Below are 72,089 nucleotides of genomic sequence, written 5' to 3' on the forward strand. Positions count from 1 at the left end.
TTTCCAGAGCTGAAAATTCAGAAGTTCGTATTGTCTATCCTTTTTGTTTGTTTGTTTGTTTGTTTGTTTTTGTGAGGAAGATCAACCCTGAGCTAACATCCATGCCAATCCTCCTCTTTTGGCTGAGGAAGAGTGGCCCTGAGCTAACATCCGTGCCCATCTTCCTCCGTTTTATGTGGGACACCACCACAGCATGGCCTGACAAGCAGTGCGTCGGTGCTCGCCCAGGATCCAAACCCCAGCTGCCAGCAGCAGAGCTCGGGCGCTTAACCACTATGCCACGGAGCCAGCCCTGGTCCTTTTGAGGTCTATCTACCCTAGGATGGGACAGATTAGGGTGGGGTAGAGCAGAGTAGAGGATGGAAACAAACAGATCCTTTAAAACAGGTTTATCCAAGCCCAGCCAGAGGATTCATAAGACATTCTCAAAGGGTATAAGGTGGAGGGGAGCAGAATTTGCCACCCCAAAATGTCTCCCTTTGGCTTGATTATTTTTGAGCATAAGAGACTCAGGAAGAAATTTTGACCTTCCCCCTAACTGTCTAAAAGTATTTAATATAGAAAGTCTGTTTCAGGAAGGAGCTATCAGCATAGATAACTCCAGTATAATATGAACTAGGCCCTTTGATCAAAGTCCTCTTCATGTCCCATTGTCTCCACAAGGCATGGTGAACATTTGTTCACCAAACATGTGCTTTTCCATCTCCTGTGAATTGTCTTCCTCCCCTTTGAAGTCCCAAACCACTAGCCCAACATCCTCCTTTGTCTTTAGCTGGAGATGGTATTTAAGGTGGTGGCTTTCGCCATTTTGGCAAGTTGCTCAGTTTTCAAGTGTTTGCTGATCTTGTGTCACTGCGAAACACTGGTCACTGTGAAATAATGCTTACTTATCCATTTAACCAAAGTGACAACAGATGTTAAAGCCAAGCAGTAAAAAAAAACAAGACAAAAAAAACCTAGTTCTTTTAATAGAGAGATTTCAGCCTTTTAAGAACATAGGAAATTATTTTGACAAAACATAGAATTTCTCTCTTTTAGGCCTTTTCTGCTCATAAACTGTTTCTAGCACAATAGATTGATTATAATTAAATATCCATATTTCCCAGTCAAATAGTACAATTTCCAGAGGTTCTAGCATCTAGTTTAAGAGCTCTGACACTATCTCAAGCTTCCACCAATATGTGAAATAACTGGTACAGATGGGTGAGGCTGAAAATGTAAGTGAGCTCAAGATGTGATTTAAACACTTACTTTTAGACTTAAAACAGAAAATTTTAAGGACAACTTACAACATTTGGTGTTCATCCCTAAGTTCCTTAAATTTAATGTCACTGATAATTACTTGCCATCTCTATAATTCTGAGCCATATAGTTGACCAAGTATTGACAGATCTTACCATTTTATGGATATGTTATATAAAAGGGAACCCCTGTACCAAAAATCTTAACCCCAATCAATAGCAGCATTTTTGTTGTTGTTGTTATTAAATAAATCCTTCCCAATTCTGAACTGAAATAATAAAAATTTAATGGAATCTGTGTTTAACCACATGCGGGGAAATATGTTCGATAATATATAGTTTCAGAGACTTAAAAAATGTAAATTAGGGCTTCTGAGGTGTGGAGTGGCAGGGTCAGCCAGCCACAGCCCCATGAGTCTACTTCCTCAAAGGGGGATATGAGACCTTCTACACGGAATCTCCCGAGTGTTGTGTGGATGTAAAACTCATTTCACAAGAGAATGTTGAAATGGAAAAGCCTCATTAGCCAATGTAGAAAACCAGTGCTCAACATCAGCTACAGGCTGGCTTAATGAGTATGGTGGCCCAGTTGCAATTCTTCTAAGCCTTGACGTTGGAAGTGCCCACCATGCATCCAAGTGCAAGATTCTCACCAACCTGCACATCATGGTCCTGCTGAACGTCTCTCAGCGGATCTCTGAGGCCTGCATGGCCCACCTGCACTACAAATGGATCCCCGCAGAAGACAGCCACATGACTGACGTTAGCTCCCACTTTCAAGAAGCAATAGACTTCATTGACTGTGTCAGGGGAAAGGGAGGCAAGGTCCTGATCCACTGTGAGGCTGGAATTTCCCAATCACCCACCATCTGCATGGCTTACCTCATGAAGACCAAGCAGCTGGCCTGAAGGAGGCCTTGGATTGCATCAAGCAGAGGAGTGTGATCTCGCCCAACTTTGGCTTCATAGGCCAGCTCCTACAGTGTGAATCTGACATGCTTCCACATCCATCCCCTGGCTCCCTCCTGCCAAGGGTGGCAGCTGGCTCTTCATTTATAGCCCACTTGCAGACACTGGGCCCTGACATGCAGGGTTCCTACTGCACATGCCCTACCTCCATGCTGGCACCCGTGCCCACCCACTCCACAGTCTCAGAGCTCAGCAGGAGGGGCCGTGGCCACATTCTGCTAAACCTGGGATGGGAGAACCAGCCCACCCCACCAGCAGCTGGGATTTTTTTTTTAGACTCTGGACATTTCCTACCTGTGCAATACTGAAGACCTCACTCTGTCCCACATCCGGGATAGGGAGTGGTCACCAGGCTTGCGGAAGAACTTCAGACTGACCTTGGGGAAAAGTTCTCAGGACAGAAAGAAGGCAAAGCCATTATGAGAGCACAGCATGTGTGACTCCTGCACTTCAAGACACCCTGCCCACTTTATGAAATACTTGTTCAAGTCTCTTGCCCATTTTCTATACTGGATTTTGTCATTTTCCTATTGATTTGAAAGTGTTCTTTAAATGTTTGGAATATAAGCCCTTTCTCAGTTGTATGGTTAAATGTCTTCTACCACTCTGAAGCTGTCTTTCACTCTTTAATATTTAGATGAACAAAAGTTAATTACACTGTGGTCCCATTTATCAGGTGTTTCTGTTTTATATATCCTGTTTAAGAAATCTTTTCCTACCCTGCAAGATCATGAAGATACTCTCTCATATTTTCTAAAAGCTTGTTCTCGCCCTGTACATTGAGGCTTGTAGTCAGCCTGAAATTGGTTTTTATATATAGTGTAAGGTAGATGTCAAGTTTTTTGTTTTTCTACATGGAAAATCCAATTATTTCAGCATCAACTTTTCTAAAAATCATCCTTTCCGCACTCGACAAATATCACATTTGTCAAGTATTCATATTTGGGGTAAGTCTTTTTAGAATAGGGCAATTGAAAGATTTTTCCAAACTCAAAGGAGGAGGGGGAAGGATTCAGAGAAGAGGGACAGATGAAAGTTGACAGTAAGAGATGTCAGATAAAGCTCAGAATTTCTAAGAGTGAAAATTCAGGCAATTTTTGAAAGAACACTTTTACTAAAGGATGTTCCTTAGATTCCCAATTCAAGTTTCCTCCTGCCGGTGAGTAAGCATCAGTCTTGCCACAGGTGGTCCTCAGAGGCACAGAGCCCGTGCTTGGTCAGAAGACAGTTGGGTGGGACCCACCTCTGATTATCTTGAGATGGGGCTAGACAGGAAATGAGGCTCCACTCTGCACACACGCGGAGGAAGGCTGACCTGCTGCATGATCTGCCTGGAGAACCAGTCAGGTTTGCAGAGTTCATTAAATGGAGGTCAAAATTTGGGAAGTTTATGTAAGTTTTGGAACATTGACATAGACTTCTATCCCAGACTCTTTGAATATAAAAATTTTGAGGTTGGAAGTAATTATGCAAAGTAAAGAGAAAGAGTATTGCTTCTCCAACACACTAGTCGGAGAGGTCAACATGAATCACACTCAGGTTATTGAGTAGGTTTTCACATAGCTCAGGACCAGCTCGGCTGGAGCTATCCAGATGCTTTTTTTTTTTTTTCCTACAAGCGAATTAAAACACATGACAATAATCCGTTTTTGTGAAGGAGGTTTAAAAAATACATTCTCTACTCTTTCCTCAAATCTATATGATAACACTCAGACTTACTTCTTTCTAGGGGGAAACAGCCCAGATGACTGTAACCCATGTCACTTCCATGACATCTCAGAGGGGAAGGATTCAGGGATTTCTTTTTTTCCTTATTCAAGCATTCCTGAAATGGTTCCCTCTGAAAAAGAGGAACCACTTGCTCATCAGTGGTTAAGTCATTGGTAAGAAAACAGGAAATCATTAGCAATGTGGATCAATGTGGATATTTGCTGAGGGCTAAGGCAGAACTGTCTAATAGAAATATAGTGCATCCACATGTAAGTTAAAATATTTCTACAAGTCCATTAAAAATGTAAAATGAATGCAAATATTTTATTTAACATAATATATTGAAAATATTATCATGAAAGCATGTAATCAATGTAAAAATTGTTAATGAGATAGTTTACATTCTTTGTTTCATATTGTCTTTAAAATCCAGTGTGTATTTTACACTTATAGTACATGCCAATTCTAATGCTAAATTTTTATCAGAAACACTTGATCAGTATTTAGATTTCTTAACGTTTATAATTGAAAAAGTCAGATCATATGCAAGCTCCAAACGTACTTACATGTTTTCCAGTAAATGAACCTAGTGTCCATTTTTTAATTTAAATTTAAATTTGTTAAAATTAAATAAAATTAGCCTTCAGGCCCTCACTTGCACTAGTCACATTTCAAGTACTCAGTAGCCACATGTGGCTACTGACTATTGTATTGGATGGCTCAGGTAAGATCCATATTTTTTGGTTTTGGAGGACACACACAAAATCTGATTATCCCTGCCCTTGAAGGACTTGACCACTAAGTCACAAAATTAAAAGTCAAGTAACAACCTTGGATTTGTTTCTGTGAGATCAGTAGTAACATCCCCTCTTTCATTTCTTTTTTTTTTTTTTTTTTTTATTTATTTGTTTTCCCCGCAAAGCCCCAGTAGATAGTTGTATGTCACAGCTGCACATCCTTCTAGTTGCTGCATGTGGGACGCGGCCTCAGCATGGCCGGAGAATCCGTGCGGCGGTGCACGCCCAGGATCTGAACCCGGGCCACCAGTAGCGGAGGGCGCGCACTTAACCGCTAAGCCACGGGGCTGGCCCGCCTCTTTCATTTCTGATTTTAGTAATTTGTCTTCTTTTTTTCGCCTGGGTCTTTTTTCTGGATTTTGTTGGGAGGGATATTACTACTAGTTCAATCTCTTTCAATATAAGTCTGAAATTTCTATTTCTTCTTCAATCAGTTTAGGTAATTTGTGTGTTTTTAGGAATTTGCCCTTTTCATCCAGGTTATCTAATTTGTTGGCATACAATTATTCATAGTATTCTCTTAATGTCTTTTTTATTTTTGTAATAAAATGGTTATAATGGCCCCACTTTCATTCTTGATTTTACTTATTTGTATATTTTCTCTTTTTTTCTTTGTCAGTCTAACTAAAGATTTGTCAATTTTGTTCTTTTCAAGAACCAATTTATTCTTTCATTGATTTTCTCTACTGTTTTTCTGATCTCTATTTCATTTTTCTCTACTCTAATTTTTATTATTTCCTTCCTTCTGCCAGCTCCAGTTTAGTTTCCTCTTTCTCTGTTTTTTTTACAGTGGAAGATTAGGTTAATGATTTGAGATCTTTCTTCTTTAATAATATAAGCAATTATACCTATAAATTTCCCTCTGAATACTGCATTAGCTTCTTTCCATAAATGTTGGTATTTTTTTTATTCTTATCAAATTATCTCTTAATTACTCTTATGATTTCTTTTTTAATTTGTTGGTTACTTAGAAGTGTGTTTTTTAATTTTTACATATTTTGTAAATTTCCCAAGTTTTCTTCCGTCATTCATGTCTAATTTCATTCCACTGTAGTTGAAGAAAGTACTTTGTGTGATTTCAGTCTTTCAAAATTTATTGATACTTGTTTTGGCCTGATATATGGTCTAGCTTGAGAATGTGCCATGTGCACTTGAGAAGAATGCATACCCTACTGTTGTTGGTGGAGTGTTCTGTATATGTCTGTTAGGCCTAGTTGTTGTATAGCATTGTTCAATCCCTCTATTTCCTTACTGATCATCTCCGGTTGTTCTATCCATTATTGAAAGTGGAGTATTGAAGTCTCCAACTATTATTGTTGAATTGTCTATTTTTCCCCCTGAATTCTGTCAGTTTTTGCTTCATGTATTTTAGAGCTGTGAATGTATGTTTATAATTGTTAGATCTTTTTGATGAATTGACCCTTTTAACATTATAGATTCTCTTTGTCTCTAGTAACAATTTTTGTTCTAAAGTCTATTTTATCTATTATAGCCACTCAAGCTCTCTTTGGTTACTTAATGTAATTACTGATAAGGTAGATTTACACCTGCTATTTTGCAATTTGTTTTTTTTTATATATCTCATGTCTTTTTTCCCTTGATTCCTCCAATACTTCCTTCTTTTGTGTTAGATATTTTCTAGTGTACTAGTTTAATTCTTTTGTCATTTCTTTTAGTATATTTTTTTAAGTTATTTTCTTGGAGAATGTCCTAGGGATTAAAATTAACAAGACAATTTATAAATATCTAGTTAGGACTAATCCCAATTTAATTTCAATCACATACAAATATAGTCCCATTCTCTTCCCCCTCCTTTATGCTATTGTCATACAAATTACATCCTTATACATTATACGCCCATCAACACAGTTTTATAATTATTGCCTTAGGCAATTGTATTTTAAATCAGGTGGAAGAAAGAGGTTACAAACAAAGATACATTATATTTACCTGTGTAGTTATGTTTATTGGTGTTCTTTATGTGGATTTGAGTTACTGTATGGTGTTCTTTCATTACAGCCTGAAGGACTATTTTAGTATTTCTTGTAGGGAAGATCTACTAGCAGTGAATCTTGCTTTTGTTTATCTGGTAATATCTTCTAATTTTTGAAGAATAGTTGGCTAAATATAGAATTCTTGATTGACAGTCTTTTTCTTTCAGCACTTTGAATATGTATGTCATTGCATTGCCTTCCAGCCCCCGTGGTTTCTGATGAGAAATCAGTTAATCTCTGTGAAGATGCCTAGTATGTGAATATTCTCTCTCTTGCTGCTTTCAAGATTCTCTCTTTGCCTTTGGCTTTCAACAGTTTGATTACTCAACTTGGAGCTCACTAAGCTTCTTGAATGTGTAAATTGATGCTTTTCATTAATTAATTGGGAATGTTTCAAACATTATTTCTCCAAATATTCTTTTGCCCCTTTATGTCTCTCCTCTCCTTCTGGGACTGCCACTATGCATATGTTGGTCATATACTTGATGATGTCCCACAGGTCTCTGAGGCTCTGAATCTCTTTATTGATGTTGTCTATATGGTGAGACATTATTCTCATACTTTGTATATGGTTTCCTTTAGTTTTTTGAACATATTTAAAATAGTTAATTCAAAGTCTTTGTCTAATAAGCCTAAAATCTAGGCTTCCTCATGAACAGATTCTATTCACTGCTTTTTTTTTCTGTGTGTGAGCCATTATTTCTCATTTTTTTGCATGTATGTATCATAATATTTTGTTGAATATTTTGTTGAAATATCATAATATTTTGTTGAAAACTAAGCAGTTTAAATAATATGATATTATGATAATCATATAATATGATAACTCTGGAAAACAGACACCTCTCTCCTTCCCCAGGGCTTGTTGTTGTTGCTGTTTGTTGCTGTTGTTGTTATTGTTGTCACTGTCTGTTTTTTCAGTGACTTAACTGAACTAATTCTATATAGTCTGTATTTTTTGTCATGTGTGGCCACTAAAGTCTCTGCCCAGTTAGCTTAATGATCAGCTAAGGACTACACATAAATTTTCAAGTGCCTGGAACTAATAAATCTCCCAGTCTTTGCTGAGGGCTCTGTGTGCATGCTGGGGGCCTTGCCTTCAGTGTTCAGGCACGCAGTTTACAACTCTATGTTCACCTTTACTTCCTGCTTCTGTTGTGTCTCAAGATCAGCCAGAGATGAGAGCTTTGGTCCTTCTCAGGTCTTTCCTAGGCATGAACACAAACTTGGCATGTGCCTGGGCTTCTAGAGTCCCAAGAATGTCAGAGTTTTTGAAAGCCCTTTATAGATATCCAATTCCCCAGCTTTTCCTTTAAATTTTTGCCTAGCTTGTTGTTTTTTCCACCTATTATCACTACCTCAGGCAGCTGCCTGGGTTAAACACTTGCCCCCTTAGAAATAGTACTGAGTGAGATGTGAGTCAGATCAAATCAAGACAAGCTTTGTGAGTGGCATTTTGTAAGGAACTGAAAGACAGGTCAAATAATGGCAGTTATCTAGTGCCAACCCCATTTTGCCCCCTCCATAGGTTGCTAGGCTGCAAGTTTTCATTGTGATTACAGAGTTGTTGTTTTTCAAGGCTATTATGAGTCTTGGGGGAGGAGAATAGGACTAGGGAGTTAAGATACCACAAAGCTTGCTATTCTGAGAGTCAGTCATTTTACTTGAAAAAAAAACACTCTCTGGATTGTCTGAAGACTTTGCTTAATTTCCAGAGTCCTAAAAAGTTATTTTGACAATTTTGCCAGTGTTCTTGTTGCTTTAATGAAGGGGAGGAGTTTTGGAGGTCCTTATTCTACCATTCCTGTTCATGACACCAGCAATCTTATATTCAAACAACAGAGTCAGGCATGTCACAAGGGACTATGTATGATCAAGTGATAAATGGTTCTGGCCACATCTCTGGTTTCAGGGGAGTGAACATACCCTAGGCTGGAATGCATTGGATGATCAGTCATGTGTAGAGCAAGAACTAAAGTTTTGAGGCTTTCAGCCATCACTGTTGCCTTTTACCAAAACTGGGGAAAGAATTCAGGTGTCTAATGGTCACAGGAAAGGGAAAGGAGAAGAGGGAGATTAAATGCTATATTTTTCGACCATGAATGTCCCAAGAGAGATGCCCTCGTGATTCTAAGAGGCTTCTTTTGAGACTCTACATGTTGATTGCATGGAGTGAGATCTGGTTTGTTATCCATCTCTGGTCCTACATGGATTTCCATGCAGATGTCATGTCAGTAATAATTGGAAGCCCCTGATCAGCCATGAGAACACCAGTTTCAATTGGCTTATAAGGCAATATGTTCTGCAAGCACATGCCCAACCTGCAGAGGGTAGGCAGCAGAGTTTTTCAGGAAAATACTCTTATCTCAGTTATGACAGAACCAAGACTGGTAACCAGGCTCTTGCTGTTTGTTTGCTTGTTTGTTTCACTACTGATTATAAAATTTCCACTCCACAGTCCCTCAATTTAAAATGAGGGTGGTGGTACCTGTTGACCCATCTCCTCCAGACACTGTTGATGTTGATGAGACCTGAGCCGTGGTTGATGGCTAAACTATTATTTATCAAATTGAAAAAATCAAAGTTGGGAGTATTTGGAATTTTATACAGAACAGAGAATTGTGAGTATGAACCCCAAGTCTCTATCGTGCCACAGAAGTTTGGAACTCTGTCTTCAGATTGCAGATGTAGGCAGACATGGTGCAGCATGATTTCTGCTCAAAGACAGGATCCAGATTTGGAGGCAGCTAATTGCCCTCCACATGTGGGCTAAGGTGTTCGACTCAGAAGCCACTTATAGTCTTGGCACCCCTAATTGTTCTTTGTTTTTCCTTTGAAAGGAAGTTTTTAAAAAGATGGTATGTAAAAGTTCTGGTCACCAACTCCAATGTGTGAGGGATGGCACCTAGCACTTGCTCAAGTGTCAGCAACTGCCAATCAATTCATTTAGTTGGGGGATGCTATTTTGGTGCAGACCAAACAAAAATTTGAAATTCAGGTGTGAAGTTTGCCTCTTCTAATAGAAAATACTGGAATCCACTGATGGAAAAACCATGAGAGATGTCAATATGCAGCTTTGAATTGTTATCATGTCAGCCAAATGTAAAACCTCAAGTCCCTTAGGTCCCTGCCAGACTCGGGGAGCTCAGCTCCCAACATCTGTGTCACTTCAAAGGACTTCATAGAGTTATTTTCAAACATTTTGGTTCATTCTGATCCACTTATTTAGTCAAATGCATTTCTTAAAAAATTTTTATATACTGTAAATTTATTCTAAGTGTTTCTAATTAATTTACATTTATTTAGTCAGCACTCTATGGAAAGAAATGCTTGATGGCCAAGGTGATTTTAGAAATCACCAAAAAGCAACTTTTTTCCTAATGTGAGCAAATGCAAATGCCTCTGACATAATGATGTAGCCTTTTTAAGTGCTTCACTATCAACTGCTCTGGCATAAAATAGTCCAGTTCATAGTAAGGCTAATACTTACAGAAGTGACCATAACTCCGCAAGATAGCCCAAGGGTAAGGTAAGCACAACCAACCCAGGCTTCACCCTGCAGGTGATTCAGGCTTTGGCATAAAAGCACCTTTACATAAACAGGGCTGGAGTGTGGCTGCAGCATGGACCAAATGTAGGCTTGAGGTCAATGTCACTGAACTTGCAAGAAGGTCCCAAGTAGTGATACCCACTGCACAAGAGGACGATGGCAAAAGCAAAGCAGGATTTGGAATAGCTTAGGGGCTACTCAAGAGGATACAACGTGAAGTTACAAGATGAAAGCATCGTTAATGACATCCAATGTCTCTTGACACCACCTGTGTCTCTCCCTCCCTATTTCCGTTTTCCTCCTTCTTATTCTGTCTTACTCCAATAATAGACTTTAAGAAAGATCTGAAGCCATGTTTCCTGCTCTTAATTTTAGAAATAAACCATTTAGTGACTTATCTTATCAAATTGCTTCACAGGCAGGTGTTATTATATTCTTCATATCTTTTTGTACATTGTAAATATTAGAGAGCATATAATGTTTCTTAATCTCTTGACCTTTGACTAAAGATCAGAAGCCCTACAGGAAAAAGGCTTCCCACTGCTGGCCTGATGGGCCCGTGGTGAAAGTTTTTATGAACAAAAACCAATCTATAGTCACCTTGCAGCCTGAATTTTGATCCCTTCAGACAAAGTGGAGATTTGTCTGCTAAAAACAAATCAGAGAAGGAAATGAAACTGGGGAGAATCTTAGTTTTGATTGATAGATTCAAGGAATTATATCCTTGTTTCTTAATTTTTTTCTCAACTGTAGGAAAAGGTTCTGCTGGTAAGAGCCGTTCCAATGCTCCCAGGACTAAACAGGTTACATCTTTGGAATTTCAGACACAGCCAAGTTATTCCAATTAATCTATGGAAGTACTATCTTGAACTTTTTAGTAGTCCTTATCACGACTATAATTAAATAACCAATTGTATAATTTATGGTTGACAGCTTTTCCTCTAAACTCCCTGAGGACAAGAACCACATGTGCAATGCCCACCAAGCAACACAGTGTCTAGCCCACAGTATATCCACAATAAATATTTGTTAGAGGAACGAATGAGAATGCCTGGGATGGAGCCCCAGGGAAGTGTACTTGTATAACATTAAGGGTTTAGTGCAAAGGTTGAAATCGTACAGGAAAGGGAGAAGGAGAAGTCCAGGAGGCAGGAGGAAACTAGTAAAGTGTGCTATCACAGAAGTCAGGGACAGGAACATTCTAAGGAGGCAGTGGTCCACTGTGTATGATGAAAACTGGATTTAGGGACGTGGAGACCACGGATGACTTTGTCAAGAATGATTTTCCTGGAGGGGAAGAAGTGGAAACCATCCTGGAATGGGTTGAAGAGTGCGTATGAGGCAAGAAACGGAACCAGTGTCTTAGTCTATTCAGGCTGCTATAACAAAACACTGCAGGCGGGTGGCTTATAAACAGCAGATATTTATTTCTCACAGTTCTGGAGGCTAGAAGTCCAAGATCAAGGTGCCAGCATGGTCACATTCTAGTGAGGGCCCTCTTCCTGGTTCACAGCCAGCCTACTCTCACTGTGTCCTCATGTGGTGGAAGGGGCTAGGGATCTCTGTGGGGGTCTCTTTTATAAGGGCACTAATCCCATTCATGAGGGCTCCACCCTCAGGGGCTAATCACCTCCCAAATGTCCCACCTCCTAATACCATCATCTTGGGGGTCAGAATTTCAGCATAATGAATTTGGGGGGACACAAACATTCAGACCATAGCAACCAGTAAGTGAAGATAGAAGATTGTTTTCTTTTTTTTTTTTTTGTAAGGAAGATCAGCCCTGAGCTAACATCCATGCTAATCCTCCTTTTTTTGCTGAGGAAGACCGTCTCTGAGCTAACATCTATTGCCAATCCTCCTCCTTTTTTTTTCTCCCCAAAGCCCCAGTAGATAGTTGTATGTCACACTTGCACATCCTTCTAGTTGCTGTATGTGGGATGTGGCCTCAGCATAGCCGGAGAAGCAGTGCGTCGCTGTGCGTCTGGAATCCGAACCCAGGCCGCCAGTAGTGGCGCGCGCATACTTAACAGCTAAGCCACGGGGCCGGCCCAGAAGATTGTTTTCCAATGGGAAGAGAAAGGATGCTTATCTATGAATTCTTGGCTTCAAGGCAATAAAAAATTGATAAAAATGCAAATCTTCGAGAATCAAGGGAAGGAGGGGTTGAGTAAGCTGTGTGTGGGGAAGCGCAGAGCCCAGTCCTGGCCTGAGTCGGGAGTCCAGGCATTGCCATATTATTGCTCTCAGGATTAGCTTCTCCCTGGGTGTCTTGAGATTTCTCTGGTCTTCTCTCTATCAAATATATAGTAGAAGTTCTTCTGGGCATGTCTTCCTCTATTCAAACAAATCAGCTTAAATCAAAGAAAGGCAAGAAACAATAACAGAAAATTAGAGCCAGGCTGAAATAATCACACGTTATCAAACTCAAATTACCAGCACACATATCAAAAGCTACCATAAGAGTGCAAGGCAACCGAGCAGGAGGGGGGCAGTGATGCCTTGGAATGTATGATTCTACATTTACATGACTTTTAGCTAGCCCAAGTTCTGGAAACTCTGCATGTAAAAAAGAAATTAAAAAATATACACAAGTGGATTTGGAGAAATTTAACTCCACTATTGGTCTTGACTTGGTTTAGGGTGGTGATTAGCAGACCACTCCATTATAAAAGCAAATTTCTCTCTTTCTAATTAGTAAGTAACCACTGATATTTCAAGGCTATGTGAATATCCAGTTCCCCAACACATTTCACCCAACGGTTTTAGCATCCATTGATGACACTTTCCTGAATTAATTATTATTTTGAGAGCTGCAAAATGATGATTTTCATTTCTTTAACATTCCTTACCTCATATTCTTCTGAAAAGAATAGATTTCCCTTTTCTTCATCTTTCTCTTTCTTTTTGAGTATCATTATGGAATAACATTCTCTTTTATTCGATCTCTTACAATCAATTACCAACATTATTTGTTTCTTCCAACAATTTATTATGAAAATTTTCAAATACACAGAAAAGTTGAAAGAATTTCATAGTGAACACTTATATCCCCACTACCCACGTTCTGCAATTAATATTTCACTATACTTGCTTTCTCACTTATTTATTCATCCTTGCTACCCTCTATCCACCCATCAGTCCATCTTATTTTTTGACACAAGTAAGTTGCAGATATTATTCATTTTTTTGACTTTTTGATGCTCCATTTTTCCCAGTCTTCGCCAGTGGTCTCAGAATTCTTTTTGACAAAAATTGAATTATTTATTTGATATAACCACCCCAGACAATATATGAAGCAAACATTTAGTTAAAATTGAGGCTGTGGTTTAGCCTATTATTGCTTTTAATTAGGTTCCTGCTTTCAGAGCTGACAGACCGCCAGAATCAGAAGTGGGGCCAAGCCTTGGCCTTCACGGCAGGTGTATCTTACAGCCTAGAGGGAGTGGGGCCACCAAGTGGACATTTCACGCAGCAACCACTGGTGTCCAGCCTACAGGAGCCTGTCTATTCTGGCACCAGAATTAACATTGAAAGCTAATCTGCATTTCATCTTCTAAATATCACCCAGGACTCTGATGAATTCTGATGGAAAAAATGACCACTTTTAGATAAATCATATGACATCAGCCTCAGAGACAATTAAAATGCAAGATGCTTAAACATCATTCATGTGCTGTTTATTTCAAAAATCTATATGAACATGATGCTAAAGCCTATATTCCTGGGGATTATTTGCTTTTCCCTACGAGTAGATTTACTGGATGATAATATGGATGGATCCAGAAGTGAAACCAAGATATCCAATTACAAATAAGAAAAAAGGTCCATAATGTCCCAGACGTATCTATTCATAGCTGATTCATAACTAAGAGATACATTCAGGTGTGGGAAGGGCAGGGGCCTGAGGGGAAAGGGGCACATTCCACTCCACAGACCAAGAGGATGTAGAACTTCTCGTGTGAAATGGATGTGAAGATGCGAAAGGACCCTCACTACATGGAGTTAATACATACAAGTGGGAAAAAGAATTCATATCTGTTGCAAATATCTCCAAATATCATTTACGTCCGTGGCTTTGACATTAAGGTAGTTATTAGAACTTCCCACTGGACTTTGTTGGTTTTTTTTTCTTGTTTTTTGATGTGTTAATAAAGCTGCGTATACGTTATTCTATCACAAATTAGTTTTAATATTTTAATAATTGTATTTAAATGTAATTGTTTTCCTTTTAATCATATATATTTAGTTCTACGTATTTTAAAACATCTGAAAGGGGGCCACAGGCTCCTCCTGCTTTAGGACACTTCCCAGAAGTTGCACATCTCCTCCGTCACGGTGGAGAACATAGTCACAGCCACAGGGAGGTTAGGAAATGTGCCTTTATTCTGGAAAATCTCAGACCCTGCTAAAATTCAGAGTTCTCTTTCTAAAGGAAATGGGGAAGAAGAGGTACTGGGGACAGCTAACAGTCTCGGCCATGGTACATTTTCTATTTGGGTTGCAGAGTTCAATAGATGTTCACTAAATTCATATTATTTATCTTGGTCTCCCTTATCCTTACTTTTGCCCACTCGATCTGTTATAGACCGAAAGGTTCTCCCAACCTCTTTCCAAATGAGTTTCTAGATATTTCTCTTATCTTTCCTTTATGTTAATCTACGCCATTTGTCCATAGATAGCCATGCTTCTCAGAGTGTGAGATCGTACTCTGACGATTGCTTCTTTTTGGACACAATTGCTTTTTTGGTCCTATATTCAGGTTGCTTGAGATCATGACCCCTGCAGGTTTACCTTTCTGAGTCATTTTCAGTCTATGGCTGTGTTTGTTTATTATTCCATCTGACTCCATCAAATCCATTGCTGATTTTCCAGATATACTTGTTTGTTCCTAGCTCCTCTCGTCATATTTTATGTTGTGCATTTTAAAAATCTTTCCATTGTATGGTTTGCATTTTCTTCATTTTTGTTTGGTTTCTTCTGAAGACTTGTATTGTTTTGTTTTAATGGTTCCTTTCATAACCAGCTTAAGGTTATGAGTAGTAATCACAAAATTAGCATATTTTCCACTTTCCATTATTTTCTTTCCTTCTCTTCTACCACTTAATTTTAGCTGAATATGTATCTTTGAGTGTCTACCTTTCTACCTTAAACACTATTACTTATAATCTCTTTCAGCTCCTAGAAATTCAAATATGAGGAAACTGGTCTATTTACCCTACCATCTACATTTTCTCTTCCTTCTCCTTCAAGTAGTGTTCTGATTATCTTTTCTACATTGTCAGGCGTTATGTTTATAATTTGTTCTGGAATTAGCATCCCTGGAGTTGTTTTAGATTTAAATTTATTAAATAGATTCAAAACATACTATCATTCCTTTTGTCATAACTTCTCCATTTATCATTTGTTTGGCTGAAGCTCTTCCTCAAGTAGTTTCTACAACAAAGCTCATAGAAAGAATCTTCTATGAGTACTTGCATGCTTAAATTTATTTTTGTAAATCTGATGATTATAAGCCTTGTCTAACTTTTCTCCTTTAGATACAGAGCTCTGCCTCTTTCCCCTTTTCCTTACATCCTATACTTAGAGATTCCCTTTGCCCCTGGCTCACAAAGATCATAAGGGGAGAATGTTATCACTGTTCTGTAACCCTGACTCCTTGCACCAAATTCAAATCTCCCTTCAGGGCACTCAGAGGTGACAGAGAATTGCATCAGGGAAGTGTGACAATGAGCCCCAGGCTGACCAGGTGGTTTCCTGCCACAACACTGCTGTTCCTTACTGAGTCTATAAACCCACCAGGCCAGCAAGAAAAACAGGAACATCTCATGGAAGAATGGTCTAGCCAGTGCCCATAACTCACATCCAGGATCCCTTAAACCCAAGACTTGAGGCAGAAGTTACAGGAGCCAGGAGGATTGGGAGCAATGGGAAAGCTCAAAGGCTGCAGGAACACCACCTTTGAAAATGCACTTGTTCCAAGGCAAAGCCCATGCAATTTGGAGGAAAATATAGAGAAATGGCCTTAAAATATTTGACATTTGTAGAGTTTAAAAGTAAAAAGGTGAAAAAAGGAGAGAGAGAGGAATGATCTCAAGCAATTGAAGAGATCAGATTCATGAAACAGAGGTTCACTTTTACAAGCCAAATTTCAACAACAGAGAACAAAGTGACTGTAAATGCTCCAGGACAAGGAAACCAGTAGTAACCTAAACTGTACAATCAACATAAAAGTCAATGAGCACTCACTACATGTGGCGCTAGAACAGCCCCACGGCCCCACAAGGTAGGTGAGGAATCTGACATTCCCATGAAGCAGGGTATGGCGCCTCAAGAAATTAAGGCTGGATTTGAACCCAGGTGGGACCAATGGAACCCAAGCTTTTCATAATAACAGAATACCAATTAATATAGATAATTTATCAATATTCCAAAAAGCAGTCACCCTCAGGTTTATGATGAGCCACTTTCTATGATCTATTTGTATTGCATTTTCGAATTTTAAGTTACTATTTGAGGCACTTGCTCTAGTCTAGACCCATTTTGTGCTTAGAGAAATGGATACAGAAAGATCACTTAAAGAATCTCTGAAAAAGAACAGAAACAGGAGATGTATTTCTGACACCTTCATTTGGGCACTGAAGGCTTAGAATATTAGAACATAAGGTAACTGTCTTGGAGAAGTAGAGAAAGCTCTCCTGTACTATTTGGTCTCTACTTAGTTACAGAGACACTGTTTTAACTGCTACTATGATCAGCTCAACAGCCCCTAGGAATACCTTCTCCATCCATTCAGAAATGGTTACTGAGCACATCCGTGCCTGGCACTGTGCTATGCACATGGTATTCAGCAGACAGTATTCACGGGACAGAGTATCTGGCTTCCCCACTTAGACCCCAGTGGGTATAAATGTACAGTATAGATTTACACAGTCCCAAGTCCAACTGACATCATCACAGGCCCATTTTTGTCACAGGCGTTGGGACTTTGACATCTGTGGTGACATTTAAGGCATCACCCCTTCTCAGAATGCACCACACTGACTGCTTCTAGCAAGACTATGTGAGTGTCAGGCTCTAGAACCAGTTAAAGATCGTCATAGCGACTCCTCGGGGTCCTTGTCAACATCACGTTTGCCTGCTGGGCAATTCCCATCGTCCCATAAACCTACATGATCTCCACCCCACCAAAGGTCAGGATGAAAGTCTCCTCGGGGTGACGGTGTCTGTTCTCACCCAGGCCTCAAAGCCGGGCTGTGCCCCCTCAGCAAGGCCAGTCCCACGGTCAAAGCACGCCGGGCCAGAGCAGTTCCTACAAAGAAGATAGAAGAAAAGGCCTCCCTGGTGCAGTGATGTCGAGTCTGCAGCAGAGAAACCCCGGCCACGAAAACTGAGACATGGAAGCCACGTTGTGCAATCAGGGCCACAGGGGGAGGGAGAGGTGGAGTGGGTGGCGCAGACACAGTTGGAAGAAAAGACATCAAACTAATAATGGAGACAAGACATGTCCACAATTGAAGGAGTGCCCACTCATGTTATATAATTTTTTTTCGTGAGGAAGATCAGCTCTGAGCTAACATCCATGCCAATCCTCCTCTTTTTGCTGAGGAAGACAGGTCCTGGGCTAACATCCTTGCCCATCTTCCGCTACTTTATATGGGACGCCACCACAGCATGGCCTGACAAGGGGTGCATCAGGTGCGCGCCCGGGATCCCAACCCCAGCCGCCATCAGCGGAGCGCGTGCACTTAACCACTACGCCACAGGGCCGGCCCCTACCACTCATGTTATTTAAAGGATAGCATCTACTTAAAACCAGTCTATTGGGTGGGAGGGCCACTATTCTGGCTTGATAAATGACCACCAGAGCCCAAATAGAGATTAAAAGTGGCCACAAGCATTTTAGGAATATTTTAGCACCCTGTCATTTCTACTCTTGTCTTTTAGTATCTAGAATTCAAATCAGCTTTCTTCATTGAAAGGGAATTTAACCTGTAGGTGTGCTACTACATCCTTAGACATTCCCAAGGCCAAAGGGTCTTGGCCCAAGGGCCAAACACGACAGGCAGGATACAGTCTGGGGTGGGACAGTCCCAGTTCAGATCCCATCTCGGCTGTTCCTGGTTGTGCAACCTGAGTCAAGTGATTGCTTAGCTTTGCCTTAGTTTCTTCATCTGTATAATGGAGATCACAGCACCCACCTCACAGGCCTCTTAGGGTCAAATAGAGAATTTTTAAAGGGTTTAACCCAGTGTTTTGTGCCTACTAAATATTGTACCAGTCCAGGTGCAAATAACAGCAAAAACCAAAAGTAGCAAGAGAGAAGTCTGTTTCCTGCAGATAAAAGTCGGGCAGTGGAAGGACAGACCCAGAGGGGAAGTGCTGCTCAAAGTTTTCGGGACTTGAGTCCCCCCATCTCACCACTGTGACGTCACCAGGGCAGGGACCTTGTGCTCATGGCCCAGCTGGGACCATCCATGTACCAGGGCATCAGGCTGGAGGAAAGGATGAAAGAGACAAAGAGCACCCATCTCTGAAGGAGTGTCCCCAAGCTGCCCCACTCAGGGCTCCACTTCTGTTCGCATTTCATGGGCCACAATCTAGTTGAAAGAGAAGCTTGGAAACGTAGCCTTTATTCTGGGTGGCCATGTGTTCAGCTAAAATTCTATCGAGTGGGACGCCACAAATAGATAGGGGGAGTGATTTCAGTAATTTCTTATGTTCTAGAAGTTACATGGTTTAGAAACTGAATGAAAGGAAGAAATTCAGAAAAAGACCTCTGGCCATCTGTACTCCCTGTAACACCCACTGTGGATCTGCACTTACTCGAGCAGCTTGGAAAGTGCAAGATCAAACCCCAGGCACAATGCACTCCTGGCTCAAGGATTTACCCCTCAGAGGGGTCTCAATCCAAGGTTGAGTACACGCAGCAACTAATGCTCACTGGGGAAATTAAAAGTGGCGTGCTGTAAACTGCCTAGAAATACCCATACACAACACCCACAACGTTGTTACCCATTCGGTGGAGCGACAGGCTTGCATATGGAACAAGGTCACGGGTGTAGTTCAGTGTACTAAGGTATCTAGTAAGAAGAAATGCTAAATAGATGGAAGGAAACAATGCACTAAGAAGTCAATATAGACCACCAATTCTGGCCCTATGACTCCCATTTGAAAAGAAGCAGGGAAGTAAGTGTTTTAATAATCGTTGTTCAGGCACAAATCAACACCCACAACACCTCCTTTATTTCTGTTGGAAATCCTCAAATAGAAAACATTGTTCTTCCTGAAAATGCTAAAAAGCCAAGGCGTGTACTCTACTGGGGGTAAAACAATCCCATTCCATGTTACAAAATACATCCAGGGGTGCTCTTGTTACCACTTACGCCCACTTTACCCTCCCCCCCAACACACACACACACACACACACACACACACACCCCTTCCTCTTTTTTTATTTATTTTTTGCATTCATTGTTGGGTATATTTTATTTACAATTATTCATTCTTTCTTGAAATCTTTTAGAATCACCTTGATTAAAATCATTACATAAAATAATCTTGACTGTATTTGTTACACGTGGCAAAGAATAATTTAACACTTCATGAATATGTTTCATTGATGCACAAATGGGAGAAGCACACTTTGCCAAAAGCAGTACAGGAACTTAGTTCAATTGGCTGCAGTAGCACTTTATTTATTTATTTTTTCTTTTCATCTTTTTTTTTTTTAACTTTTATTGTGGTAACATTGGTTTATAACATTGTATAAATTTCAGGTGTACATCATTATACTTCTGTTTCTGCATGGATTACATCATTATCTCATGTTCACCACCCAAATACTAATTACAATCCATCACTGCACACATGTGCCTAACCATGCCTTTCACCCTCCTCCCTCCCCCCTTCCCCTCTGGTAACCACCAATCCAATCTCTGTCTCTATGTGTTTGTTTGTTGTTATTATCTGCTACTTAATGAGTGAGATCATATGGTATTTGACCTTCTCCTTCTGACTTATTTCACTTTGCATAATACTCTTCATGTCCATCCATGTTGTCACAAATGGCTGGATTTCATAGTTTCTTATGGCTGAGTAGTATTCCATTGTGTATATATACCACATCTTCTTTATCCATTCTTCCCTTGATGGGCACTTAGGTTGTTTCCACGTCTTGGCTCTTGTAAATAACTCTACAATGAACAGAGGGGTACGTGTATCTTTACACATTGGTGTTTTCACATTCTTTGGATAAATACCCAGCAGTGGAATAGCTGGATTGTATGGTAGTTCTAGCCTTAATTTTTTGAGGAATCTCCATACTGTTTTCCATAGTGGCTGCACCAGTTTGCACTCCCACCAGCAGTGTATGAGAGTTCGCTCCTTTCCACATCCTCTCCAACGCTTGTTGTCTCCTGTCTTGTTAATTATAGCCATTCTGACAAGTGTGAGGTGATATCTCATTGCAGTTTTGATTTGCATTTCCCTGATAATTAATGATGCTGAACATCTTTTCATGTGCCTGTTGGCCATCTGTATATCTTTGGAGAAATATCTGTTCAGGTCTTTTGCCCATTTTTTAATTGGGTTGTTAGTTGTTTTCTTGTTGAGATGCATGAGTTCTCTATATATTTTTGAGATTAACCCCTTATCAGATGTATGGTTTGCAAATATCTTCTCCCAATTGTTAGGTTGTCTTTTCGTTTTGTTGATGGTTTCCTTTGCTGTGCAGAAGCTTTTTAGTTTGATGTAGTCCCATTTGTTTATTTTTTCTGTTGTTTCTCTTGCCCAGTCAGACATGGTGCTTGAAAATATATTGCTAAGACCAATGTCGAAGAGCATACTGCCTATGTTTTCTTCTAGAAATTTCGTTGTTCAGGTCTTACATTCAAGTCTTTAATCCATTTTGAGTTAATTTTTGTGTATGGTGTAAGGTAATGGTCTATTTTCTTTTTTTGGCACGTGGCTGTCCAGTTTTCCCCACACCATTTGTTGAAGCCCTTCCTCTTTTATTAACTTTATAAAGGCAGGCTCCATGCTTGTGTTCCACAAATAAGTTTCAGATTCTGCCACCAGGTGGCAGGAATAATCAGCATCAAGAAACTAAAGCTCCTCATGGAACCAGAAAATGTCAGGATTCTGGAAGGGACCGTAAGAGCACCAAATGGAAACTGCTGTGTAGGTGGGTGGCTGACGCTTAGAAAGATGAGGCATGTGTTACATCACACATGTCATTAGGGACCCTGCAGACCAGCCCCCTCGTTACCTGTGTCCTGTTTTCTACCAGCTCATGCTGGGTTTTATTTTTAACTTTTTATTAAGGAAATTTTCAGCATCCATGGAAGTAAGAATAGTAAAATGAGTCCCTAAGTATCCATCAGCCAGATTCAGCAATTAGCAACACTTTTGTCATCTTTCCATACTATCTATATTGTCCCTTTCTACTATATTTCTATACCAAGTACCCAGAGGTACTACATTGCTGTACCAGTTAGTGCAACATGGAAATCACTGTGGTTCGTTAATTCAACAAATAATTGTTAGTGTCTGCCATGTGCGAGGAACTGTACTAAAGTAAGATGTACACAACTGTAACACAAAAGGGCAGTTTGGCAACAAGACTTCTATGTGTGTAGGGGAGGAAGAACTATTCCTCTACCCTCTAGTCCTTCTGGCTGGTCTAAGAATTAAATTGACATGAGACAGAATAACAGGAGAAAATCTAACAAAGTTTACTAACATGTATACGTGGGAGAAACCCAGGAAAACTGAGCAACTCACAAAAATGGCCAAAGCCACCACCTTAAATACTGTCTTCAGCTAAAGACCAAGGAGGACATTGAGAGTAGTGGTTTGGGACTTCTAAGTGGAGGAAGGCAATTTACAGGGAGATAGAAAAGCAAATGTTGGATAAACAGATGTTTGCTGGGCCATCTATAGACAATGTGACCCGGAGAGAGAGAACTTTGATTAGAACGGGCTTAGCAAGGATCCTCCCAGTCTATCACACCCAGAGTTATCTATGGTGATGGCCTGTCCTGGGACAGACCTTCTATCTTAAATTCTTTTAGGCAGTTAGGGGGAAGGTCAAAATTTCTTTCAGAGTCTTTTATCCTTAAAAATAATCAAGCCAAAGAGACACATTTTTGGGTGGGAGAGACAATTCTGATCCCCCCCACACATGTGTGTGCTCAAAGTTAAATTTTATTCAAGTTTATACGCTCATGTTTCAATAAATGGAAAATGCAACACAGGTTGGAATTGCAATTTTTTCTAGATCCTTGGGACCAGCTAGAGATCTAAAGTTAAAATCAAGTGATATACTTGTTCTTTTTTCAAAGACAAGGTCACAGCCAACAGGGCTAGCAGGGGACATTTCCTGAAAAGACATAGGGACCTACTTGACACCATTGATCTATCTGTTGCCATATAAAAAGTATCTTATAAAAAGGCAAGCTGGGATGAGATGGGAGAAGAATTGGACCCCCTTCAAAAAAAAGTAAAAGAGAAATGAGCCAGGTGTTTGTCACATCTGGAAAAAGCAGCTGGGGGCTCAGCACACCCCTCCAAGAGCACACCTCACTCAGTTCCTTAAAGTAAAACCAGCCTCACAAGAGGAGGTATTTTTCATATGCTCATTACTACCAGAGACTGCTTTAAACCAAACAAAACACATTTGAACATCCCTAAATCCAACATCTAAGAACAAAATTATCAGCATAGGGTTTATTATATTTTGTTTTATTTTATAAGTGGAAAGCTTATGTGATGTGATAGAAAGGAGACTAGAAACCTGCCCCCTAGTCTCAGCTCAGCTTATTAGAAAGTCCTATGGTCTGGATGAGGGCAATTGTCCTCCTTTCTCTCTTCCTCAAGTTGAACCACACCAATCTTTTCTAAGGGAACAAAACAAAACAAAAATCATCTATATGTCTTTATTAGCCAAGATTCAGTGGTTCTTTCTTTAACCAGCTGACTCATCTAATCTCCTTGTCTTTGCCGTCCCCTCCCTCAAAAGTCTTCTGGGTATCATTCATTGAAAAAAACATTTTTTTTTTTGGTTCTGAAGTTTTATTTTTGTAATCTGTACTTTTTCTTAGAATGAAGATGACTTTCAAGAAAACCAGAACACATCAGAAAAGGACAACTCACTGAGGAGTAGAGCTGTGCAGAACAGAGAGCAGGGAAACGCCAAACAGGTAGGGCTGGAGGGCGGTGAGTGAATCTGTTACCATGGTGACCGCTGTGCAACAGGCACCTGAGAGCTACAGGGACAGAAAGCATGGCGCTCAGCTGGCACTCAGAGGAATGAATTAAATAGTAATTAGAGTGTGTAAGGCAGAGTCATGAAGAAAACACACATGCCCAAACAAAGACTTTGTGTTTATATACCTGTCCTCAGAGTTCTCTGATGGGGAGAGTACTGAGGCTCCTCTGACACCTCACTATTACAAATTCCAAGCTCCATCCTAAGGCCGAAGGCACTGGCTTAAACAAGAGCATCTCAATTTTAAGGTAAATGAAGCAGATGAAGAAGATTCTAAGATATGGTTCTAAAACTGTGTCCATCATGCCCTAGGGTTCCTCAGCGACACCTAAGTTAACACAGCAGGCTGAGGCGCTCTGTATTGTTGACATGAGGGAACATTAAATATGTATTGCTAAGTAAAAGAAGCAATCTGAAATGGCTACATACTGTATGATTCCAAGCATAGGACATTCTGGAAAAGGCAAAACTGTGGAGACTGTAAAAAGACCAGTGGTTACCAAAAGGGGAGGGAGGGATGAATAGGCAGAGCACAGAGGATTTTTAGGGCAGTGGAACTACTCTGTGTGATACTATACTGGTGGATATATGTCATTAAACATTTGTCCACACTCATAGAAAGTACAACACCAAGAGTGAACCCTAATGTAAGTTATGGACTTTGGGTGATAATGACGTGTCAATATAGGTTCATCAATTGCAACAAGTGTACCACCCTAGTGGGAGACATTGATAATGGGGAAGGCTATGCCTGTGTGGGGGCAGCAGATATATGGGAAATCTCTACTTTCCACTCAATTTTGCTGTGAACCTAAAACTGCTCTAAAAAATAAAGTCTTTTTCTTGTTTAATATTGTTTCACAAAAAAATCAAAAACAAAAATTAGATACTTTACTATCATAAACAAAAACATGAAGACTGGGGAGTAGCTACTGGATTTGACAACAATGGTCCTTGGGTGATGCTGGTAGAAGCCATCTCAGTGGGAGCCTGATCACAGTGGGTTAAGGGAGCATGATGTGAGGGAGTGGGTCACTAAAAGTAAAGGCAACTCTTTCAGGTGGTTTAGCTGTGAAGGGAAGGAGGGAGGGCAGATGTCCACGACTGTGGGGTCAAGAAGGTTTTGCTGTTGTTGTTGTTTTGTTTTGTTTTGTTTTAAAGATGAGAAAGTTGGGAAAAAAAGAAAAGAAAACAATAGGAATGTTGGACATTCCATAGATAGTAGGTACGTTGGCAATTTCACTGTAAGAAAATAATAATTATGATCATTTAAATCAAAAATTTACCAGACTTTGACTACCAGCCAAGCTAAGTGTTGGGGTGTCGATGCAAATAATCCATAATCAACCTATAAACCAAAATTGGGGTGAGTTTATTATGAGCCAAATTTGAGGACCCAGGGCCTTCCTTCCCCAAGGAAGGAAGGGCACCAAAGAAGTGGGGTGTACAGTGTGGTTATATACCATCAAAGAGCATGTATCACATATGATTGCAATGTCCCTTTTACAACAGCCACAAGATTGCCCTGCCGGCATAGTGATTGGTGGGCACAGCAGGTAGCAGGTCTGTTGTCTCAAGTTCAGTGGTCACAGGATGAGCACACCAATCAAATCCTAGCCTAGGGAGAAATGCTTATCCTTAAGGAAATGCCAATGTGGGGGAAGTTGCATTCTTATCTTAAGGGCATTTGTTCTTGTCTTTGGGACATGGTAAATGCTTAAAGCAGATATACAATGCATGTTCAAAGGCCACAGGCCCTTTTGGAAAAAGAAGCTCAGGCCAAGTTAGTTTTACACCAAATGGCTTCCTCATATGCTCCAATATATCCTATTGCTTGCCATTTATTTATCAGGGGAAAAATGAATAAGGTTTGTCTCTACCCCAACCTTAGCAGCTGCAGCTTGGATTCTGCTGGTCTCTCTTTCAATTATCCCCTCACCTTCCTAGTTCCCAAGGCCCAGCCCAGAAAATGAAGGCAGTCTAAGTTAGAAGTATAATGGAGTTTGGTAACAAAGGACTATATGATCTTTGAGGATCCCTTCAGCTCAGAGACATGATAATGACTTATTGCTATGATTTTTGTTAAAGAGAATCAGAGGCCTCATGGGAAATGGCAGAAAACTAAAGCCGAGATTTGGCACTATACCTCTTGGAGCACGTTCAAAACTGTTCCACATCTGCATGCTTCCTCCCCACCTTCCCTCGCCATTGCCTACAATAGCTGGACCTATTTGAGACATTATTGCAGAATGGAGGGAGGTAGGAAATCCTCTACACCATCCCAAGAATAGGATGGGTCATAGATGTTTATGGGCTCCAACAATACTAGAAAGATTGTCCATGAAAGATGGCCCAGGTATTTACTTCACTCAATTAGAGCAAGGGCCAGCTGAGTTAGGGAAATATTTCCCTTTAGCCCAACTGATAGAAGGACCCTAGTTCCCAAGAGGAGTTTATTGGTTCTTGAAGATGCTGACCTAGTGTTCACATATATAGACCAAACTTTGGGCTGCCAGGAAAATAAAACCAGCTTTGGTCTCTGCAGAAGAGGAAGAAATTTTCCTCTACTCTTCTAGGTTCTTCTGGCTGGTCTAAGAATTAAATTGACATGTGACAGATTAACAGGAGAAAATCAAACAAAGTTTAATAACATGCATACATGGGAGAAACCCAGGAAACCCAAGTAACTATCATCAGGTAAATCCTCAGCTAAAGACAAAAGAAGATGTTGGGGGTGGGGAGAATCAGGGAAGGAAGGAAATTCACAGGTAGGTGAAAAGGAGCAAACGTCTGGAAAACAAGTGTTTATTTGGCCACACAGAAACAGAATAACACAGAGGGGAACCCAACAAACAGGCTTTTCTAGGTTCCTCCCTGTCTACCACCTAGTTCATGTTATTCTAAGGTGATCACTCATGTCCTGAGACAGGTTTTTTTATCGGGATTCTTTTAGGCAGTTAAGGGGGAGGTAACAAGAAAAACTTTCTGAGTCTTCTGTTTCTTAAAAATAGTCAGCCTAAAATAATCCTCATGTTGAAGAGACACATTTTGGGGTGGCAAATATTGGAAACCAGGCCCTGCAGAGTATAAAGGGAGATTATGTAGCCTCCGGTGTTAACTTCATTCAGCACTTGCCTGAAAACAAAGAGGCAGTTGAATGATTACAGTAGAGACAGGAGCAATAAACAGAAATACGAGCCTGTTCCTAAAGAAAAGGAGATAATACCAATGGCTCTTTGAAAGTAAAGGAAGAGATGAGTGATCTGGGTTTTCTGTGACAAGAGGAAAAAATGTCTGTGCAGTAGATAGTAGGAGCCATCTTCTTGCAGAATGATTTAAAAGGACCTTTTGAAGTTCTTTGCCAAAATTCTGAGCAAAAGAGACCAGGGTCCTTTATGCCCAGGATTCTCACTATTCCATCTCTGCTCCAATGTTTGATTTCCAGGATGAAGAGCAGGTCACTCTTGAGCAGGATTCTCCAAGAAAGAAAGAAGACAAAAAGGACGATCAAGAGGTGCATCAAGGGGCGGGCCCCATGGCTTAGCGGTTAAATGCGCGCGCTCTGCTGCTGGCAGCCCAGGTTCAGACCCCGGGCGCCCACCCACGCACTGCTTCTCCGGCCATGCTGAGACCGCGTCCCACATACAGCAACTAGAAGGATGTGCAACTATGACATACAACTATCTACTGGGGCTTTGGGGGGAAAAAAAGGAGGAGGATTGGCAATAGATGTTAGCTCAGAGCCGGTCTTCCTCGGCAAAAAGAGGAGGATTAGCACGGATGTTGGCTCAGGGCTGATCTTCCTCACAAAACAAAAACAAAAACAAAAACAAACAAACGTGCTAGTGAAAGAAAACAAAATCTGCAGTTCCTCCCTCCTCTCTTGCTGAGCTCCCCTACTTCAGCTTCCCCCAAATTCCAGATCTGAAATTAAGCAAGTGAAAATAAGTAAATAAGTAAACTTTTAAAATATTTAAAAACTATAATGCCCATTTTTGGGAACGTTTGTTTCAGATAAGTCCACCTTAAAAGAGGATTCAAAACCTCTCACAATGGAATGCATTCTTTCATTAATATACAGAAGCTTCTAAACCACAAAATGACTTTAAAACCAGCGATAGGGGCCGGGCCGGTGGCACAGTGGTTAAGTGCTCACATTTAGCTGCAGCGGCCCAGGGTTGGCAGGTTCAGATCCAGGGCGCACACCGACGCACCATTTGTCAAGCCATGCTCTGGTGGCATCCCATATAAAGTAGAGGAAGACGGGCACGGATGTTAGCCCAGGGCCAATCTTTCTCAAGAAAAACGGGAGGATTGGCATCGGATGTTAGCTCAGGACTGGTCCTCCTCACAAAAAAAAAAAAAAAAAAAAAAAACCAGCTATAAAAAGGATCCTTACCAAAAAAAAAGATCTTTAACAAAAATCTTTAGCCATCTGAACAGGTTGCAATTTGGATCCATGATTCTTTTAAATTTTGTGCCTGAGACATGGCTAAAATTTTTAAATCTCTGTTTGTGATTGTCTACACGTCTATGTATGTGTGTCCAGATGATATTTCTAAAGACAGCTCTATTTTATTGACTTAAAATAAGCACTTATATGAATTATTTCTAAATGTGATCAAAACTAGCCAGATATCTTTCAAGTTAACATGATCTAAAATGATCTTGTTGGTTTAATTAAAATAGACATGTCCTCAGAGTTATCAACATAGGATATAATGTAAACATATAGCCTTATGAGTCAAACAAACCCTTGTCTCTGTTACAGAATTTGTCAACAAAAATAATAGCTAATTTTGTCTGATATTTCATAAAGTTTTTATGGGCAATCTAAATAATTGTTGCAAACAGGTAAACTAAATAGAAGTAAAAAGGTAGATGTAAAAAGGTAAAAGGTTTTGGGGGAACATTTTAACAATAATCATGTGTTCTAATATATGTACTTAAAAGAACCTAGAATGATGGCTAACTGCTTTGGTGTCACGTAAGTTTTTGTGAGTAATCTAGACAGACTGTTAAAAACAAATGGCTTAAATCTCTTTGGTAAGTTAAAACTTTGATGTTCTACTTGATTAAGTTAAATGATAAAAAATTCATTGAATATCTAGATAATTTCTAACTAAGATAAAATATCAGATAAAGGTTAATCTACTTTGGGCTGCTTATTGCAAAAAAACTAAAAGATGCTCAGGTCTATTAGTAAACATGTCCTATATTTTATTAAAAGATTATTATAACTTGTTACTTGTATACAAGTGTGCATTTCAATAGAAACTCACTTGTGTAATGTTGAAAATATATACAGTGACTCAGACTTACCACTCAAATAGGAGGATTTGATTGGCCTGCTCTGTGGACTAGGTAAGATATACTTACAGCACCATTGCTGGCCTGCCAACTATTGCTAAAGGCCTCGGCATCTTACTCAAAAGATTTTTATCCCTTCTTTGAAGTTTGTGTATACAAATAGCTCTTCACTGACTTTGTCCCTTGCCCTCTTTTAGGTCGGATGGGTCATGCTGGTTACTATGGGATCCTCTCCTATTGAATCTGTAGTTGCTGCTGGCAACATATTTGTCGGACAGGTAAGCTGTAACATCAAAAAACAAAACAGAACAGAACACCTGCTGAAATGGACACTCTTTCCAGAAAGTGGAATAAAAAAATATGGTGGTTTTATTTCTTTTAGTGTAGAGGGAAGAGTGTCAATATAAGGACTGCTCAATATTGACAAAGTCCAGATTCCAGAGAGAGAGAAAAAGAGAGTGCGAGAGAGAGATCCCTTCCAAGAGTCTCAGTGCACTGATGTGGCATTTGGGTCCTTGAAATTTTATGGAGAGGATGAAAGATTGAATCATTGTGTCAAAGTATCGGAATTTTCATGTATAGATTCTTAACAAATCTTTTCTGAATTTATTGAATTGCTGAGGTCTCTGGCCTGCCCTTCAGAGGCTAGCGGCTCATTCACTCAGATGGAGTTCAGCACTTGTCTTGAGCCTGCAAACATGTAACAGGCAGCCTCACATTCTGTAGTTTAATGCTGTGGCAGTGAAAGAGACCAGGAAAGGCTTCCCACCAACAGCCATGCAGCTGTATAAATACTTGAGTTCATTCTTAATGTGTCTGAACTGGTCAATGGTCTGTATTTGTTGAGTCTGAAGAACAATGCTGATGAGCAAAAGCATTTTCACTCCCTGATCCATCACATGGTTAAATGCTCTTTTCTCTGATGTCCATTTAAGCAAAGAGGTGTCTCTCAAATAGCAGCATTCCTAAGGGGTGAATAAGTAAGAAATAGTAATAATCATCCTTGTCACTCTGGATATGCATCATCGGGCAGAATGGAGTCACATACCAAGGAAACCACGTGTGAATGCTTGCTAGCATGGCTGCCCAAGGAAATTGGATTTGAAGCAAAAATAAAGTCACCTAGAAAAACACAAGACCCCAAATCCCAGGCTTACAATCGCTCCAGGCAGGCCGAGCCTTCTTATTGGTCAGCCCAGCTTGCTAACCTGGAGCATAGTCTTTACAGCAGGGCCTATGCTTCCTTCCCTAGGAGCTGAAATTATTATAATTATAGTCATAAAACCTCTCAGGACTAATTAGGCCACCATCTTGAGTTGATTACTCCTACCTGGGGGGTAAGAAGTCTCATGTATCAAATTTCTATTCAGTCCATAAATTGAGCACAACACATTCAATCTTACAGAACAATTAGGAATAATGAGGGGAAAATTGTAAAATTGCACACATGCTCAATTTGATACTTAATATGCTAAAAGTACAGCTATTATTTATGAAGAGCCCCACGCTGCAGGCTGCCTGTCCTCCTTGATGGCACTCAAGCCTTTATAACTACACTCTGATTCCTTTCCACTCAAGCGGAAGAAGGGGTCTCTGATTTTCAATTAGGAATAGGCCTCTGGGCACCTGTCCTTGTTATTTTTTTTATGCTTGTGTCTCTATTTCCCTGTGGTGTCAGCAAAGACGTTTAAGGTCTGTCAAGATGGAAGGTGGGTCTTCCCGAGCTGGAAGATAGGAAGTCACAGAGGCTTGAGAATCACCAGTTCTCAAGGCCAGGCCACTGGGCAGAGTTACTTGGCCAATGGTGTTCCAACCTTAGAAAAGTGTCCCCAGCCATCAGAGTCCAGTCCTAGGCTAAGTGGAGGTCTTATGTGAATTGGCCTTGCAAATTCTGCAAACTTTACACGTGATTCTATGTGCACACTGACCTAGAGTTCAAATGACCCAGACATCTAGGGTGTAGGTTCTCAAACTGCAGCATGCATCAGAACCACCTGGAAGGCTTGTTAAAAAAGGATTGCTGGCCCCACCCCCAGAGTTTCTGATTCAGTAAGTCTGAGAATTTACATGTCTAAGGAGTTCCCAGTTGATGCTGATGGAGCTGGTCTGAGGTCCACTCTTAGAAATACAGCTTTAGAGAATGGAATTTTGAGTAGATTGGCATGCCCTCCTACGATTTAAAAGGGAACATTTAATCTGGTCACTCTTTGTTTCCAGACAGAGTCTCCACTGCTGGTTCAGCAGTATATACAACATGCCACCAGGTCTGAACTCCATGCGATCATGACCTGTGGGTTCTCTACCATCGCTGCAAGTGTCTTAGGAGCGTACATTTCTTTTAGGGTAAGAATTTTTGGGGATCAATTTATGGAAAATACAACCTCTTCTTTCTTTGCTAGTGTCATTTCCATTTTTTTTTTCTTTACCATTGCTGCTGGATAAGGAGGCCAAAAGAGAGTCCTTTTTGCTGTTTCATGGGCCACAGTTCCTTTGACATTTGAATGGAGTGGCCCATAGAACCTTAGGGCTTCACTTTTATATCCCCGCCAGCTAAATGTGAATCACATCCAACCATAGCAGAATGAAATCATATTATGAGGTTACTTTGGCTGAAAATATAAATATGTAAAAAAAAAACCTATTACACTAGTAAAGGCAATTGAAACCAGAGGTCAGCAAAGTATGGCCCATGGGTCAATTCTAGATCACTTCTCTTTTCTTGTAACTGAAGTTATACTGGAAACCAGCTATTCCCATTCGTTTCTCTCTGGCAGCTTTCATGCTGCAGAGTTAAGTAGTTGTGGCCCAAAAAACCAAAAATATTTACTCTCCAGCCGTTTACAAAAAAAGTTTTCTGATCCCTGGCCTAGAACAGTGGTTCTCAAACCTTACTGCACATTAGAATCACCTGGGAGCCTTTAAAAGCCCAAACACCCAGGCCCAAACCCCAGAATAATCAAACTAGAACCTCTTGGGATGAGATCCAGGCATCAATATTTTTTTAATACTCCTCAGATTCCCATGTGCAGCCCGTTTGAGAGCTGGTGGTCTATAGCATAGGGATGGAGAGCCTTGTGCTAACTGGTGCATGTGCCCCCAGCACAGAGCTGACAAGCCACACATAGATGCAACCCCCATGGGAGAAATGGAATAGCACAGCAGCTGTGTGACCCAGGGGACTGGGCGTTCTTACAGGATAGGCGAGTTTCACTCCAGACCTTCATCTGGGCTCAGAAGCCCATCAGCAGGAAGAGGGAAGAGGAAAAGGGCAGAGGAGGCCTCAGGAATAGCAGTGTGACTGGATCTCGGATAATCCACTCTGCCACCACAGTGGGAATGCTGCCTGCGAAAATGTGCTGGGGGGATGGGAGTGAGGAGGGTGCTGATTCTGGAATTCTGAAAAGATAGGGAAGAGAATCCAGAAATAAGGGTGTGGGGAGGGAACGAGAAAGAGTTTCAGTGGACACGCAGTGAGGAAAACGGAAATGGTTTACAGATTACAGGGACTCTGGATAAAGGAGTATTACATAAAGGCACCAACTTTCAGAAGAGCAAAAGGAAGACAGAGAGGGTGTGTCCATGCCTGCACCCAGACATCCCCTATTTTCACTCATGATGAATGAAATATGGGCTTTAGGAACTATTTGAACACTCAAAAGGACAATAGAGAGGTGGAGGAATCTTCTTTGAAAGTTCCTACAGCACAGGATTGATTCTCTTCTGAAATGATCAGACTTGGGTTTTGTGCTTCTCCCTGAGGATGTGGTCAATTCACACAGATTCCTCCCTCCTCCCTCTGACTCTCACTGTGATGCCAACTTGGCTCACCGAGCTCTTCCAAGCCTCCAAAGAAACATTGTTTTCTGGCGTAGACACAATCCCTGCCCTTCTCTTCCCTTGTAAGGCTTTTGGGCCATTCACTCTGAATGCAACAGAAAAGCTAAAACTAAGTTGGCCTTCTTTCTCCTAAAATTGCAGATTTCATCCACCCCCTTGTTAACTGCTTCAGTTATGTCAGAGCCCACGTCATTGGCTGTGGCTAAACTCTTTTGGCCTGAGACAGAAACACCTAAAATAACCATCAAGAATGCCATGAAAATGGAAATTGGGTGAGTGAGATACATTCACCTAGTTAATGACTATACAAGCTGGGGCAGGGGGCAGGGCGGGGGTCCAAATTCAAAGTACAGCAAAAAACTGACAAAGAGAGCACAGTGGATTATGGTATGAAAGTGAATTTAATTTCCCAATGACTATTAGACTTCACCCCAAAAAATCTTTTCAACACTTGAAAACCTTTTTTTTCTCATTGAAGTGTAGTTGACATACAATATTAGTTTCAGTTCAGCAACGTAGTGATTTGACATTTATATACATTATGAAATGATGACCATGGCAAGTCTAGTAACCATCTGTCACCATACAAAGTTATTACCATATTATTGACTATGTACCCTATGCTGTATATTACATCCTCATGACTTCTTTATTTTATAACTAGAAGATTGTACCTCTTAATACAATACCCCTTCACCTATTTTGCCCACTCCTCTCCCGTCTAGTGACTACCACTTTGTTCTCCATATCTATGAGTTTATTTCTGTTTTGTTATGTTAATTCATTTGTTTTTTAGATTCCATATATAAGTGAAATCATACAGTATTTGTCTTTCTCTGTCTGACTTATTTTACTTAGCATAATACCCTCTAGGTCCATCCATGTTGTCACAAATGTCAAGATTTCATTCTTTTTTATGGCTGAATAATATTCCATTGTATATGTATACCACATCTCCTTTATCCATTCATCTATCAATAGGCACTTAGGTTGCTTCCATATCTTGGCTATTGTAGCTAATGCTACAATGAACACAGGGATGCATATATCTTTTTGAATTGGTGTTTTCATTTTCTTTGAATGAACACCCAGAAGTAGAACTGCTGTATTGTAGGGTAGTTCTATTTTTACTTTTTTGAGGACTCTCCATACTATTTTCCACAGTGGCTTCACCAATTTACATTCTCAACAACAGTGGACAAGATCTCCCTTTTCTTCACATCCTCACCAACAATTATTTCTTGTCTTTTTGATAATAGCCATTCTGACAGGTGTGAGGTGATAACTCATTGTAGCTTTGATTTGCATTTCCCTGACATTAGTGATGTTGAGCATCTTTTCATGTGACTGTTGACCATCTGTATATCTTCTATGGAAAAATGTCTATTCAGGTCCTCTGCCCATTTTTTAATTGGATTTTTTTTTTGTATCCTATTGAGTTGTATGAGTTCTTTATGTATTTTTGATGTTAACCCCTTATGGGATATATCATTTGCAAATATCTTCTCCCATTCAGTAGATTGCCTTTTCGTTTTGTTGATGGTTTCCTTTGCTGTGCAAAAGCTTTTTAGTTTGATGTAATTACATTTGTTTATTTTTGCTTTTGTCACCTTTGCCTGAGGAGATAGATCCATAAAAATATTGCTAAGACCAATGTCTAAGAGCTGACTGCCTATGTTTTCTTCTAGGAGTTTTATGGTTTCAGGTCTTACATTCAAGTCTTTAATCCATTTTAAATATATGGTGTAAGAAAATGGCTTCTTTTCATTCTTTTGCATGTAGCTGTCTAGTTTTCCCAACACCCTTTGTTGAAGAGGTTGTCTCTCCCCCATTGTATATTCTTGCCTCCTTTGTCATAGATTAATTGACCCTATAAGCAGAGGTTTATTTCTGGGCTCTCTATTCTGTTCCATTGATCTCTGTGTCTGTTTTTGTCCCAGTACCATATTGTTTTGATTACTCTAGATTTGTAGTGTAGTTTGAAATCAGAGAGTGTGATGCCTCAGCTCTGTTCTTCTTTCTCAAGACTGCTTTGGCTGAAAACCTTTCTAAATACATGAATGTCATTACATTTCCTTGACTTCAATGTAGAAATTTTATTTTAAATATAGTATAGTGTTCATTTAGCCTTGATTTAAGACTGTTGCAAAACCACAGGTTGACCATTTCTGGAAGTGTCTCATGTAATAGGGAAAGAAGGTGTGATATATGTATCCTTAACCCCTCTTCAGTTCATTTTCTATTGCCCTGTGCAAAAGAAAGAAAAAAGGATGGCAAAGACTAATGGATTTAGGATGTTCAAAAGTATTCCCTTGGGGCCAGCTGCATGGCCTAGTGGTTAAGTTCAGCATGCTCCACTTTGGCACCCCAGGTTCAGTTCCCGGGCATGGACCTACAACACTTGTCAGCAGCCATGTTGTGGCAGTGACCCACATACAAAATAGAGGAAGATTGGCACAGATGTTAGCTCAGGGTGCATCTTCCTCAAGCAAAAAGAGGAAGATTGGCAACACATGTTAGCTCAGGACAAATCTTCCTCAGCAAAAAAAAAAAAAGTATTTCATTAAATAACAGAATGCATCAACCAACACGTTTCTGAGATTTATCCCTTGTTTGTATTCAGATAAAGTCATAATCATGAATGAAAAAGCAAGCTGTCAAAGAATATGTATATGGAATATGTGTGATTCCACCTATAAAGTTAGCAAATGTGTAAACCTACACAACATATTATTTAGAGATGCAGGCATGTAGGGAAATTGAAAAGAAAGGGAATGATAAGCAACTTCTAGGGAGCCAGATACCTCTGAGATTAGAGAGAAGAGGATGAGATTAAGGAAGGGCATGGCAGGGAGGGGACTCAAAGGTGAGGGTGACATTCCACTTCTTAGGTGATGGATATTCAGGCCTTCCTTGAATTATTAGTAGCTACCATTGAATATTAGCTACTTTTAATTAAATATAATTTTTAAAACCTATAATATTTTTATCTTTTCCCAATTTTTTAATTATAAATTCCCCCAAATTAAAAGAGTAGTATAACAGTTAGACAGCCATATGCCCATCACCTACAATCAACAATTATAAATCCTGTCATGATTTCGTGGAATTCAGGTAAGTATTTTGACCAAGGCGTGGGCCTGAGAGTTTCTCTCTCCATCCAAATGAGCTCTGATTACCCCACATCTACCCCTGTGATGTCCATCCACTGACAACTTGGTAATTCTGCCATTGCTATTTTCTCATAAGTGATTTGAGGAATCTCCTAGAAGCCGCATCACAGGGAGCATCCTCATCCATCTCCCTGGTGGCACACATCGCTGTGAATCTGATTGCCTTCATGGCCCTCTTGTCTTTTGTGGATGCAGCCCTGTCCTGGTTTGGAAACATGTTTGACTACCCACAACTGAGTTTTGAGGTATATTTCTATCATATGTCTCCTCCATTTTGTTTCTTCCTATCTTTGTTTAAAAATAAAATGGGTTTGTGAATTGCCTTCCTTTGTACTCTGACACAAGGCACAAACCTATCATGTATCCCCCATCTTCCCACCCTCTTTCTCTGTCTCCTGTCACCCTCCTTCCCCCAATGTACAGTCATTCTCTCCATCCTGAGAATCCAGGTTACTTCAAATGACCCGATTCCAACCTTGACTCCTAATGGATAAAGATGGACAAGGCATGTGAAGGGATTTCTGTGTCTACAGGAGACACAGAGCGGGTGGGAACAATCTCGTCATGAGGTTGAGGGAGAAGAATGGGAGCAAATCACTACTCTAATAAAGTGTCTATTTTTGGTTTTTGTAGATAATATGCTCCTACATCTTCATGCTCTTTTCCTTCATGATGGGAGTGGACTGGCAAGACAGCTTCATGGTTGCCAAACTCATAGGTTATAAGACTTTCTTCAGTGAATTTGTGGCCTATGAGTGCCTCTCAAAATTGATGTATTTAAGGGAAGAGGCTGGACCCAAATTTGTGAATGGTGTGCAACAGTATTGTCTGTGAGTAAATATTTTGATTTTTCAGTGCACTTCTTTATCACATATGTATACTCATCAAATAGTTACTGATGCCTCTGTGTGTCAGGCCAGGCACCTGGGATATACTGAGGAACAATACAGACCCCAAATGCCAGAGTTCATGGAGCTCATAATGAACATAGTGCCTCATAATTTTCAGTGATGTTGACTTAATCCTTGTCTGTGTATGTGTGTGGAGAAGCACAGCTAATCCTTACCACTGTGATCATTTACCGTTGAGCTCTGTGGATCCAAACCCAGAGTCATATGAGCTGGAATCAATCCATCAACAAACATTTATGAATGCCTTCTGTGTGCGATGTACCTAGGTACTGAGGCCACAGCATTGAACAAGTGATGAGTCCTCTGCCCTCATGGGACTCATAGTCTAATGATCATGAAGGGCTCTTCCTTTCACCTTAAGGAATTCTATGAACTCTGAGAAACCGCCTAAATGCAACATAGTGCCTGGACATGCTAAAGCAGTGGTGAGACACAATCGCTGCTCTCCAAGTACATGAGGGAAGAGAAGGAGCTCAGCATATCTGGTCTGAACCTTTGAGACAAGCACCCTATAACTATGTCAGGACTTCAGGTCAATAGCCTGCAAGGAGATGCTCATGTCTGCTTGGCCTTGAATGGGATAAGGGAACTCAGGAGAGGCTATTACTTAGGCCATATTTGCAGCTGAGTTTCTACCTTCTATTTTCCTAAAGAACAGAATTGCCACACATGGAAACTCTTAGGGAAATGGTGAACATTTCTGACCGCCACCATTACCCGTTGAAACAATCCATTTGGAATTAATGTCTTAAGCACATATTGGGCTTTAAAAGGAAAGGGCAGGGGAAGCATGCTGCCCAAGCTTCTAATTGAGACTGCCCACCTCTGAACAGCCCACCACTCTCCCAGCCTCCCAAGACCAAATATGCAAATTTACTCCCACGTATTGCACAGAATAACAGCATACTCCAGGAGAGTGCTGAATTGTATGTTATCATCAGGGGCATTTGGCCCACACTTCTGATATGAACAGTGTCTCTGTAGGTCTCCCGTTTCTCCAATGTTCATTCTTCAGCTGACCACGCAGTGGGGCTTGGCCGAATGTCATTGTCTAGATGCCGCCACAAACCACCTTCCCTGTGAAAAGTAAACAATAGGCTAAATTAAGTGAAATGTTTGTCATCCCCAACTGCCAGTTGACAGGAGAAAATAGTTTTGTTAATGAGCAAAGCAAGCTCACAGTTCTGGCAGTGCTGAGCAGGTTTGTGAGCAGGTTAAGAGGATAGAGACAGGACAGTGGAGCTGATTCGGGTTGGGGGCGAGCCCAACCAGGGGCAGGAGCTCAGAGGACGTTTAGGAATTTGAGCTCAATGGCTTCTGTTATTGTTGGGTCACGATGGGAAAAGCATTTTGTTTTTCACAATTTCTCATTTCTAATCAATGAAATAGGGATGAGTCCCTGCAATTTCTGTTTACCAACCAAGAAGTGGTGGGGATGTTCCAATAATCTCCTGGAAAAGGTACCACATGACTGAAGCATAAGATCTGGGTCCATGAGGCAAAAATCCAGTGTTATCCTTTGAATTATGCCCACTGCTGACCTCCATCTAAGGTAAGAGGTCAGAAGGTCTATGTCGCACTTTATTACTCCAGTTTCTCTTGCTTAGAGTAAAGATAATACTTCGCATGTTTGTTTGTTTACACGTAATACATTTCATGCTACAGAATTCAAAAGCTATAAAAAGGAATAGAGGGAAAAGTGAGTCATCCTCTCTACTTTTCTGCCACTCAGCTCCTCTCCCTGTACCATATTATGCTCACTGTTCTTAGCCTTGATCTTGGTTATTAACAGCAAATCTTGAATGCCTTTCTGTACCAGTGCCTGTGACATAGTATTCTATTGTATGAGCACACCATAATTTACTTTAACCAGTCCCTTGTTGACGAACACTCTTACCAATTTTTTGCTATTGGAAGTACTACAATGCCTGTCCTTATACATATGGGATCTTTTCTCATGGGCAAGGAGAGCTGGGATGTATTATTAATTTCCTAGTGCAGTTCTTTCCATTACGTAATCTTGCACATTTATGGGCAAAGACAAAGGGGAATCATCCCAGCCTCCTTTTCCTCTTATTATAAAACCCTGCGTGGCCACGTCTGTGTGCCCTCCTCCACAGATCCCCAGAAAGGAGAAAGAGGAGTCTCTAGTGCTTTATGCCATCTCCCTCCCCATGGTTTCTTAATAAGCTTGCCTGTTTTTGAAGCCAATAGATCTAAATGAAAAGCACTAGACAGAGCAGGGGACGAGGACGAGCTTTTCCAGAAACAGTGGACTGCTCAAATACTTGAAATATTTTTTCCTCCTGCTATGTGCATGCTGAATGACAACATTAACAAAGGAGTTCTGAGAAACCATGAAAAGAAAAGGGGCCTTATCAACAAAAACTTACCAGGACTACTTGAGTCTTGAGTGTGAGCTTTAAAAAGTCCAGTTAGTGAAAGAAAAAAAAAAGGCACCACCAGTTTTGAATGTAGCATTGGCCTGGTTTGTTCTTTGAACCAAATCATAGATTTTTCAGGATATGGGGAAAACAATTACTGCCTCAATTGTGTGGATTCTTTTGCCAGATTGGCTGTGCCTCTGGTGAACAGTGAAGTGCACTGGATCTTCCAGGCTTCCTGTAGTCAGTCCCTCAACCTGAGAAAGAACTATCTGGCCTGAGCAGCACCTCTTAACTTCAGAATAGAGGTGGAGGGCCACACTCACACTTCAACGAATTCACCTTCCATCTTCTTAGGGCCCTGTGAGAGCACAGTCCATTCTCCTACTTCCAAGGGGGCACCTAACATTCCTATGGGAGGGTCAGAGCTGAGGAAAAAAGAAAGGCAAGCACACACCACAGCCAGACTGAAAGGGCTCCTGTGATACCTGTGAGCTTCCTTTTTGCTAATGTAATTCCTTTCACATTACTTCATTTTTACTGAAGTATAATTCACATATAAAAAAGGCCCATTTTTGGTGTACATGTGAGTTCTGACAAATGTGTCACCTGTGTAACCACAACCACGATCAAGATATAAAACATTTCCATCACACCTAGAAAATCTTCCTCATGGCCAGTTGTAGTCAACAGCCCACACTCCCACCCCGACCCAGTCCCAGGCAGCCAATGATCTTTCTTTCACGATAGATTAGTTTAGCGTCTTCTAGAATATCATGTGAATGGACTCACTTAGCCTTCATGTTCTTGCATGTATAAGTTATTTTCCTTTTTTGTCACAGAGTAGTATTCTGTCTTATGGATATCCACAATTTGTTTATCTGTTTGCCTGTAGAAGAACATTTGGGTCATTTCCAGTTTGGTACTATTAGGAATAAAGCTGCTATAAATATCCACGTGCAGTCCTCTTGTGGGCATTTGTTTTTATTCTCATGGGAAAATCCCTAGGAGTGGGATTGCTGGCTCCTACAGGCAGTGGATGTTAACTTGAAAAGAAACTGTCATGCTTGTATTTTACCAACAGGCTGTGTCAGTTTACATTCTCACCAACAATGTACAAGAGTTCTAGTTGCTCCACGTCCTCACCCACACTTAGTGTTGTCCGTGTTTTTAGCCATTTTAGTGGGTGTCTAGGGGTATTTCATTGTGTTAACTTGCATTGCCCTGGTGACCAGCACTGGCGAACATCTTCTCATGTGCTTATTGGTCATTTGCCTGTCTTTTGTGAAATCTCTTTATTCATTTATTGGGTGCTTGTCTTCTTATTATTGAGTTATAACAGTTCTTTATACATTCTGAATAAGTCCTTTGTCAAATAAATGTAATGTGAATGATGGACCAATTTTGTGTCTTCAGCAGCTGGTCCTGTGCCTGGCACATTATAGCAGGCGGCCAGGTCTCATTGAATATTAACAGTTGTCATTGAGCAGAAAGTAACATTTGTAGAGGCCAAGACTGCCAATTCCAAGTCCTTTGTAGAGATCTTTGAATCCACACAGCCCCTTTCTCTCCATCAAAATTCAAAGGGAGATGGAGAAAAGAGTCTAGGAAGCAACAAGTGTTTGACGCCATGCACTGTACACTTATTTGTGAGTATTGATCCCGTAGCCAGAATAGGAAGACCGGTTAGGATGTCAGATTTACTAAGCTGGGTCGCACCATGCATGCATCTGTGTGTTTATGCTTATTTACAGATTCGTTCTAAGACAATTGCCACTTAACACTCTCTGTGGCTTTGGCAGTGTCAATTCCCTAGGACTAGTGGTCAGCACACTCAGTAAGTGAAAAGAATATTCTTCAACAACAGATGTGATGTAAACATGCTTCAGATCTCCATGTTGCTCTGTGACATTATTCATATCAGGAAAAGAAGGCCTTGCAAGAGCTGTAAATCCTTTGGGGTCTATTTTTTATCCCTGCTCTGCAATATAGTTTTCCTGTGTAGACCCAAGCTAACATCAGGAAGAATTTGCCCAAATGTACTGGTGCTTCTCCAGCCAGGGGTGACACATAGGTTCCACTTTGCACGCCAGTTCCAACAGATTTATAATGGCCACCTGGAGAAGGATTCTGAGGTCCAGTGGAAGTTAAGTGGGAAAATGCTGTGATTAATTGGTAATGTCTGCCATGGCCACAGAAGTGGATGGTGACAGATGAGTGGCAGATGTTTGGGATCCTCCCTTGCGATGCATTTGCCTTGCCCAGCCCTCGACATGCGAGCCCTTTGGATGAAACTTAGGACTTGTTTCTTCTGTAGAGAATGGAAGCCTCTGGGCCTTTGGTTGTGGACAAACTTCTTTTCCTCCCACACCAGAAAACTTCTCTGGATGTGGAACTCATCACTAAGCTCTTGAATCTTGAATTTCCCAGCTAAGTTTAAAAAAAAGAAAAGTCAGCTGACCTGAGACTCCAGCCCCAGAACAATTCTCAGAGGCTGGGAATTTGGAATTCTAATCAATAAGTCTCCAAATTAACCTTTCTTACTTGCTTCCATGTATCCCAGCATCCACGGCTCCTTCGAGAAAGCGTGACATCGCCTCAGGGACCATGAGAGCTCTGATTGCAGGGACCATTGCCAGCTTCATGACAGCCTGCATCGCAGGTACTGCTTCCGGTCTTTGTGTCCTGTCTCCCTGTGCCCGCAGCTTTCAGGGGGGCAGTGCCTCCAACCCGCATATGCAGCATGTGCTGTGCAGAGAGCTGAGAGGCAGAGCCGCGGTTAAGCATATTGTGAAATGAAATGTGTGGAGCGTGGTAGAGAAGCTAAGAACAGAAGGAGAGTTCAGTGACTTCGTTAATCAATAAAATCAATGGCGCTCTGTTCCACTTCTAGGCATACTCTCCAGCACTCCTGTAGACACCAACTGCCATCACATTCTAGAGAACGCCTTCAGCTCCAGCTCACCTAAAAACACAACCGATGTAGTGTTGCCAGAGTGTGTTGAGGAGGTATTGTATTCTTGTTTATAACTTCTTTAGGTCCATTATTAATTTAAAAATTAGACCTAAAGACCCCTTCCACTTATTTTTATAACTTCATAACACTTACTTTATTTAAATATAAGAACTTGTGTGGCAATTCTAATCACCTTTCATTTGGACTTTTCTCAGCAAAGACTAGGAACCATAACTATCTAGTGTCGCTCAAGCATTTCATATGCCCCCGCTGTGAATTAGGCACTTGGTGTGCATTAGCTCACTTACACCTTGCAAACGCTGTGTAAGTTAGGCACTGTTGCTTTTTTAAGCTTTATATAAAATCAGGGCTTGGGGAGGTTATGTCACTGACCCAAGCAAAATGAGCGCAAGCACAGTCAAGATGGAAAGACCCTAGAAAGTCTGGGTCTTTCTGCCCACAGAACCTACACCCTTAACTACTACTGTGGTATTCTAGTACTAGTTACTAGGTGCTGCCACCCTTTCAAGAGGATCAAGCAATGCAGGCTGTCCTGACAACATGGTGATGGTGAGGGGCTATGGTGGATGAGGGGCTACCAGTGCCCAATGCTGGCCACCCCCACCCTATACAGTTTCTATCTGCAAAATCACTATCCCCACCCCATCTGCTCTTCGTAATGTGCAAGTGTTTTATAAGGATTAATTCTACCCTTTCTTTGTTTATTCTGAAGGAAATAGGGGCAGTCCTTGAGGCCAAACAGGATTTGAGCATCAAAACTAATTCTTTGGTGCCTCTGTCCTTAACCCACTCTAACCTGAACGTAAGGGGAGAAATCAGCTCGTGTCTTATGCTATTTTTAATGTGTCATCTTCTGCTCATCTACTGTTTCCATCTTCTAAGGCTCAGCTAACTGTTTCATTCCACTTTCTATCAGCACTGTTGCCAAGGGTCCCGGGGAGGTCATCCCAGGAGAAAACCACAGCCTGTATTCTTTGAAGAACTGCTGCGAATTGTTGATTTCATCAACACTGAACTGCAGTTGGATCCCTAATTAATTTTGAGTTCAGCCACTTCTTCAACAGAACTCTAGGTACAGGTACGGAACTTTCTGCTGTGGGGAGAAAAAAAAAACTATTCTCCACAGATGGATACTTCCATCATGGAATCAGCTTTTACTGGAAAGAAGAAAAACAGGAGTGAACACTTCAGATGTAGAGCATCTTCCTCCTCTCCTCACCCCCCTCCCCACTGAGAACTACTATTGTGTCCCAAAGTGAGGTATTGTCTCCAGTCCCAAAAATGTTTTCTGACCTTAGAATTTCAGGACATTTAACCAGAACACAGGTACAAATGATGGCTCACAACTAGGCTGTGACTCAGCTGTACCCACTTAGTGTGAGTCTCTATGTAGTCTGGTGTGACTCATTTTAAAAAGAGACCTCAGGTAAGGTCTCTCTGCATTCACCCTTGCTGACCAGAAATAGCCTAAACTTGAATCTCACGTGGAGGAGGACCAGTCACATATCACCCACTCATTACCTGCCCTGAGGAGGTCCCGCAGAAATCAGGAGTCTTTCAGGAGAGCACCTAGACTATTCCAAAGCTAGGTTTTGTGAGGGTTTTGTGTGTGTGTGTGTGAGGAAGATCAGCCCTGAGCTAACATCCAATGCCAATCCTCCTCCTTTTTCTGAGTAAGATTGGCCCTGGGCTAACATCCATGCCCATCTTCCTCTACTTTATATGGGACACCGTCAGAGTATGGCTTGACAGCAGTGCGTCGGTGTGCGCCCCCGATCCAAACCTGCGAACCCCGGGCTGCTGAAGCGGAGCACATGCACTTAACCACTGTGCCACCAGGCAGGACCCCAAAGCTAGGTTTTAAATACCATGTGCTTAGAGTTATACCAGTCAGCTTAAGCTGAACTATGCTGCAGTAACAAATAATTCAAAAACTTTAGTGACTTACAAGTTTATTTTTCACTCATATTATGTGTTTATTGAGGGTCAATTTTGGCCATACTCCATGTTGTCTTCATTTTCAGGACCCAGGCTAAAGAAGCAGACCCTGTGTGGGGCATGTTGGTCTTATGGGAGAAGGAAAAGAAAGGTGGGGACCACATGATGGCTCTTAAAACTTCTGCCAGGAAGTGACACCCTTCACTTCCACTACATTCCATTATCCAAAGCTAGTCATGTGACAAGCATGAGTCAATGGCCATAGAGGATTTATCCTGTCATAGAGATAGTGAATACTTTGAAGAAATAATATGATATACCATATAGGTACATAATATCCATATCTCCCTCAAGAAGTCAACCTGTTATAGGGCATAACTGTAAGCCTATTCATGTGCAAATTTGGTTATGTTACTAGTGAGAAGACTGGAAAATGGTGCAACTCTTGAGTCAAAAAGCCACATAAAGACCATTGGAAGAAGAAAAATAAGTCCTGGTTGAGATCTGCAAACCTTCCATTGACACTTCCAGAAGAGTATCAGCATCAAACTTGCTTAATGGGTATCAAACAAAGACCTCAATGGGTTCTGAGTCTTAATGGTCTCAGAAGAAAATTCCAGAAACAATGGTGGGGTGCACTTTAATGAAATACTCATCATCCATACCCTTAAAAGCATAAAGACCACATTTTGTGAGAAAACACAAACAGTAATGACTGGATTAAAAGGTGATTCAACCAAAAGAAAGCATGTGAAAAAGCTTTTGGAATACTTTAAGTAATTTATATGTTTTTCTTTTTGTTCATCCACAAGAGTAATTTTTTTAAACTCACGTGTAAATAGTTGAGGTTTTTTTTTTTTTTGATGATGGTGGTAGTGAAGGAGGGAGCTAAATGCCCAAAGGACTCTTTATCTCTGAAGTACAGTACACTAGGATATTTCTAATTATTGATCATTTGTATCAATTTTTTCTTGGCACTCAATGTGTCCTTTCAGTATTTAGACTTTATTTTTAGGAATATATATGGACGTATCTCTTCCCCCTGTTCTCAGTGTTCTGGTGTCAGCCTTCATAAAAGCCTTGGCATAGTGTGTCAGAGATGCCAATTATTCATATGTTGGTTCTCCTTTGTCTGCTATTGCTATTATTTTTCTAACTCTTTTTTTCTCCTTTTAACTCTGCATTTTTCTATTCTGTTTTATTCCTAAGAGTCTCTTTCTGAGAGAATCTCTTTGCTGTTTCTAGTGTGCCTCTCTGGCCAACTAATTTTCAAATTCTGTCTATTACCATTACCATTCCTTGGATGTTTCTAGCTCTTCTCTGAGCTCTTTTTTTTTTTTTTTAATTTATATCAAGGAAAACAATTACTGTCCTTCTTTTACTATTTTCTTCTTTTTCATCAAAAAGTAATATCCATTTGTAATTAAAAGTGATGATATTATACACCCACACACATCTTTCTCCCTACCCTGTTCACCCCAGCTCTCTTTCTAGTACCACACAGCCCTGAGATTATTATTATTAATTAGCAAATGCACCTTTCTCCAAACTTATATAAGAATATGGGGAATTTGTTGTTTCTACACAGATAGAATGAGCCTCTTTACGTATCACCTTCAACTTCTTTTCACTTGGCAATACACTTTGGAAATTCCTACAATTCCTTATATATACTATATATAGCTCTATCCTTCCCTTCCTCCTACTGTCTGTGTGTGTGTGTGTGTGTGTGTGTGTACAATTCTACATAAATGAGATAATATACATGCTGGAGATGGGAAGGAGTTAGACATTTTATTTTCTTTCTACTTGCTTCCCTACTCCTCTCTCCTGCCCCTGGCCCACCACACACAGGTAACCCAGGTTAAATAACTTGATTTTTTTTTAACATCACTGTACTTTTTTTCTTTACTTTTTCATGCTCAGGTCATATTTTACAAACATATTCATCCATCTGTGTGTTTCCTGTGTGTTTGCTCGGTTGTTGTCCACTCAGGGCTGACAGCATGTTACCGTCAGTCTTCTCACCCAGAACATGTTTCAAGCCAAGGCTGTGACATCTATTTTGAAGAATTCTGTAGTTTGCCTAGTCCTCCCAGGAAATTTGAAGCCCCCAGCCTTCTCTCTGTGTCTCTCTTCACACTGGTACAGTGTTCACTAATCTGAAAACCCTTTTTCAAACAGTATTATGGGTCCTGATATGAATTTTTCCTAATATCAGTGAAGATGAAAGTTTGCTTTACTGCTTCTATCCTCCTTGTTGTTTTCCATTGGTTTGCAAAAGGAGAGGGAGGCAGAAATGGCATTTCTCTCCCCAATCCAGAAACTGTGGTGTAAACAAATTCTCTGAGCCTGCAGAGGCCTTAGGGTCTCAGCAAAGAATAGATTGGAGTCATGGGATATGGAGAATGTTCTTTGATTTTTTTTCCATTGGTAAAATCAGCACATCCACACAGTTAGATCTGAGTGAAAAGGTCTCTGTAACTAAACAGGTTATTAACATGCATTCATTTTGCAAATGCTTCCAACTAATTGCTTTTATATTTCTGTAGTTTAATTAGGCTGGTAGGCTACTATGAAGAGCTTTAAGACGTGGACTTGCCCAGTGAGGCTGACTTCCAATTACAGAATGGTTCCAAAATCAGGCATGCTTATAAGGAAGGTATTGAAGGACACGGTGTGCCAGGAAAGATTAAACTACCCTGGGTGTACTGGAGCAGGGGAAGGGGAGGCAATCATTCACATTTAAACACGCAGGAGACCAGGACTTAAAGAAGCAATGTCTGGTACAGGTGCACCATATGGTGCTAATGAGCCATATGGTCCCGAGAAAAGCTACTTTTTATAACCTCTTAATAAAAAATTAATTAAAAATTACTTTGTTTTAAACTAAAGCAAGAAGAAAAGTGTGTGCTTACTCATTCTTTCTCTGGCTGTGAAGACAGCACAAGCTTCTGATAATAATTATACTTTACATTACAAAGGCAATGTGCCTTCCCCCCTGGATGTAGAGTGAGTGCTTTCAACCCTGGTCATTAGTGGGCTACTTGGCAATTTCATTTCAAGAGACTCTAGAAAGTAAACAAAGAATCTGCACCAAGCCAGCCCTCTTACCCATTATGCCTTTTGCAAAATGTGAAGACAGTGACTGATATTAGGGATCAGCCTGTAGCCATGGAACAGAGAAAAGCACTCAAATGACAACCTTGATATGTAGTCCTCTGGCAACTGACAATCAATACCTTTACTATGAGAAACCAGGATTAGGAAAAATTGTTGACATGTAGAATCAGCCCTACATCGTCCATGCACTGGGCGTGCTTCTGGTAATATTCATAAAATAAGATTGTAGAACCCTAGATCATTCAGAAATGCTTCAACTCCTCTCACCCCCAGCCATGTAGAGCCACCAAACCCATGGGTAAAAGCAGAGCTAGGGTAGTATTCCCTGGTCCACTCTAAATCACTGCAAGTGCAGAGTGCCTGCCTCATTCCATGATTGTTTGCCCATATGTCTATCTGACCACTAGCCTACTAATTCCTATGTATCTCCAGTACCTAGAATCTGGCACCCAGTAGACATTCAGTAAATGTTATTCAATGAATGAATGAGTGAATATAGCAAAATGGCCAACCTTCACATAAGCAGGAACAGTTAATTGGTTCACTGTCACCTCAATCTCATTCCCCATAGTTGGCCACAGTTGACACTTTGGTGTCACTATTAATTTTTCTCTACATGTTATAAACAATACAATAAGTTACAACCATCAAACTGGAGTGGATCAGTCTTCTTTCAAGCCCAGTGCCTCAATCACTTTCACCTTCCATTTCTTGGCAGCCTCAGGCACATGATTTTGCTTGTTTTACATTAACTGTGTCATACAATGATCAGCAAACACAGTTCAGGAAACTGGCCTTCCTGATTATCTACAAAGCCAGCCTGCAGTTTAGTAGTGTTGTCTATTTTGAAGCTAAATGGAATCATTAAAAGCATCCCAATACCCAACATAAATAGGCGTATTTTAAATAACCAGGTTCTTTCTGCTTATGTGAGCAATTGTTCTTCTATCACATTTGGAGAAGCTCTTAATAGGAAATGGAAAACAACAAGCTGGTTGCTCCTTCTGGCAGGTATGGAAGTATAATTCAGCAGCTACGAGTCCAGCCCTGGAGCTGAACTGTTAGTGTTCAAATCCTCGCCCCAAACACTGGCTCCATTACCTTAGATATTTATGTAACCTCTGTGTGCCTTGGTTTCCCCATCTCTAAAATGCAAACAAACATCTCCCCTCCCATATTTTTGTGAGAATTAAATAAGTTACATCATGTACAGCACTTAGAAGAATGCCTCATAGAGAAAGGCTATAAAATACACTCTTCCTTGAGGTATAATCTATACACAGTAAATGCACAGATTTTAACTATACAGTTTGATGAGTTGTGACAAATGTATACACCTGTGTGACTATCACCCCAATCAAGATAGAGCACAACCCCACCATTTTAGGAAGTCCCCTGGTGCCCCTTCCCAGTCACTCTCACTCCCCTATCCTCCCAGGGAAGCCTGATTGATTTTCTTTTTCCTAGAGATTAGTTCAGATAAGTGGTTCAGGTAGAACTCCACATAAATGGAATCACACATGCTCTTTTGTCTCTCACTTCTCTCATTCAGCACAATGCAGTTAAGTTTTATCCAGTAGGTCATTCTGTTTTTATTGCTGAGTATTATCCCATTGTATGAGTAAACACCATTTATGAATCCATTCTACTCTTGATGGACATTTAGATTGTTTTCAGTTTTGCAGAACTGTTGGTTTTGAAAGAAACTTCTATTTGCCACATGTTGTTTAGGTGTTTCAGAATATTTTGAGCTTCGGAAATATAAATTGGAATGTGAAGAAGGCATGGATTACCCACATGCCAGTTTGCTACTTATCACCCTTTCTCGCTTATCTATAATCTTAAGAAAATAAAACATCAAAATTCCATCTAAAATTGGCAGGGGGGTGGTCTTCTAGATGACCTGAAGATAAAGTTAGTTTCTTAATTGCTTTCTCTTCCCTCTTATCAGTAATATGCTTGAGGGGAATTTTATTGAGGTTATAGGTTTTCACAAGTGCCTCTGCTCAGGTGGAGAGCACAGACATTATCCAGACATCAACAGCGAGGAAGAGGGCAGAGATCCGGAGAGTTTCCCCAGCAACTGGCCAGAGCCGGCGTGGGCCTGCAAGGACAAGGCGGAGATTCAGGTTCTAGAGGTGGCCCCCTACATTGGCCCATTGCAGCTCTATCAGGACAGGCGCTTAGAGGCATTTTTGTCTCTACCCCTTCTCCTAACAGCTTTTATAAGATGTTTTATTGCAAAAGTAATCAATCACATTTGTTGTAGAAAAATATGCATAATCTTAAGAAAATAAAAACTTTACCCATATCCCATCACAAAAATATGAGTGCTAACAATCTATGGTAGATAGCCATTCAATGTGTGTGTGTCCGTGTGTGTGTTTATAAAGTTTTAAAATGAGATAACTATTGCAATTTATCTTGAGGCCAGCTTTTCCCCCGTTAATATATCATGAACACATTTACGTGTTGTTAAATATTCTTCTACATCATCATTTTGTAGTGGCTGCAGAGCGTTCCGTTGTGTGACTGTACCATAATTCAACCTGTCTCCTGTGGTTGGCTGTTATGGATGTTTCTCATTTTTCATGATTATTAACACATCTGAAATAAACATTCTTGCAGCCAAATCTTTACACAAATTCAAAATTAATTCCTTTTAAAATATACAAAAATGCTAGAGACACATGGAGATCTATCTCTCAACAGAATGTTTCCTATCTTATGCTAAACCTCAGGGCAAACCCAAATGATCAATCTTTGAATGGACATTTCTCCAGGACAAAGCCAGTCTACTTCTAATCAAAATCCTAGATTCTGCTGGCCATCAAGAAGTTAGTGAAACGTGACAGCAAGCCTTGGCTTGTGTGGGATTTCATATAACCACTGACACCCTCTTTGTAAAAACCCTTGGTAAATAACATACAGGGTTATCTTCATCTGATTAAAGACGAATTTTCTAGTTCCAGAGTTGGAACTTAAAATGATTTTTCTATTTCTTCAGTGGGCTTTTATACTGCCAACGCAGATTCATTGGGTATGAATAAAACAAAAGTAAGTTTGAATGCTAACTCCCGACCATCCTTAGACCCAGTCCAGGAGGAAAGAAGTCCTAGTCCACAGAGAATCAAAAAGTATGGTCCCCACCAGTACAGTTGGATACAGGGCGTGCTAATGACAGGGGAGTGGTGAACACTGCATAGGTCCCTGAGAAACTGGGTCTGTTCACCCAATCAAAGGAGAGCCAGCAATTTCACCAGCAAAATCAGGATCCAAATTTGTATATCCTCTCTCCTCAGGTAGCCCAGGAGAGCAGCCATGGGTTCTCCTTTGCAGGAAGAGGGGGTCAACCCCCAGTACTCCTGGTTCACAAATGGCAGCAATACTATATGCTGTTCTGTACCTAAGCTCTTTTTCGCTTACTAATACATTCTAGGGATCTTTCTAAATCACTACATAAAGACTTCATTCTTTAGTACATATCACACGGATTTACTATCATTTATTTAGTACTCTTCTATTTATGTTGTATCCCATGTTTTGTAAAACAATCAAACAAAAAATGCTGCAGTAAATAGCTTCTACCTATGTCACTTCAAACGTGTGTGAGTATACTTCTAGAAGAAATTTCTAGAAATGGAATTGCTGAACTTAGGGCATGTACATTTATAGTTTCAGAAGATGTTGACAAATTGCCGTCCGTGGAGATTTGACTGATTGATATTCTCACTAGCCAAACACAGTGCACCATTTTGGATTTTTGCAGATGCACAGGAAATGGCATCTCAGTGTTGCTGTAATTTACATTTCTCTTGTTTAATGAGGCTAAGTATCTTCTTGTATGTTTAAGAGCCATGTGCATTTCTCCTTCTAGGAATAGCCTATTCCTGTCCTTCATCCATTTCTCTGTTGGGTAAGTCGTCTTTTCCTCAGACATTTGTAGGTGCCATTTATGTGTTGGGGAGCATAACCCCTTGTCTGTGATACGAATTGCACATATTTTCCCCATGTTGTCATTTGTATTTTTACTTTTTTGTGGTGCTTTTTTGCCATGCAGAAGTTATGTCACAATTTATCAATCTTTGTTAAAAAGGCATATAAGCCAGGGTCTAATCACTTCTTTGAATTTTCATTTCTTTCACGTGAAGCATCCATATACATGAGAAATAAACCTTTTCTCTTGTTAATCTGTCTCTAATCAGTTTAATTCATAGGTCTCAGTCACAAACCAAAGAGGGTAGAGAAAAAGATCCTTTCCCTCCCCACAATCTCTAAAATGGAGATTATACTATCTACTGCAGAGAACTAGCCTTAAGAATCAAATGAATGTGGAAGGTTTGGCCCATAAATTTCAGCAATTATGATGAAGAGAAGGAAAATTTTGCCTAGTTCAGTCTTGTGCAAAAAAATACAGATACCGAGAGGGTTCACAGATAATGATGATTCAAGGATTAGCCTTTCCATTACACTCTGAAGACTTCTTTACATGCAGAAAGTGACATTATCAATGATTTGGATAATAGATTTGAGATGATTTTAGTGAATTTTTTACTAACCCAGTTTGAAAGGGAATCTCTAGGGCTGTTATTCCCCTGAAACTGGCCTGCCAAGGCAAAATGTCAGATAAGACAAGATGTGAATTCTAGTTTAGGCACTCATCTCTGAGCATCTGTTTCCTTATCATTAAAAGAGGGATGATTATACCTTCTTCTCACTCTGACAAGTAATGAGATAGTAACATCAGAAGAGTGGCTAGCACGGCACTTGTCAGATATGTTCTAAATGGTAGCTATTTTTGTTGTTATCATTATCGTGTTCTTCGTTGTAATCATTAAAGGTGATGGCTTTGGGTGGCTGAAGACAAATAAAAGGAGGGTAATAAACACCAGAATTGGAAAGAAAGAAAGAGGGAAATAATAATGAGTATATTAAAACCAAAGCTATCCAAAAAAAACAAGATGTATTGGTGGAGGGACAGTGGAATACACAGGTGGACAGTATGTAATGAAGTAGGTAAAATAAAATGTTGATAACAGAATCTAAGTAGTGTATTTCTTTCAAGTTTGCTGTATGTTTGAAAATTTTTTATAGTAGAATGTTGGGAAAAATTCAAGGCTACCATCCCTCTCTGCTTCTGATCCTAATTTTACTGTAGCCCCCCATAAACACTCAAAGGCAGAGGAGAATTGACTTTCCTGTGTCTTGATATTTCACGTAGAGTAAAGAACTTGTAACTCACCTCCTGGCCCAAATTTCAAGCTGTCTTTATGAAAGTGATTCACTCCCCTCCCCTAAGATCCATACTTCTTATTTCCTGCTGGCCCAGCTGACGGCTCCAATTTACACACATTTGCCACCAATATCACTCATGTCCCAGAATCCCCCCCTCACCCTGTTCTCTCAGGCCCCCAACTCCCAGAGTCCAAACAGCTTCACACCCAAAAAACTGCAGACAGAAAGAAGCTGGGGCCTGGGATGGAAACCCTGTTTCTGGGGCATTGGAACACCAAAGTCAACTGCAGCTTTCCCCTCTTGCTGTGACACAAGTGACCCTGTAAAGTCGCCATCCTGGAAATTGACAGACAGGTTGTCATGGTGAGGAGGGACCTAAGGATGGTTTCTCCAGGCCCATCGGTGCCTGGCATGTCAGGTGCCCCAAGCTGCCAGAGAGAGCTAAAAGGCCCTCATCAGATCATTATCATTTAGGCAGGAATTCAATTGTCTGAGTTCAATTGGTCTGAGGGTCCTGCTTCACCAAAGAGATTGTGAGAGGGAGAAGAACTGCTGGACACTTCAGAAATCTAGAAAATTAAGTATTGAAAGCAAACTCTGTATTTCTTTAATGACTTGTTCGTGTTCTTTTTCAAAAGAAAGTTTAATTAACTCCATTTGGAAATGTTTATCTTTGGGCAATCAGCATCCTTTAGTCCAATATTTGTCAAAATGCTGTTCCCCAAGCTGTTGAATCAGAATCTCTGGGGGTGGGGCCCGGGTAACTGCATTTAACAATGCCCCTAAGGTTCTAGGCAAACTGAAGTTTGAAAAATACTGCTCTAGTGTAACTAGATAACTATAACATCTCATGACAAATCAACAGTTCTAGCCAGAGGCTCCCAAACTTCTCACTATTCTGGATCTTTTTTGTCACATCCTTCCACCCCCATGGCACCTCAAGAGCCACATTTTCTGAGAGATATTTGTCTACCAAGCAAATTGCATTTATTGAATAATAATGATTTCCCCCTTTTTATCAAAAATTCATATAATCCCCAACCTGACTGGCAGAGAGAAACAGTGTTACGATATTACGTTGATAAAAAATTCACCTCAAATCAAGGAAAGTTTATCTTCCTTTACAGCCTCCCCTCAGGTGAATGTGTACTGCTCATCAGGCTTTCAGAGATAAATAGCCCAAGCTCACCAGAACCACCTCTGAGCATCCCAAGGTGGGAAACTATTGAAGAACTCCATGGCATCAAAGAGCCCGTTCTGAGATTCTGACTCATGTCAAACAGAAACAATAACAAGATCCATCCTCCTTCTAAGGAATATAAACTTATTTATTCCTTCATTTCCTTATAATCACCCCTCCCCCACTATGGGTAGACTTTAAAATAACTCACAAAGATACATAAAATAATCTAAATTACAAATAGATGTACCACAGCCTGCTACTTGTTTCCTAATGGCCCATCTTCCCTTCCTCTACAGTATTAAGAGTCCTCATTTTTAGCTAAAATACATAGCCACCCACATTTCTGAGCCATCCTTATAGCTAGGTGTAGTCATGTGACTACAGTCTGGTCAACAGGATGTAAATGGAAGTTGTGTGTGCAACTTCTAGGAAGTAATTTTAAAAGGGAGGCTTGGGTGGGTCCCTCTTTCTCTCTTATCCTCCTTCCTGCTGACTGGAGGCAGACATGATGGTGAGAGCTGGAGCAGCCATCGTGTACCATGAGCTGGAAGCTGTGTGTTGAGGATGGCAGAGCAACACAGTAGAAATCTGGGTTCCTGATAGTCATGGAGCTGCCATTCCAAACTTGGACCACCCCAGAATTTTACTGGAGAGAAAATGAAGCCTCTACCTTGTTTAAGCCACTGGTATTTTGGGTTTTCCACTCCTCATAGGCAAACCTAACCTGTACTACCAATGTAAGTGAGAAAAAAAAGATAGAAACATACAGTCGGAGATAAACTTAACACAAAAATATATACCAAAAAGTCTTATATATTTGCTAAAATAAATTGCAAATTTAGCTTCAAGCTTTCTAGTGGTTAATACTACAGTAAAAATTTTAAGGACACGATTCTCAGTGCCATAAGGTTTATTTATTTAAGTGCCCAGGAGAAACACAACTGTTCCCGATGCTAAGAAAAAATTAATCTACCCTGAGTCTTCATAAAGAGGACATCCATCATGTAATGTAATTAACAACTGCAACAACTTCCTTAAAGTACAAACAATGCGTTTCATGATGTTCTTCAACATAGGCCAGGAGAATTCGAGTTGATAATTTGAAATTGTCCTGTCTACCGGTGTAATGGACAGTCATGCACCACATAATGACGTTTAGGTCAACAACAAACCTCTTATACAATGGCAGTCCCATAGGATAATAATGGAGCTGAAAAATTTCTATCCCCTAAGGACATCGTAGCCATCAGAATATCATAGTGCAATGCATTTTTCACATGTTTTTGGTGATGCTGGTGTAAACAAACTTACTGCACTGCCAGTTGTATAAAAATATAGCACATACAGGGGCCGGCCTGGTGGCATAGCGGTTAAGTTCCCATGCTCCACATCGGTGGCCTGGGGTTCACAGGTTCGGATCCTGGGCATGGACCTATGCACTGCTTATCAAGTCATGCTGTGGCAGCGTCCCATATAAAGTAGAGGAGGATGGGCATGGATGTTAGCCCAGGGCAAATCTTCCTCAGCAAAAAAGAGCAGTATTGGCAATGATATTAGCTCAGGGCTAATGTTCCTCAAAAAAAAAACAAGACAGAAAAAAAAAATGGAAGAAGATGGGCACAGCTATTAGCTCAGGGCCCATCTTCCTCAAGAAAAAGAGGAGGATTGGCAGTGGATGTTATCTCAGGGCTAATCTTCCTCGTCAAAAAAAAAAAATAATATATATATATATATATATATATATATAGCACATACAATTACATTCATGCCCTGCACAACAACGTTTCAGCTAATGATGGACCACATACACAATGGTGGTCCCATAATATTAGTACAATATGGCTGAAGTGTGTAGTAGGCTATACCATCTGGGTTTGTGTAAGTACACTGTATGATGTTTGCACAATGACAAAATCATCTAACGACACATTTCCCAGAATGTATCCCTGTCATTAAGTGATGCATGGCTGTAGTACACTAGATTGAATGCTTCCTTTCCCATCCTCAGAAACACTAGCTAGCTGGGCCTTGGAGAGGTAATGGGCTCAAAAATAAGAAGGTAGTTTAAAAAGCCAAATTATTATACACTCAACCCATATCCAAGTTGTCTACCACCAGCACCAACACGACCCCTGAGAAATGGGCAGAACTCATACAAAAATACCCTTGTACATACCCCATTCGACCTTTCTTTTTATGACTTGTTTTCTCCTTGAATACATCCTTGACGTTATTTAAATTTAAATTTTATAGGTTATTTCAAGCCTATTAAAAATCGCGTGTGTGTGTGTTGTGTGTACTGGGGGAGGAACTCAGTGTGTGATTTTTCCACTTCTAGTCCCTACATATCTCTGAATATATAATACAGGCAGGTAATAAATAAAATTCAGCTATGTAAGGCACTCATCTACCCATAAAATACAGGGACCAAAAACGTAAATATGTAACTCATGGGTCACATGTCCCAACTGTGAATACCAAGTGATGAACGTCAGCACTTTACATCTCATGGAGGAAACCAAAGCGGTTTCCAGTACACCATTCCTTTGCAGGGGCAGCAAGGCAGGCACCCCTGGAGCCACAGGGATACGTTTTCAGACTCTCTAGTGAGATGGTTACCGAGGGATCCTCGTGCCTGTACCTTTGATTCTACAGCCTTTCAGCAGGATCTTGCCCTCCAAAGCCTTGCTGGTCAACCCCGGGTCTCCTTATGGATTTTACCGCGTTGAAGGAATGATTTGTGAGAGCAGTGCGTGGGAAATGAGTGGTGAATATGGACTACCCAAACCAGATGGTTACATGCTTTGTATCCAACATGGTCCCTGTATACTTTACAGCTAGGTCTTGTTCAATATGTTTCCCTGAAACCCAATATTGGCTTTGAGAAAAGAAGGATACGTTGTTTTTTGTTTGGTTGGTTTTTACCCTGAGCATCACTAATTTTCATGATGCAAATACTGCACTTACATTGTAAAATAGAGAGATGAGTACCTACCTGCAGGATACCCACTCATTCCAGGTGACCCAAGTCTCAACGACACAGGACACAAAATGAAGTCCTCTTTATCCCGTAGACACGATGACTGAGCATCTTTTTTTTTCCTTTTAATTTAAATTAACTATCCCATTTACCTAACTACAGACCAAAGTCTCAAAACTTGATCACTCTGGTCTAGTTGTTGTCCCCCAATGGTCCAAAGCCACCTTTTCATTTATGTATTGAATTCACAAACAAATTCATTTCCCACAAATGGGATCTCTGATTAGGATCAGCTTCATTTGAAACTGTGCAGCAAATGGGAAAATGAGAAGATTAGAGAACATCAATAACAGCAACTGCAAAAAACTTTTAAATCAATCTGGATATTCCTCTCTAAGACGTCACTCTTCTCTTCCATTTAGGAAATAGAAAATTATTGCCATTAGCAAAAATCTCAACAGCATGCATAATGACAGTAACAATGATAATTAAAAAAAAGTCAACCAACATCTGGGCGGACCTTTTTCATTACAAAATGCTTTCAGTTGCATCATCATCTCCTTTGATCTTGCACCTGCGTTGTGCGCAGTAAAGGAGGAGTTTTTACTTCATTTCACAGACACAGGGCAGAGGGATGGGCAGGGGGACTCGAGTTACTTAGGTTTGGGTCTCAGTTCTACCATGTATCACCTGAGTGACCTTGGACAAATTACTTAATGTCTCTGAAGCTCAGTAAATGTATAAAATGAGGATAAAAATAGTGCCCACCACAGACGGCTGCTGTGATAAGCAGTAACAGACATGTGGTAACCCTGGTAAAACGCTGTGACTATTAGTTGAGGACAGAGGGGTGAGTTGATCTTCCCAAGGAGGAAGAGTTTCCTCTGCAGAACCAGGAAGAACCTGGGCTTCCCTGAAGCAAGAACTGATATAGGAGCAGAACCAAGATCAAACATTCCCAATACTCCTTTTCTGCCAGCCCATCAGCGTGTGAGCACTCTTAAAGAATGAGAGGATTACTGACTCTCCTTTGGGGCTGGGATGGAAAAAAACATTTGATGATCAGTAGAAGAGTCTATAAATAATGAACAGAACCCACAGAATTGAGCTTGGACTCCTGAAGCCTGGAAATGCCTGCCACATACTGCTTCTCCGCCCCCGCTCAGCCTAGGGTGGCCTGCGCCCTTAGGGGACAATGCACAATGCTGAAGTCCACAACTGGCCACAAGGTGGCAGGATGTCACCAGCAAGGATGCTCCAGCCCAAACCACTCAGGAGCAAATCTCCTGGCTCAAGTTCAAACTTCAGGCTGGAGCAAATCAAGCCAGGACACTGATTGGTATCTGACGCCCAAGACGACAAACTGAAATATTCCAGTTAACGTCAACCCTCAACCTAAGTCAGTACCCAAATCCTGCAAATGCTGTTCTTCTGCCTGAGTGCTCTGTCTCTCATTCAAGACAGGGAAATGGGCACCTCGTCAATCTTCACACACAGAAAGGAACCTCAAGGTGATCACGAACTTACTCCAACACAAATGACTACCTCTGTTTGCATGAATCCCGATTTTCAAATGTATAAATGAATTGAGAAACTTTATGTGTCGGGAGCAACCCTCCAGAATCCCCAGAACCTTCTTATTAAAATATTTTCTTATAAAAATAAAAATATCTAAAAATAATAGTCAAATCTAAATTATTTCTATATAACTCAATTACCATAAACATTTTAAAGCCTGGATTTTCCTACCAACATCTCTGTTTCTGAGCTATCTTCTCTCTTTAACTCTCTACAAAAGTGAATGTTTAAGGATTATGGAATAATTTAAATAATAGCCTGATGATATACAAGGTTTTACATAAACTTGTACTGTTTTAGGGTCATATAGTAACTAGAAGATCATCTACTTTTATGCCCTCATTTTCCCAAGGAAGAAACTAGTATTGCCAGAAGATAATTAACTTGCCTAAGATAACACAGAACATCAGTTCAGAACTGAGACCCGAACTTTTGTTATCTGACTTTCAGGATAGTCTGGACTAATTTTGATCTTTTATTTAACTGTGTCAGGAAAGTCATGACTTTCCTTTACCCTATAGAATAGAAAAACCAATATCTAGAAGAGAAATACCAGTCCAGTATGGTGCTGTGTGACTCCAGCAGTTCAGCTGGCTCTGCGTTAGAAATTCAGTAGTGGTTAGGACAGAAACTATCTCAGAAGCACTGTGATTACTACAATAGCAAAGCCCAAAAAATAAAAATAAAAGCCCTAGCAGATGATCCAGGGGTGAGTCTTTCTAGAACCTGAAAAAGAACCTGGCAGGTCACAGCCACTCAGCTGGGAGAGGAGACTGAAGAAGATTCAGGCAGAAGAACAAAACGCCTCTCCCAGGACTCCGGAGACCCTGAGCGCCATCTCACAAGGTGTGACTGTCACGCAATGTGTCTGATTTTAAAAGAAACACAACCAGAGCTCACACGTCTCAGTGAGCCCTGTGTGCTCCAAAGCAGCCACCACTGTGGGAAGCTGCAAATCGTGCCAAGAAGCTGCAGCAGCTCCAACATCGACTCTTCTCTGGGACTCGCCTTCAGAGGTTCAGCGTGTTCCACCAAATATCAACCATGGGTGTAAACCTTGGTCGTGTGAGGGTAGAGTTGTTTCTGGAAAAGCTCCAGAGTCAACTCTTGGCAATAAAGTGGGTGGTCAAGGCAGATAATAACATTCTGGGATAAAACTGAGTTGCATGTAGTCATTGGGTCGATTTCCCCTGTGGCTCATAAATTGGACCAGATGGTTCATCTAATGGAAAAGATTCACCTTCACAGACTCAGTCAGGAAAAATCTTAAGGAATTCCTAACGTGTGCATTATTGACTTCAAAATAAAGGCTTCTTAATCCCAGGTCTTAATCATTTTGCATCTAGTGATAAGTTACTGTTCTGTCTCCCGACTCATGTCTAAGCTCCTCTAAGAGAAAAGCCACTTATTAGATTGAGTCTAATTGCTGCCATTTGACCATATTGGACCTACAAAAGTCATATGGTTCCAGCTAATAGATTTGACACCTTAATACTCTAGCATGGTGGTGAGAAGGAGCTCCACAGTGTTAGGTAATATCACCGTGCTGAGTCGGACAATCCTGAACGTCAATATTGAGTTGTCAGAGAATGCACCAGCACAGGATGCTGAACAATCTCACAAGAGGTAAACAACAGTTTTCTCCCTGGATAGTTGTACTTTTTACACATTCAGGTTTTTTTCACTAACTAATCTAAACTGCACATCGTAAGGATGAAAAAGTCTGCCAAGCACATCAAAAAACAGCTGTTCACAATCAGGGCTATTTTGTAAGAAGAATCAGTCTTATCCTGGGTGATAATCTACGTACAATGACCATAATCCACGTTTGGAAGCAGGTTTGCTGACTTGGTCTCTCTGGGTCCCGGATTCAGCCAGACACGTGATGATCTGATGATCTGAACTTCATGGATTTGGCTAAGGAACAGAGTGCACCCCGGGCCTTCCCTCCTCCCTCCCGCAGGGCAGATGTGACCCTGAAAGTCATGGCTGAAGTCATTGTGCTGCAAGCCGTCTCTCCCCTCTGGTTCTTCTTCTCTTGGTTTTGGTTTTGTTTTTCTTTATCCTGCATTTACCATCAAAACATGATTAGAAAGACCGCTCTCCCACCCATTCATTTGACTATTCAGAAGGAGTCATCCATTATCTCTAATCTGCCTGGGAGAAAGGACTTATTGGTTCTAGCACAGAACTTTCTGGTTATTATTTCAGTGCAGAATATCATTTAATGTTTGAGTGGAAAACTGTGTGCCATCCACCTGCCTCTTGCAGAACACTCCTCTCAGGAAAAGCTTTGACCAAAGAAAAATGTCACTGATAAAACCTGGCCCTGAGGAATTTACCAAGTGATTGGCAAAGCTATCAGGATGCTGTGGTGAAGGTGCTTCCCATCTGGAACAAAGCATGGCCAAGCAGAAACAGGCAGGCACCACAGCCTGCTCTTCCCATGAGCACCCCCTGCGCCTCTGTCCCAGCAGTTCCACCCCTCAAAATCGTCGTCAGTGGGAAGTCACTCTGCACATGCAATTACACTGTGACAAATTTTAAATAGTTCACCTGCAGCTCAAAATGAAACAAGTGGGACTATGTGGCTGTAGAGTTATGGTCTCCACTGGGGTCTTCCTGATGAGTCCCAGGCCAGCAGGGAGGGGGTGTTCCTACGTCTTTTGTGTGAGCCCATGAGCAGCTGGGCTGACCCAGCCCCCAGGTGCCTTTCCATTATTGCTGCCAGGAAAGGTATTTCTTGGTTTTTTGGGGGTTTTTTTAGCAACCTTTTGTGATTACAAAAGCAATATCTTTTCAATACTAAAAAATTAGATCATTTCACAATATGTACATGTATCAAATCATCACATTGTACACCTTAAACTTACACAATATTATGTGCTCGTTATATCTCAATAACACTAGGAAAAAATAATGTCAATAAGGAAAAAAAGGAAAATTAAAACATCATACTCTTATCCCCCAAGCTTACCACAGTTAACACCTATGCATATATTTTTCCACAATTACCACAGTTAACAACCATGTGTATATCCTTCCACACTTTCTTTCTATGCCTATATGCATATATATCATATGTATACATACTGATATATATAATCAGTCATCTTTCCATGTCAATACATTTTCTTCTAATCTAATGCTTTTCAATCCTCCCCCATTGTCCCCAAAATGTGTGTTATTGCTAGTTTAGCTAAACCAGCATCCAATCCAAGACCATGCATTACATCGAGTTATGTTCGTTAGGTTTTAACCTAGAACTCCTCTCTTACTGCACATCACTGAGTCCTTGCAGAGAGCATGCTAGCTGTCTAGCTGAAGTCCCATCTTCTGGATTTATTTGCCGGGTTGCTTCCTCAGGCTATCTGTCTTGAAGCTTGTTCTCGCATCCCCCCATTCCCTGCACACTGGAAATTAGATCCAAAGGAGTAGCTTCAATCATTTCCCTGCTAAAGCAATCAGAGGAGATGGGGTGTAGTTCACATTGCACCACATTGGTTGCCCACCATCAGTGATGCCCCCATTGCCCACTGGATTAGGGGGATGTGAGCTTAATCCATCCAACTAGGAAGCAACGTTTGGGGTATTACTCTGGCAAATTATTTTCCAGACTCTAAACCTTTGTAGCCAATATCTTGATCCCCAAACCATTCCATAAGTAAATAGGGAAGAACAGACTGGACAAGTTTGAGAGCAAGAGCCAGGGAAGAGCAAATAAGTGGGGAGGAGTAAAGCCAAGACTTTTGGTGCTCAAAGCTGGAAGGAGAAGAGAAGATTACCACAATCATGGTATCTCTGCTTTCCAAAGTAATTGTTAGACATTAATGAAACTTGGAATAAACTCGCAAGCCCCAGGGACTTGGGCGGGACTAAACAACTGGTAAAGTCAGCTCTGGGTGCTGGGTAATTTCTTTTCCTGAAGAGCTCTTCACAGGACATCATCTGGGATTTTGATTTCTCTTTTAACACTCATTAGTCAAAGTGACAATGCCAGGCTCACACGTGCAAGTTCTTCAGAAACAAGAACCAAATTTAATCCTCCCCAGAAGACCCTGAACTAAATATCTGCTTCAGCTGCAATCCCATGGGCTGGGTATTGTCACAGCAACCAGGCAACAGCAGGAACCTTGATCCCATCTCCCCCCCTCCCCACTTTAGTCTCACTCCCTATCCTGGGGCCAATGACTTTGTGACAACGACCCCGTGCAGTGAGGTTGTTGGTTGAGCTATGGTTGCTGAGTTCACTGCTACACAGGGGACATCAGATGGGGTCCTCTCAGGTACGTGTACCATCAGGCAGCCACCACCACCGGGAACAAGGGACAGGGACCCAAAGGTGATCTGGTGGTCTTGTTGGCCAGGCACAGTACATGTTGTACTGTTTGCTTTTTCAAGATGACAGTGGCACAGTATTTAAGACAGCAAGAAAAACATGAATTTGTCAATCCTATAAGCAAGTACAACTGGAAAGTCTCAGAAGGAAGATGCCTCTGAAGATGTTTGCCTTGGTGCCTCTGAGCAATAACTCTGAGCTGAGGTGGCTCTGTCTGAGACTGCCAGGATGGCCTGATTTCCAGAATAATAACAAAGATGTGCAATTAACCTGGATAAGGCAAATTGGCCCAGGACGTGAGAGGAAGAGAAAATAAATACCACATCTCCCAGAGGCCACACACGCACACACAAACACACAGCCAGAATTTGGCCTCAAGCAAATATTACAGGTGTAGACAGCCCAGTCTCAGTGACACTCCCAGGGCAGCTCCAGTAAGCCTTCCCACCTTCCCCACCACATAGACAGAAGACATGACAGGACTCCTGGGACCACTTGGCCACATCAGACTGCAGTGCTGCTCCGCGTGCTCTGAGCCACAAGGGAGTTCTTTGCGTGGCAGGTAGACACACAGCCTTTGGCCAAATGGAAACTCAATAACTTCTGTCTAAATGATCCAACCAGGAAAATTTTCTCCTGATGGACATCAAGTTGAAAACTAAAAGGAAGAGCACGGTATTTAGAAAAATGGGTCCCAGAGGCTGTTCTCTCTGCTGCTTGAACTCTGGGAAGGCTCCCCTAGTCTCTGCTTCTGTACAAGAAGCTTGCACAGCCAGTTCAGCTGGCAGCAAGCCAGCCGCCCGCCCGCAGCCGTCATTAGCTGACTCTGACCTGCGGAAAAGCTGAACATAGAGCTTGGAGCCATCTTCTCCGCAGCTCAGCTCCTGTGATTCTCCCTTTCTAAACAGCAGCGGCAGCCCAGTTATGCCGTCGTGTCTAAAGTGCTTGTCCCATTTTGACCCCCGACCACCCCACTACGTTTCCTCGGGAAAAAGCTTTTTATGTAAAAGGTGCAGTGGTTCTCATTTTATTTGCTTTTCTCCCTATGTAGCTATGGATGCTACTGGGTTTTATTTCTTGATGGCTTTTGTACTCTATTAAAATCACCTGGAAGAATCAGGCGGGAGGAATAGTGTGTGTCCTTTTAGTTACCCACTGGCCACAGTAACTCAAGTCCGCAGAAATCCAGCCCCGTTTCCCATTCAATTTACAAGCATTTAAAATACTCACGTGGATGCTGTGTGTTTTCTTTTGCATCCCAACCGAGCTTCTTTTTCACCCTGAGGTCTAAAGCCTGGCTGATTTTCCTCATTTGCTTTATTCACTTAAAATGAATATTTTTACTAATAAGCAAACACCCAATTCCTTTCATTAAACCAGTGACCTTTGAATTTTCTGATACAGTCTCCTCCTAAGCTGAAGCCAACCCCGACAACGCTCCAGGTGCTGGGCAGGCACAGACTAAACTGTCCGCCCCAGGATATAATGTCCTCCCTGACTTAGATGGATTCTCCGCAGTAGATGACGGGTTCCCTACAAATCACAACCAAAATTGACCCCAGCTTGACTTTTCCAGATTTAAAGCCAATACAAATGCCCTCTCTGGCACATCAGTGGAATAGAATTGCTCCGGCCCTCCAGTCCTCAGTCTCTAGATCCTTGTCTTAAGGGGACCTAAGCCCAACTGGGCTGAACATATCTTGTAAATCCCTAGAGGTTCTCAAAGATCAGACTTCTCAGGGATCTTATTTAAAACACAAATTCTCAGGCCTCACTTCCCACAGACTCTAATCCAGTAGGTGTTAGTGGGGTCCACAAATCTGCATTATCAACAATATCCTGTCCCCACCCCAAGTAAATGGTCCCTGGAACTCACTTTGATGAACACTGTTCCAAGAGTATTCATCTCTATGGCTTTTAATCAATGCTGTGTTCATTCATTTATTCAACAAATAGTGACCTGCTATGTGTAGGATGTCACTCAAGGGGCAGATAAATTTCACATGGGCCCCTACCCTCAAGAAGTCTAGCGGGAGAAATGAGACATTAACATAAATAACTACTCAAAGGGAATAAGAGGTTTGTCATGAGACAGGGGCAGAATTCAGAGGGGGAAGAGGTAACACTGAGCTAGAAGGGGATGGGGCATGGCTTTATGGCGAGGTGACTTATGCGTTAAACCTGAAAGAATGCATAGTATTCAGGCACATGGAGGTAGAAGAGAAGACGTGTTCTGAGACACAGCAGATGTGAGCAATGGCACAGAGTGAGGAAGTGTGACGGCTGAGTGGGGAAGAGGGAGTCATTTAACCTGCTTGGAGCACAGGGTGTAACGAAGGGACACAGAAGCAAAGGAACTTATATAAGAGAGTTGTGGCCAACCCTGGAGGGCTTTGAATGCCAAGCACAATGCCATAGTCACAAGTGAAAGCTTGAGGTATACCTGGCAAAGGGGTGGACTGTGAGCAGAGTTGCAAGGAGCCCCGAGCTGCCCCAAGCATGTAGCAACATGGTGGCCCTGGGCATTTGCCCAGGGAGGGGGGAAGAAAGTCGACTGAGCTCTTCTCTGTAAGGATCTCTCAACCCTGCAGTCCAGCCAGAGCCTCATACATTACTCCTCAGACTAAGACGTCCAGTGTAAGCTCGCACCTTGCCTTGCAGTAACCTATTAATGTCAGAGAAGGACTAAAGCTTTTATCAGTGGATTTGACCACCACAGAACCTGTAGATGCTCCTTGAGATGGAAGGATGAGAAAACACATGGAGCAAGAGTGCTCCACGCTCTCACACTTTTATCCTCTTGAGAGCACTGCTGAAGCTCCAGTTGTGCACGCGCGCGCGCGCGCACACACACACACACAGAGTCAAAACTTAGGGGAGCCTGAGCTCTACTCTGCTCCAGGCTACAAATAAGATGCAGTAGGATTAAGACTAGACTTTCTCAGGCACAATCTCCCCACCCAGTTCAGTGAATAAGTTTGATTTATGTGCACAGCGCTTGGTAGACTTGCAAGGGTTTTGCAACTTCCCTGGTATCTGCCCAGGAAAAAGCTAGACCATAACTACTGAATGTATCATTCTTTCTGCAGTCAGCATAGTGCCATCTCCCCTCAGAAAGAGGTCCCCCCACTCAGGGCTGACTGTCCATCTGCATATCAAAGGATTCTGTGAAAATCCATCATTCGAAGGCTAGTGCCTCTGAATGCACCTCAGAATCACCAACGGCATAGATTACAGGAGCAAATTGTATCAGTAAATTCAGCTGTCACTCTATTTTTCACCTTAGTCTAGTCGGAAACACAAAACAACGCGGGCCAGAGAGAAATGACTTTCCATGGGAAGCAGGGACCCAGAGGAAGCAGGTGGACGTGAGGATTACTTGCCCAGGTGACGGGTCATTTCTCCAGGAAATCTAATCAGAGGCAAGAATAACAGGTAGTTTTTCAGGAAAGAAGGAAGGAAGGTTTTTTCTGCTTGCTTTGTGACAGCAGCACAACCTTTAGCGAGTGCAATATGTCCCCTGTGACCTTTTGCACATCTAATATTATAAAGAGCCATCATATGAAGGGTTAGGAATACAGTGCCCGCTGCTCTCCACTGGTTTGCTCCTGACAGGGAGGATATGCCAACAAATTAAAGAGACGTACTAGCTGTCTAGTCCTGCAGCCGGGCTGCCCATTCCTTGTGTGACCTGATCATTGTGAATGATGGTTGAGGAGAGGCCAGGAAGAACCATGGGAATGCTCGTGGCCCCCTTTGCATGAATGTGCACTGACGCATCCTCAACTCGAGCTTCCTTGAAACCGTCTCTGTCTGTCGGAGTTTCAACTACACCGTGATGTGTCCCCAAACCTAAAGAAGAACTAGCAGAAAATGCAACTCCTCAGTGAAAGTCTGATCTGAAGAAGATACAGTAAAGGTGTTTCCTGCCGTGCCTCAGTGAAGCATAGTCCTGTTGTCATTCCTCTTTCAGTCCCGTTCACGAACTGTCACCACAGTGGTGCAGCGATCCTGGGGTGGCTCCAACGCAGGTCCAAGTGAAGGCAGATCAAAACAGGACATGGGACTCTAGTTAACAATACTGTATTGTGTACTTGAAACTTGCTATGAGAGTTCTGACCTTAACAACAACAACAACAAAATGGAGATTATGCGACGTGAAGGATGTGTAACTAACCTTACTGTGGTAAACATTTCACAACATATACTCCTATCAAATCATTTCACACCTTAAACCTACACTATATCATATGTCAATTATATCTCAATAAAGCTATAATTTTAAAAAAAATAATATAAAAAAATAGAATGTGGACCCTCCACAAGCCAACGCTGGCCACTGTGAAGACCCAGGAATAGCTGCTGGCCCAGGCTGGCAAGCCTGGGGGCAGTGACAGGGATCTTTAGTGGGAGATCAGTTTGCAAGCTGGTTCCTGCTGGAGGGACAACTTGACCCGTGAAAACTGTCCCTTTTTATCCTGGGGTATCTGGGATATCTGCCAAGGCTGCTGGCCCTGCTTGTGGAAGTAACCCACACATACACACACATACGAAGATGTATGTCCACACACATATTCACACATGTGCCACTGCCACTGGCTGGAAATAGAGCACTAGAAACAGAGACACCCTCAAGGGATGCTCTGTAGATGCTTTGAACTGGGAAGATCAATCCTGGGACCCTCAGATTTCAGAATCCTGGCACAAAGCGTCTAGAACTATGCTTTTCAGCATGGTAGCCACTAGTCACATGCGTCTACTGGTCACTTGATACGGGGCTAGCCTGAGTGAGATCTAAGCTGTGCTGTAAGTACAAAATACACATGAAACTTTGAAGACTTAGTATGAAATAAAAAACATAAAATATCTCGTTAATAGTTTTTATATGATCACATGTTGAAATGAGAATATGGTGGATTAGATTGGTTTCTTACTGCTGGGGGAACAAAATACCACGAAATTTAGTGGCTTAAAACAACACCAATTTGTTATTCTACAAGTCCTGGAGGTCAGAAGTCGGATATGGGTCTCACTGAACTAAAATCAAGGTGCTGACAGGGCCGTGTTCCTTCTGGGGGCTCTAGGGGAGAATCTGTTTTTTGCCTTTTCCAGTTTCTAGAGGCTGCCCACATTCCTCGACCCACGGCCCTCTTCCTCCATCTTCAAAGCCAGCAAACTTCCATCTGTCTGACCATTCCTCTGCAGCCACGTCTTCCTCGGACCACAGCCAGGAAAAGCTTTAAGCTTTGAAGGATTAATGTGATTAGATTGGACCCGAATAATCCAGAATTATCTCCCCATCTCAAGTTCCTTAACTTAATCCCATTTGCAAAGTCCCTCTTGTCATGAAGAGTAACATACCACAGGTTGCAAAAATTAGGACGTGGACATCTTTGCCTCCATTATTATGCCTACCACATGGACATGTTAGATTAAATACAATACATTATTAAGATTAATTTCATCAGTTTCTTTTTACTTTCTTAAAGTGTCTACTAGAAAATTTTTATGTGGCTGGCATTGCATTTTTATAGGACAGTGCTAGCCTAGGGCCTTTTAATCACTGAAATTCACTGCATGGACCGTTTTAGGGTGTCCATACCCTCTCTGGGGCCCAGGGGTACAGCCCTGCGGTGATCTCTACTCCTAGAACACAGCCACATGGCATATACTGGGGTTCTGTGAGTGTCCTGTGCTTAGGGTGACCCTCTGCCCGTTTGCCGGGGCAGTCCTGGTTTACACTACATTCCCAGTAGAATTATTGCTAGTGTTGCTGCTCACTCTCAGAATGTTCTGGCTTACATGATACATTAGATGTTTGCGCTATTCATGGAAGATGAAGCTGCTCACTTATCATCAGTCAAGGGGAGCCCCCAGTCGATTTGCTAGTGGTGTGATGGGTTTGCTTTGATCTGCACGTCCCACCCCACTGGCCTGTCCCTGTCCTTCCGAGCAACGGCCCCATCACCAAGCACAGCTGACTGGCAGGTCCATCTCCACATCCAACTGATTGGTTGTAAACTAATCAACTTCTGGGCTTTTAAATTATACTTTCTTGTTGTCATTTTATAATTACAAAAATAGCATACTAATTATAAAAATAAATCATTACAATAATCCATAATGTAGAAAATTTATGTCTCCTATAATTCTCCACACGTACCCCATAGATATCCACTGTTAGTTTGCTGACTATTCCTTCAGCTATTCGCTTCTCTGTGCAGCAGGTTTGGTTGAATAGTCTCAGTTCAGTGACCAAGGAGCGTGAAGCTGGCTTTACTGCTCTCTGACTCGCTCTCCACGGCCATTCCGCATCAGGAAGGATGAATGAGCTTAATCAGTTCAACTCCGTCATCCAGCAGCGTAATGATTAAATCACCTCCAGTTGAAACTTAATCTCTCTCTCTAATTAACACTCAATGAAATTCAGGAAGTATAATTATTAGCGGTCAGGTCAAAGTCTCAGTCCAGAGGTTTTTGTGGAGAAGGGAATGCCAGACCCACATTCTCACGCCTTCTACTCTCTGTTCCAGTGCTGCTTCTAATGTGTGTGCGTGTGTATGTGTGTGTGCGTGTACATGCATTTGGAGAGTACAGTCCCCTTTCTGCCGGCCATTGCTACCACTCTGTGTAGAGATGGCCGTGGAACGCTGGTGCTGTCTATTGGATTGTCTATTGTCCCACAGTGAAGACTTCTGCCTAGCGTGTCCTTGTTTAGGCAACAGGGGCTTCCAGGCCGTGCTCACTGTAGGGCTCAGGGCATGGCAGTGTCATTCTTCCTCTCCTCTCTGCACATGCCCCATGGTAGGCTGTGTACCCCTTTAGGGGTATACAACTTCCCACTTGGCTGGGTGCCTCCCTCTGACCCAACCTCCTCAATCTCTGCAATGGAATCTCCCATTTGCTCTGCTGTGCTCCCCGGGGTCCTGGGTGGGTGAGCTGAGGGCTCTACCCAGCACCTCCAACCCCACAATTCTTTAAGGGACTTTGCTTCTTGAGCCAGCAGCAACTCCAGGAGCAACCTGGGCCCTCAGTCCAGGTTCCAGGGTTACTGTCAAACCTTAGGAGCAATTTTTGCAACCCCTCTTCTGAGGGATAAGATGTCAAATACCCCCTCCTATTCCCTGGAGGGCTAGATGAGCGATATTACTATCCCAGGAATCCTGATGCCTCCATCTGCCTCCCTCTCCAGCCATCTTTGTAAATGGAAGGAGTGGTAACATAAGTTCTTCTGGAACCCATGTGAGAAAGCCTGTGCAGCTGCTGGATGCCGAGCACCCGCCATTGTCAGCTGGGGCTGACTCCCCAGTGATCAGGTAAACCTGGAAGGAACTGGAAAGATTCTCCACAGCTATTCACACCCTCCTACACAGATTCTAACATATTTTGCTACTGCAGGCATCCCTCTTGGGACAAATTCTCCTAGGTCTTAGCAGTTAAATTAATTATACACAATTACTTCAACTGAAAGGTAAAACACACATAAGATTCTCAACATTTATGTAATTGCAACTTAAAGGCAAAAAGAAGAAAAAAGAGTAGTGACAGAAGAAATGAAAGGAGGCAAATCTTGCACGGATTATCCCCATCATAAACAAGGAAGCCATAAGTAGTCTAAGGGGGAAGCGATGCCCCAAGCCACTCGATGGCTGCCTTTTGCAGCACTCAGCTGCTGGCAAAACCAAAACATAAAATAAAACTCATGAGAAACGTTAGAAGATGGAGTCACAAAAATTGACCAGAGAGAACCAAAGAGAGAGACAAAAAGATGGACTATAAAAGGGAAAGATAAGTCTTCCAGAAAATAAACCCAGAAAGTCCAACATCCAATGGACAAAATTTCTGAAAAGAGAATGGAAAAGTAGAGGGGACGAAATTACAACTAATCATGACAATAATGGTAATACATTTCAGATTGAAAATTCTCCACATAATAAATGAAAAAAGAATCATGAAAATGGAACTTCAAAACTGAACCTCAAAAGAAAAAATAAATGACTCATAGTTAAAGAATTGGCCATCAGAATAACATTCAGCTTGAAAATGGAAGATGGAACAATGCCTTTAAAATTCTAAATGAAAATTATCCTCAACCTAGATCCAGTCAAATGATCAATCAAGGAAAACGGAGGAAGTGACATTTTCAGATAGGTTCTCAAAACTTATGCCCCCTTTTTAAGAAAGCTAATGGTGATGTATGCTCACAAAATAATAGCTGGTACGTATAAGGCACTTTCTGCACCAGGCACTATTGGAAGTGCTTTACATACACCAATTGGTTTACTCCTCACCACACTCCTATGAGGTGGATACTATTAGCATCTCCATTTTTCCAAGGAGGAAACGAGGCACAGAGAAGTTAGGTGATTTGCTCAAAATCTCACAGCTAGTAAGTAGTGGAGAGAGAAGGGACTAAACTAAGAAAGAAGGCAAGGTACCCAAAAAAAAGGGACTTAACCAGGAAAATGGCACAGAAAAACTCAGGATGATGCAAAGTGTAGCCCCAAGATGCCCACTGATGAGCTGACGTGGAGCACAGCTGGTCCAGTTTGGAGCTGAAGGATGGAGGACTCTGGGAGGGAAGTCAGCAAGGGGGAGGAATAGATTGACAAATTATCTGATATTTTTGACTATCTGGAAAGTGGAATCAATCAATGTGTCACAGATCTGTTGGGATGTAATCATAGCACGCTATTTGGTTCTCTAGATAAGACATAATATAAACACTGATTGTTGATTTTGTAAAAAATGTTTTGATACAAAATGGAATAGGAAGAAAGGATAAAGATATCTATGATGAGGGACAGGGGAGTGACACAGCATAAGAAATCTAAATCCCCAGTAGCCCAACAGGGAGACAAGAAAAAAATGTCTAAAATCAGTAAATCAAGAAATGGCAGTATAAGCATATTCTTTAAATAGCAGCAAATATTGGAATAAATACTTAAAAATATACTTAAGTATTTGCCTTTGGGAAGTGGGATACAGGGGTGAAAAGAGATGAAAAATTTTAGTACTACCTAAATTTTAATTAATCTTTTAAAATATACATTAGTAATCAAATTTTATTATTATTTTTCAATTATATGCAAAGAAAAAGATGACTAAGAAGTATGGGAAAAAACTGTTGACCCAAATATATGGGGTCTGACCTGTTCTGAATTTCCAGAATTTGGATACATTAATGCTTTTTTGCATATGTGGTATAATATAAAATATGGAATATTAAATATGATAAGACATTTGAAAAGTTTAAAACATACAGTCATTAAAAACCTTGTATTTAATATAAATATATCATGCAAATCGATTGTTCAGCCACAACACATAGCCTATGGCTTTGATGTTTCTTATGTCTAAAATCAGAGGTGAAGTTATCATTTGGGCGTTATAAGAGGCATGTTAAGTTTAAATTTTTTCCTTTAGACCTTTTTGAATTTTTCTAAATTCCTGCTATTGAAATATACTGCTTTACTAGTCAGAAAAAAAGTTTAAGGGAGAGAGATATTCTTTAAGACCTTTGGCAATGTATTTGGGTTTTAAAAATAGATTCAGATAGTACTTTGATAAAAACAGAATCTAATTAGAAA

General features: G+C 41.2%; 1 protein-coding gene and 1 pseudogene across 1 annotated transcript; both read left to right on the top strand.

Annotated features, from left to right (window-relative positions):
• Positions 1–2,518, top strand: part of LOC101397624 (dual specificity protein phosphatase 5 pseudogene) — a 4,575-nt pseudogene extending 2,057 nt beyond the window's left edge.
• Positions 2,519–11,490: 8,972 nt separating this feature from the next.
• LOC101397373 (solute carrier family 28 member 3-like) lies at positions 11,491–43,160 on the top strand. Its single transcript, XM_087444197.1, is given in 15 exon segments — positions 11,491–11,595; positions 21,341–21,415; positions 23,365–23,463; positions 26,977–27,045; positions 29,039–29,119; positions 31,059–31,184; positions 32,820–32,950; positions 35,928–36,096; positions 36,485–36,681; positions 38,240–38,251; positions 40,913–40,983; positions 41,710–41,808; positions 42,040–42,130; positions 42,132–42,155; positions 43,040–43,160. Coding segments are annotated over 15 exon segments (1,470 nt in total).
• The last annotated feature ends 28,929 nt before the right edge of the window (positions 43,161–72,089 follow it).

This window comes from Ceratotherium simum, chromosome 20 (genome assembly GCF_057802395.1).
Source record: "Ceratotherium simum simum isolate JZ-2026a chromosome 20, ASM5780239v1, whole genome shotgun sequence".
NCBI lineage: Eukaryota > Metazoa > Chordata > Mammalia > Perissodactyla > Rhinocerotidae > Ceratotherium > Ceratotherium simum.